This window comes from Ruditapes philippinarum, unplaced genomic scaffold (assembly GCF_026571515.1).
Source record: "Ruditapes philippinarum isolate M1 unplaced genomic scaffold, ASM2657151v2 ctg2703_1_1_1_1, whole genome shotgun sequence".
Taxonomy (NCBI): Eukaryota; Metazoa; Mollusca; class Bivalvia; order Venerida; family Veneridae; genus Ruditapes; species Ruditapes philippinarum.
The window spans coordinates 227238-299326 of record NW_026863287.1 but is presented as its reverse complement, the minus strand read 5'-3'; the positions used below and the strand labels follow the sequence as shown (position 1 = coordinate 299326).

General features: G+C 32.7%; 1 protein-coding gene and 1 long non-coding RNA gene across 2 annotated transcripts; both read left to right on the top strand.

Annotated features, from left to right (window-relative positions):
- Nucleotides 1-22429: 22429 nt before the first annotated feature.
- LOC132721721 (uncharacterized) lies at nt 22430-33201 on the top strand. Its single transcript, XM_060706092.1, has 10 exons — nt 22430-22563; nt 23330-23653; nt 24530-24663; nt 25557-25782; nt 29071-29364; nt 29795-30082; nt 30406-30717; nt 31281-31421; nt 31554-31590; nt 32821-33201. Exons 1-10 carry the CDS (start codon nt 22518-22520, stop codon nt 32972-32974), a joined length of 1956 nt encoding a protein of 651 aa, XP_060562075.1. The 5' UTR covers nt 22430-22517; the 3' UTR covers nt 32975-33201.
- A 26976-nt stretch (nt 33202-60177) lies between these two features.
- On the top strand, nt 60178-61773 carry LOC132721720 (uncharacterized). The gene is made up of 2 exons (XR_009624504.1): nt 60178-60679; nt 61423-61773. It is a non-coding gene; the product is annotated as an uncharacterized LOC132721720 (long non-coding RNA).
- The last annotated feature ends 10316 nt before the right edge of the window (nt 61774-72089 follow it).

Sequence of the window (72089 nt, the reverse complement as noted above, 5' to 3'; positions counted from 1 at the left end):
TGGTCTTTAAAATTTCTATTTGGAAGACCGTGCATTACATAACATTCGTTCATAACAAAAATGTGAGCCATTGCGTTTTTTTCTGTTTGTACTACACAGACTGTTGATAGTACATATGTGTCAAAGTCAAGCTTAAAGTTTATTCTTGCAACTTCATATTCCCATTTTCTTTATGAGAAACAACAAAAGTTGCTTCCCTTTGAAATGATATGCCAGTTTTAGCATAGCAAATTGTTTCCCTTTATTTTCATTACCCCATGAATAATTTTCATCTGCACATGTTTTCCTTAACATTTTTTAATTATCAGACCATGCATTACAAGGTAAGTGTAACAAAATGTGTTGTTTTTTTTTACTGAATTAGACATGAGAACAATTATATCAATTAATAAACAAAATATTTTAGCAATTTTTTTATCAAAATTAAAAAAACACATTTGAACGAAAATATAAACAGTAGTTTTGATACATAAATTATTTTTAAAACACTGTCTTTTCCAACAATTCAATTTTTTAAAAATTTTATTTTTTTTCCTGAAAATTTGTTTTGGCCTTTTTTTATTGGGTATAAGAAAGTTTTAAATTAAATTTCAGCATGGTTTTTGGTTTTACTCTGCATTAAAATTAACCAATTGAGGCGTGGGTTTTCAAATTTTAAAAACCTTAAATTTACACATGATTTTAAACCTTTACAATTTTTTTTTTCTAAAAACGCCCATTATGTAAAGGGTGAAAATTTCCCCCAGTATTAACTGAAAAAGATGAAAATTGTTTGGGAACCCTATGTTTTAATACTGCCAAGAATCTACTAAAGAATCACTGCAGTGTCCATCGAATTTGAAGCCTAGTCATACAGGTTTTGGAAAGGGCTATGTATCGTTTAGTGAAATTGTTGATAAATTTACAACATCAGGAATATGCTTTCCTGCTCCAATCAAATTAAACAGTTTGAAAGGTGAAACATCTATGGTAGAAACTTTGTCCAAAAACAATGCAAAAAGGCATAAAACATGCAGAAATAAGTTTACAGAGCTTAAACTTGACAGGGAAGTTCACAGGCTTAAACACTATAAAAATCCAGGTTTAGTATGCAGTGAAGTCACGCCTGCTAAAATTACGCGGAAAAGCACTGAATATGCCAGTGTTATTGACAAAAAAACATGCTTCATATGCAATAAAAGTGAATTGCAATTGCACAAAGTTTCCACTTTTACAGTAGATGAAAAAGTTCGTACAAACGCACACATTCTTCAAGATACAATACTTCTGTCAAAGCTAGCATCAGGTGATCTAATTTCTCAGGATGCTGTGTATCATCGTTCCTGTTTAACCAATTTGTATCGTAGAGCTGACAGTGAAACACAAGTCAATTCAGAAAACAATGAAGAACGTGTATTACATGGTATAGCATTAGCAGAATTAATTGAGTTTATTTCAGAGTCACACGAAGAGAAAAAAAACTGTTTTTAAGCTCTCAGATCTGTCAAAGTTGTATTCAGAACGTTCTTTGCAGCAGTATCGATATAACAACTAGAGTTCATTCAACACGATTGAAAACTCGGCTTATGGGACATTTTTAAAGACATGCATGCATACAATGAAGGACGCGATGTTTATCCATGGCATTTAACAATGATGTAGGTGTTGCCTTAAAAAAGATTTGGTTGAAAAATATTGATTATGACCATTTGACTGCAATAATTCTTAGTAAGCAGCAAATATTTAGTTCGAAGAGATATTTTCAGAGCGCAAAGGGCAGAATTCAATGGACATTTACAGAACCCTGCCAACAGGATGCTACACCAAAATCCTACCCAAACTCTCAGTAGAAATTGATTCTCGGAGCGGATCTAATATTAAGAATAAAACATCTAAGTAAACTGAGTTTCATCAAGCCGCAATGTCGATAGATTCAGCTTTTACTTTTCAACTGCACTTCCCCGCCGACGTGAAACAACAAAGGGCGTGTATAACTCAAGCAAAAGGGAACCACCTCTGCCAATATATGTCGGCCTTACTGTGCACGCAGGAAACTAGAAAACGTTCTTTGGTTGATAAGCTTCATGATCTTGGTCTTTCCATTTCTTATCATCGGATATTGGAAATTTCTACAGCTGCTGGAAATTCTGTGTGCCAACAGTACCATGATCAAGGCGTCGTATGCCCACCAAACCTGAAAAATGACACTTTCACAACAGCCGCCGTAGATAACATAGATCACAACCCAAGTTCAACTACAGCACAAGGTAAGGAAACATACCATTTAATACATTTTTCATATTAACAAACTTTAATGTTCTGTTCCATGCAAACTTTTAACAGTTATATGATGGCTGTAACCGCAAAAAAATTCAAGACCAAGAAATAGAGATTGATTGCATGATTAACTTAAATACCTCAGTAGGATTTTTATGAAATTGTCACTTTTGGTCAAAGTTTAATTAGAATTTAATCAATTACAATTAATATTTCCCCAGTCACGGTAAATCAAAAATTTTGTAAAAAATGAAAAATTAAAATTTTTAAAAAATTTCTTTTAGGTAAAAATTTCCATGGAAAATTCCCATATAAAATTTTTAACAAAAGACAGGAATCAGATTTTTGGAAAAATTCCAGCCGTAAAAAATGCTTTCCCTATCAAAAAATTGAAAAACCTAAACCCTTTCTTTCTTCCGCGGGTTCTATAGGCTTTTGTGCCGCCAGCCCCAATGGGAATTTTCCAAAACCCTTTATTCCCCAAAATAAATTGAATTTATCGGGAGTTAAAAATAATGTTTTTTCCCGACACGCTTCGCAAAAAAGATATTTTAGTATTAAATTTTTTGATACAAGTTTTTGTCTTCATGTTATAAAAAACTATATTTATAAAAAACTTGTATCAAAAAAAATGAATTTAAAAAAAACCACAACAGAGAAAAGAAAATTAAATAAAAAATCACAAAAAATAATGCCCGAAAAACCCCAATCATGTTTAAATTTCAAGGAGTTAAAATTTAATTTTGGGATGTAATATATCTTTTATTCAAGTTCTAATCATGTTTCACTTTTTATTTCAGGTGGCATTGTAACAACACGGGGTATAAAAAATCTACCCCATGACCAGTACAACGGAGTCGATTCTCAAGATAACCAGTGGTGCCCCCTGGTCTGCTTCCATGCTTGTACAAATTCCCAGCTGTTCCTATCTATTTAAAACGGGGCCAATGCTGGGCCGATCTTCCTAGCGAGGAGGGGCCTAAATCCCGCCGCCCGATTTGATACGTCCACCTTCAATTTTTGAATGTTATCAGTGGCTGGCTGTGCATTCATCTAGCCCCTAACCAGACTCCCCAGTTATTCCCCATGGTGACCCAACCCCTTATTGCAATTGCAAAACAGGCATCCAGTGGAACTGGCCCTCAAACTTGATGGGGAGGCGGGGAAATTTGTTGTTATCATGGGTTTTGGAGGTCTGCATGTAGAAATGACTGCCTGGAAGACAATTGGTGACTGGCTAGAAAATAGTGGCTGGACGACTTCTCTGACTCAGGCAAACATAACTTCAGCAGGGAGGTCAGACTCTTTCCTAAAATCCTCTCATGTATCTAGGACAAGACATGCCCATGAGGTTACTGCATGTAGTTTGTATATTCTACAACAACAGGCTTACAAAGAATATGTAGAATCTTACCTAGCTTCTGCCGAAGCAAACAACATGTTAGGCTTTAAGCAATGGGTTATTAAACAAACAAATGACTGTCCGCAATTTCAATTCTGGAACATAACTCTCAAATTGGAAATAACGATATTAATCTTTGTTAGGTCTATTCGAGAAGGGAACTTCAAAGTTGTTATGTTGGGGCATTTAAAACAGTTTAAATTTTTTATTAGTTTCCCCAATCAATTTATCAAAAATGGTTGACTGTATTAAAAGATCTCCCCGGGTTTTTTCCAAAAATTAAAACCCAAAGTGTATTTTGAAGAATTTCTCGGCCCAAAAATTTTCATCCAAAATTTCTCGGGGCACCTTTTTCGGGAAATTCCCCTTTGCCCCACCCCCATGAACAAAATAATGGGTTGTGTTGAAAAGATTTTGGGGGAAACCCCATGGTTTAATAAAAAACAGTACTCAGCTTTTTCGGGGTGGAGGTTTTTCTCCCCCCTAAAAATTCCCCCACAAAATGAAAAATGAATTTGAAGTCCCACAGGGAAAGGATTTTTAGAAACATTTGTCACATTTTTAAAAAAAAGGGCATAAATTGAAGAAAAAAAAAAGTCCCCAAAAAACGTTTTCACAAAAGGGAAAACCCCTTTTGTTGATACAATAAATGAAATGGGCAATCCGTTCCTAGATTCTGGTGAAGATCTTTTACAACTTGACACAAGGGATATTGCTGATGAAAAAGTAATTGAAACTGTCCGTGACATAGAGAAGATTGGTGTGGAGCAGTACCACTCATTTATTGAAGATCGTCTAGTGAAAAAGACAAAGTCTATATTAGATCCCATCAAGAAAAACAAGCTTTGTCTCTTCAGCTATCAAACTACTAAGAGAAATAAACCTACAAATGCCAAACAAACAATTACCTCACTTAAAAAGAGTTGTTCACTCTTCTCCCAGCTATATGTGTCTTGTCAGGTACGTGATGGCGACCTAGACGATTTCTTTAGACATGAAAATCAAAGCTTTCCTCCGGCATTGTCCTCTTTTGGAAGTCTTCGTTCAGGAAACAAATCTGATCTTCTGCATTCACTAGAGAACCTTTCCGGCAGCTCAGTAACACGTGAAGCTCCAGTATCTGAGGCAGTGTTGTTGGATGGAGCAGCAATTGTCAACATGTTGAAGCCAGGTGCCGCTAAAACATTTTTAGATTATTCTACCAACGTTTTCCAACCTTATATAATGGGTCATCTGCAGAACACTAAACGGGTTGACATTGTTTGGGACGTCTACTTTAAAGATAGCCTAAAAGCCTCCTCACGAAGTCGACGTGGCACTGGGGTCAGAAGACGAGTTTTGCCAGACACCAAGTTGCCTGTTAACTGGCAGTCTTTCTTGAGACTTAATGAAAACAAAACAGAGTTATTCCAGTTTTTGTCGAAGGAAGCTGTGACCATTGATCCGGAAATTGGTCAGGTTGTGTCAACACATGGTGAAGAAGCATTGTGCAACATTCCTGAGTATAACATTAATATGATATCTCCATGCAATCATGAAGAAGCCGACACTCGGCTTATTTTACATGCAAGGGATTGTGCAGACAAAAACCTCACTAAAATAATGATAAGAACAGTAGACACAGATGTTGTTGTTTTGGCTATACATTTCTTCAGTCAACTGTGTTTACAAGAACTTTGGATAGCCTTTGGAGTCGGGAAGAACTATAGATACATACCAATACATGATATAACACAAAGTCTTGGACTTAGAAAATCTGAAGCACTGGCAGGATTTCATGCTTTCACAGGATGTGATCAGACGTCATTCTTCTGTGGGAAAGGTAAGAAATCTGCCTTTGATACCTTCAGTATGTTCGATGATAGTATTGATGCGTTTAAGCAGATGTCTACTCCTCTATCACACAATGCTATAATTGCCCTACAGCCAATTATTGAGAGGTTTATAGTCATTCTCTATGACAGAACTTGTGCTTCAGAAACTGTTAATGCTGCCAGAAAGGAACTGTTTACACAAAAAGGAAGACAAATTGATCACATTCTGCCTACGTCATCAGCCTTAACTGAACATTTTAAGAGAGCAGTTCTTCAGGCAGGATATATATGGGGACAAGCAACAGAGGCAAAGCAAGTCATACCCTCGCCAAGAGAGTGGGGATGGACACAGACAATTGATCAAACATGGGTTCCTGTTTGGTCAAACATTCCTGAAGCATCAAAAGCAGGCAGTGAACTAATACGATGTTCCTGCAAGACAGAAAGTGGTTGCACTGGGCGCTGTAAATGCACCAAAGCCAACTTGAGATGTACTGCTCTGTCTAAATGTAACGGGGATTGTTGATAATAAGTCAGAAACATATTTGATATTATTTGAAAAAAACATATAAAAGCATATGTTTAAGCAATAAATAACAAACAGTTAAATATTTTTGTTAGTGTTTCAATATGTAATGGTGGTAGTATTTTAACCCCAAAATCATCATTTAATGGCGGCCATCTTGGATTTTTGAAGCCATATTGATTTTTTTTTCATATGCAACAAGCAAAATAATTCTATGCAATTATTATCTTTGACCTTTAAATGTCATTTTTAAAATTTTCATACCAAAAAGTGCTTATTTTATAATGTCCTATATACATTATTCAAAATGGCGGCCATCTTGGATTTGGCGGCCATCTTGGATTTTTACAACTTGGATCCCAGGCTTAAATTAGATCAAATACCTTTTCCTACCATCATGCCAAGTTTCATGCTTTTCACAGAAGGTGCACAATTGTTTCACCGATTTCTTGGACTAAATACCAAAATATGTTGTCTGTTCTTCTACAGAACCATTTATTAGGAGATTTCGAATTGTTATGGTGATAACGGTGAGGCAGTGTATTGTGCACAAGACATTTCATAATTATGAATGTATTCATAAGAACATATCGAGATTGGGATTTAGGGAAAAGGGGAAGTTGAGCAAAAGTATTTGTATTGTATTTTTGTTGAACATCTTTATGAAATGAAAAATGAACAGTACTGCTGAAGAAAGCATACTAGTCCCTTTCCCGTCTTCTCAGTTTATAACGTCAGTGAGAGCAATATGGGCTATGAGTTATTATGCCGGTAAGCTGTCACATCTGACCTTTAGTTATGACCTTGATCTTTGTCGAAGTCAAACGGTTCTTGTGCACATGATGTTAAACATTTGTGTTAGGTTATTTTAAATTCCACCAGCTTTTTACAGAGTTATGGTGCGGACAATTGTGTTATTTGACCTGAAAGTATGACCATGACCTTTGACCTAGCCACACGGTTCTTGCACGCGATACGCCATCTTATGATGATGAACATTTGTGATAGGTTATTTGAATTTCCACCAGCTAGTGACAGAGATATGGTGCGGACAAACTGTTTGAGACCACTTTTTCACATTTGACCTAAACGTATGACCTTGATATTTAACCTAGCCACAGACTTCTTGCGCAAGACACGATGTCTCATTATTGTAAATTTGTGTTTTGGGTTTCGACCCTAAGAAACATAATCCGATCTGACTCACGGATTCACGTACATACACCGGACAACCATCCTGACAACTATGTCGAGCTCTCCGCAAGCGGGGTCGACAAAAATCATTATGTTTACTCTTTCTAACTCTTAATATACGTTTACAGAAATGCATATGAATACGTTCTACTGATTTTCCTTGATTACACCTCCGTTATTTAGAATAGGTACAAAAAGTTATCGATGATAAACAGATATGTCAGTGAATTTGTATAAGTAATTATTCTCTTTATAGATAGCCTTAAGCGCTTGTCCCGCTAAAGTATCTTGAGCTTCCATAAAAGATCTGCATGTAGTTAAAACAATTCCAAGATAGAAAACGTTTTATCAATTTCAACTATGCCATCATTATAACAGAAACATTATTTTCTTATAAACGACCACCGTTTTTAAAGATCCTGTATGTATTATGCTTATAAAACAATTTTCAAACATCGAAGAATATGTAAAATATATAATGCAGATATTTGTGAACATTGTATGTAATCATTAAAAGATATTGTAAGGATCTGACATTCTAGCATAATTCTGAAATGTACTTACAACAGAACTTATAATGAAATCCAAGTGACATGGTGAAATCCTATAGCTTCATATATTGTTGACTTCTACAAGATAAGGATTCACTTACCTGATTGATCTGAAGGAACACTGTATTAACACTTATTGACTTTGCAATTTAAGTTGATAGAAATGTTAATCTTACCTTTTATGTATAGCAGAAAACTGATTTTTTCTTTACATTTCTGTGTAGCAGACGTCGAATGACAGACATCTTTGAAATCTGTCACTTCATATTTTATATTGAATATTTCTTATTGTTAATATCAATTTCAGTCAAATTCAATTCAAGAACCTAATTTATGTAAAGTTTATGATTGATAAAGGTCAGAAATCCTTAAGTATTCACTTCATGTTTCTGTATATTAATGATTTTCGTATGTAGATTTTATATGAGATTTCAATATGGCCGCCAATGAAATCCAAGATTTCAGGTTCAGAAATCCGGCCGTCTGTCCATTGGAGGATTTCCGGATTTCTGTTGTTTCATTGGTGGATTTCAAACATCGAACCTTATAAAAGTCGGAATCCAACCAATGTTGTCACTTCGGTCTTGACCTCCAAGTAATGTAAATAAAGTTGTAAAACCGCCAAAGTTCAAATTCAGTAAACATCTTACAAACGACATTGTTATCCAAACTTTAAGTTTGTATGTATTTAAATCCAATATTAGTAACTCACTAGTCACTGTTGTTGTCGAAATACTTGTTATAAACTTAGAAAACTGTGTAAGAATTGTATTTATTTTCCCCATCCTGACAATATGCATTAATTTCTTATTAAAAATTTGACTTAGATTTTATAGAAAATAAATTTCAAATTACCTCCCTTTATTTAAATGAAATATTAAATTCGGTAATATCTTTATAAATAATGCTTTTTGGAACTTACAAAATTGATAAATCTCAATTTTAGCATCACTTTTATGATACAAAGCCATAAAAAATTGTGTTACAGGATCTTTAAATATCATTACCTTTTTTTGGCTATGTTAGCTTTCATTTTCCATTCATTACAATACTCGAATGATATAATTTATCTTGATTGCAGGTCACTATCAAAGTTTTCAAAAATGACAATATTATCTGCATACAATATCAACAAAACTTTTAATCATATTAACTTCTATCCTTTCCAAGCCATTTTAACATGCATATCTTTGATGTCATTTAAAAATATCGAAAACAAAAATTGTATTAACCCTGTCTAAGACCGAAAGTATATTCAAAACTTTTGCTATGCTTAACTCTTCACTCAAAGAAGTATACATTGCTCAAATGATATTTAAAATGTTACCTATCTCATAATTTTGACCATAAATTATCCCTATTTACATAATCAAAAGATTTACTAAAATCTATAAAAAGCACAGGATAATTGGTTACCAGTATTATACATTATAATTGTCTGTCTAGACCAAGCCGAGATATGACTAGGGATGTGTTGTAATCAGCGTAAATATATTAAACGAACAAAAAATAAACTTTCAAAATTCTTTTTGTTTTCATTTGAAGTACATTTCTAGATAACGGATACCGATCGAGTGTTTCTTCTAACGGGCGTAGGAAGACGGTTTGCTAAGATAAACAACAACTTGTCCGAGGCGAAGTCGATGAAAAATTGTTATTTTCCTAACGAACCTGTAAGAAGACACTTTTAAAGAAAACACAAGTTACTGTACCTGACTTATACGGCATTTAAGTGTAAAGACAGATGAATGATTCAACACATTAAATTATAAATAGATCAAATTGAAAACAAGAAATGTGTCATCATGCCAAGGATGCCCCGCATGCAGCCAAAATTTCAAATGTTATAATATTTAGTTCCAAATTTGTTGCACAATTATTTTTTTCATTTTTAAGTACAAAGCCCTTAATACTATTCAATGTAAACACAAACCATTTTTATACAATGTTCAAGGCACTGAAATTATTCAGCCTTAACCTTTTGTAAATTGCATAATTCATATTTGTAGCCAAAATAATGGCTACATACATTTCCACGAAAGTATGAGTGTTGAAAATAAAAATTCAAAATTTTTCCAACATTCAAGAAAGATAAGTTTGTCCAAAATCATTGAACCACGACTAAATTTAAACTTGAACTGCTTATTCCTTAGATGTATATATATGTCAAATTTGAGTTGAATGTGTACAACCATTGGGGGAGAATGAACAGAAACTAAAATAAATTTTCAGATTTCTTTTAAAGTTCAAGAGGGATAACACTGTCAGCTATCATCAAACCATGACCAAATTCTAAATTGAACAATGTATTCTTATGACATATCCATATCTTTAATTTGAGTTGAATATGTACAACTGTTAGGGAGATAATGAATGGGAACTGAACATTTCCTTTTTTTTCAAAGTTAAAGGGGCATAACGCTGCCAAAAATCATCAAACCATGACCAAATTCAAACTTGACCTGGGCATTTCTTTGACGTATCTTTATGTCAAATTTGAGTTGAATGTGTAATAAGATAGAGGAGATAATGAACGTAAACTGAAAATATATCATTTTTGAAGTGGAAGAGGCGTTTCTCTGCCAAAAATAATCAAACCATGACCAAATTCGATATTGACCTGCGCATTTATTTGACAAAGACATATGTCAAATTCTAGTTGAATGTGTTATACCGTTGGGGAGATAGTGAACGGAAACTGAAAATTTTAATTATTATCAAAGTGAAAGGAACATATCTGCCAAAAACAATCGAACCAAGTCCAAATTCTAACTTGACATGCGCATTCCTTTGACGTATCCATATGTAAAGTTTGAGTTCAAGTGTTGTACCGTTGGGGAGATAATGAACGGAAACTTATATTTCAAATTATTTCTAAAGTTAAAGGGGCATAACTCGGCAAAAAATCATCAAACCATGACCAAATTCGAACTTGACCTGTATTTTCTCATGACATATATATATATATATGTCAAATTTGAGTTGAATGTGTGCAACCGTTACTAAGATAATGAACGGAAGCTGACGATGACAGAATGACGGAAGGACTGAATGATAGAAGGACGGACGGACGGAATGAATGAGCAGGGTAACACTATTTGCCCCAACCATTAAATGGCGGGGCATAATAAATGTAAATTCTTGTTGAAAACATGAAACTATAGAAATTATTTGCATGGCCGTTAACCTTTATATAGTGTAATGTGTGTACAAATTGTATTCGCTCAGAATGTTCGTGCACTTATATCTGTAGGGCAGTTTTTGATTTTCTTAATTATAAACAATATTAAAATGACTGTCTTATGTAATTCAATCGATTATTAAAGACCAATAATATCTTTAATAAAAGATAACGGTGCTTTATCCGTATCGTGATAAAGTGATTGTTATCCGTATAGGATTATAGCGATAATATAATATGTAGGCTGCATGACAGGTGTATCGTTGAACACAGTAGATAAGTGAAATGAAAAAATTATCATGCAAAGAAATAATGTGTTATGTTATATAAATATATATAATATATCGCGTTAACATCAAAATCTTGATTGAAGTTTTATCATCTCTTAACTTTGACAGCAGGAAGTAAATGGCTATTTAAAAAAAACATGTGAACTGTGAAAAAACTGTTTCAAACAGGTTTAAATATTTGCCATTTACACTGTTAACTTGTAGTTTATTTGTCAATGAAAGCCATTACTGACTGCTAGCTTGTTGAATTATATAAAGATGAAAATCTTAGACATAACTTTGATGTTCAAATGCATTTTTTATTTCTCTATATGGCTCTACATGGTCAATTCCTACTCAGCTAAACTTCAAACTTAAGTGAAATATCCGGTGAATACCAATCCGCCTGCTATAATCCTTATTTCTTTTCTTAACAAAAAAAGTTTTATATAAAACACTGGATCAAGTCAGGCGCGTAGCTAGCCTATAAAGAATGTGGATTAAAAATAATCTAGGGGGTTAGGGGGCATGCCCCCCCCCCCTGAAAATTTTGAAATAAATTGTGCAATTTGGTGCGTTTTGGGGCCTCCGGAGAGCTTTCTTGACCAACGAAAATCCATTTATTTTAGCATAAAAATGGAGATGAATAGCTTTACTTTCGTTTATTTCAACTAGTCAAATTTCTACATACTTTTGACCTTTATGCGCTTCCGTAGATGAAAAAAATGACGAGCGTTGTGTTTACCAGAACTGTTTTTTTTCATAAAAATTCCATGTATCAATATAACGGTAATGTAACGATTCGCCACACTAACGATTCGCCACATAACGATTCGACACAGAGTAATAACGATTCGCCACAGTTAAATAACGATTCGCCACGTGTTCAAATACAAATTTTTTCACACCTGTAATGGAAAACTTTTTGCCATTTTATATTTCATTTGTTAATTACATAAATTAATTACACTAAATACAGCTTTTATTGAATAAAAAGACACGAAAACCAAATATTTTATTAACAAAATTACATAACACAATTCTTAACTTCGTTATTTATATAAACTGGAAAAAATATACTAACAACTTTTATAGAATAAAAATACATGAAAATAAATATATTTGATTAACAACACTACATAACACATTTTATAACTTCGTTATTTATATAAACTGGAAAAATATAAGAACAACTTTTATAGAATAAAAATACATGAAAATAAATATATTTTATTACCAAAATTACATCACACATTGCCGATGAGAAAAACTTCGTTATTTATATAAACTGGATAATTATACGAAAACAGCTTCAACGCATCGCCCAGGTGTTAGATTGCTGATCGCTCGGAATACCTGAAAAATAACCAGTAATAACTGTAGTTTATATCAAACAGAATAATCATTACTGTAGGAAAAAATCAACAAAATAAAGATACAGTGAAATACATGGCCATTAAAAAAGCTTTAAAACACTTATCTAATTATCCATTACGGAGCATATTTAAATTTAACCTTATTAATTCTATAAATTTGATTTTAAGGGGTATTATTTTACACTTACAGTTACACTTTACAATACTGGTTAACAAAAATATGTTACAATAAATAAAAAAAAAATTTAAGCTTTAACATGATATCACCTAAAATGTTAAAACTGCTGATTTTAAAATTTACTTATTTATATTCATGAATAGGCCATATATGAACAGCTTCATCATGGAAAATTTTGCAACATAATCAATTGATCATGATCACAAAAATAATAAAGTAATAACCTTTTACAAAAATATTCTAAACAATAAAACTAGAAACTAATATCAAACTAAACATATTTACAAACATCGTATATAAATGCTAAATCAGTAACCTGTATCTCACTATGTTTAAAGATCAGTGTAGTTGAAAGTAGAACCATTCTCTATATATTGTATGTAAAGAGTCTTAGGCCAAGCTAAGTTACTGTTAAAGAATGTATCAATAAGTTCTACAAACTATAATCAACATTAAACTAATGAATGATAAGAATGAAATGTCTATAAAACAATACATGTTCAATATGATTAAACTTTAAAATAAACTTAAATCTAAGTTAAAGTTTAAAGCCTTTAATATTTCTTAAAAAAATACTTTAAGATTATACATGTTATACTTCTTGAGTAATATTATGCAATATTATATAATAATTATATTACCTGTTGTAGTTGGAATCCAACTTTACAACACAAGGAAAAACACATATATAACATTACATCTCCCCATTTTCTGTCTTGAATGTTTTGATATGAATTTAATAAAAAGGAAGCCGAAATAAATCTTCTGTAAGAGTGAATAAAAATCTACAACGACCATTATCGTACGACATCATGCATAAAAAAATCGTTATAAAATAGATATGGTAATGCAACCTTCAATGGCTGCTTACTTTACGAATGTATTTATTGATTTAAGTTACTTGTTTTATACTTATATAACATACTTCAGAACAGCTTCATCATATAATAGCATGTAATTGGAAAGATTTATTGTTGTAATAGGGAGTAATGATTGAAAAACAAGTAACAAAAAATAGATTCTGTATCCTTTATTTCTTTGACCAAAACGAATGGTGAATGTCTGATGATATTGACACAAGAAGCTGTATTTCATTGTATAAGAAGTTGACATTTACCATTTACAAATCATAAGTAAACAAGTTTTATACAGTTCATTACAAAAATTACAAAACATACTAAAAAGCATCTAAAAAATAACATACATTAAATGCCAAATGTAGCTTAAATAATAGAATAAATTTTTAAAAAATAAAAATAAAAGATTCAACTATTCACACTTGTAAAAATGATACAAGAAGAGCACATGATTTACTTTTGCTGATAATATCTGATCAAAGCACTGAATGTACTGATGGGGAGGCTATGACAGAATGTTTCAGACTTATAGTTTCTTTTCTTTTTGCTTAAAATGTGCTGTTAAATAAGAAGATATGCACATTGCGCCATTTATCGTTCAGCCATTCATATAAATGGTTAATATGGTTGACTATTCATTTTGTTAATATTCCGGAACATTTCATTGAGGTCTACATTCGGATTGTTAAAGAAAAACCTAAAAACCATTTATAAATGACATACCAGCAGGTATGACGACTGTTCATTATAAGATCATATAATACCATTTTACAACTGACGGTTCCTTATCAAAATATTCTAGGACTGTTCATCATAAATACTTTATGTCATTTTAATATCATTGAATGATAATAACAACTGCAAGTTAAGCAACATTTTAATTGAACATAAAAATTATACATATTTACATGTACCATAATTGAGATCAATAAGACACTGTCTTGTGATGAGTATTAATATTCATGCTCTACGGACAGAAAGTTGTCTTCTCCCGAAGCAAATCTCGAATAAAATCACGTTTCAGAAAATTATTCCCATTTCATTACTCGTCGCTGACTTTGACGGCTTCGGATAATATTAAAGCTAAATATTTCTTGAAAAAATACATATCTGCAAAGCTTATTCAAAATTGAATCAACCTAAGTGAAAATTGATCAGGAAGTTATATCTTCTTTTTTTTTATCTTCTTTTTTTACCGCCAACACTCAACCAACTTAAGGATTTGAAACCTCACTAGCTTGAAATATATACTGCGGAAAATCTGTTGTTAACAGAGTGTGCGGTTATTACGTTGGGCTTTCCTTGTCGACCATTTCCCGCAAATAGATGAGAACATCGAGGCGTCAGTGCTATGAATGGTGTTATAAATAACGTGTTTTGGAGGTTTTTGTTGAAACTTCTCCAAATCCCTCCAGAGGTATGCACGTCGCGGAGAAGGCACACGACAGGTCAAGGTCAAGTCATCTCAAGTACCAGAGGTGATTGGTTGACCTGTCGTAACTTACTCTGGAGGTTTGACGCTAATGAATGCCGTTTTTGTTGTCGTCAGTCAGGAAGTTGATGCCTTGACAATACTGTCGTCTCCTTTACCACTAACGAACGAAGAATGGGCTACAAGGAAGATTCTGCTTGAAAAAGACGTCCTCGATGCTATAATCTCGGACATATGGTTATTCCGGTGCCGAGAATGAATGAACTTAAAACACACACTCTTTGGGACTGAATCAGGCTGGCTAATCCCTTGTCGCAAGAGTGTTTTTAGATCACTATTGAATTTTGAAATTAAATCAAAGTTACGATTGTAAAATTTTGTAAAATATTTACGTTATTTATAAAAGCGGTAGCCCTGTTTTAGAAGCTTACCGGTAATGAAAATATTTCGCTCGTTAAAATCCTTTACGTCGCTACAAGCTCTAGCAAATCTAATTAACTGAGATATATAAACCCCGTAAGATGTTGCGTGCGGTACGTCTCCATCCAAATGAGGATAATTTACTATACTAAAATCAAAGTCATCTCTTTTATCATAAATTTTCGTGTGAATCAAATTGTTTTTGATAGTGATATGAAGATCCAAAAATGATGTAGTTAAATTTCAAGAATTCGTTTTATTAAGTTGTAGCTCCGTAGGATAAATATTAGACACCATTTGATCAAAAAAAGAATTATCTAAATTAAAAATGTCATCAAGATATCTGGAAGTGTTATTAAATGCTGATATAACATCTTGTTGTGTATTTTCAGAGAGACTTAACATAAAATCTCTTTCATAGCAATACAAAAACAAATCGGCGACCAGGGGTGCATGATTTGCTTGAATAGGGTATTACCAAACCTAACATAAATATTGTCTAAAAGAAAAGAGAGTGCTCTACAAACTTCGTCACAGGTCCACATAGTATATTGTTTAACAATACAGTTTGTAAAGAAGGCTTTTTGAGAGTTACATGCAAGAAATGTAACTTTTTCCCGTGCAAAGGTTTTCTGAATAAGGGAAATTAGTTTATCATTAATTAAATTATGTGGCAGTGTAGTATAAAGGGTAGAAAAATCGTATGTACTGACAGTTGAAGCCCGATAGTTCTTAATTTTTAATTTATCCAGAATTTCACCGGAATTCTTAATAGACCAAAATAGATGTTTGCCTGTATTTTCGTATACTTTATCACAGTATCTAATTACATGTGTTTTAATGGCAGCCAAACAAGACGTCAATAAAATAGAAAGTTTAGTTGTTGTGCTAGATGTAGAATTAGCAATGAATCTGGCTTTGTAAGGTTTTTTATGTAATTTAGGAATCCAATACATAATAGGAAGTTTTAGTTCTTTTTCATCGATTCGGACTTTTAGACTGGAAATATTAGTAACATGATTGTTAACAATGTCTTTTTCAGAAGCAGTAGTTTTAGAATACGCATTAGTGCTATTAAGTTCTTTATGTAAAACGTTAATGTAATGGATACGTCATACAATTATGATATTATTAGCCGCCTTGTCCGCTGGTACCAAAACAAATTGAAGACTGATCTTTGCGTCTTTCTCTGAAATAATTATTTCCTTGTTAAAACATATTTGACCACATATTTCTGTCATTTAACTGTTCACTTTACTTCCGATTTTTGTTGTACCGAAACACATGTTTCTATTTGTGTTTTCTATTCGAATCTATGATCAGTTTAATGGGAGCACCACCGGGTAAACGACTATGGTACTTTGGTCATGTTTTTTACCCCAAATATTTGAATGTTTCTATTGAGATTAAAATGAGCGTAGATAACTAAACTGCTGGTTGTATAAATCCCTGACCTGTCTAATTCTAATTATGAGATTAGTGGATATATTAAGACTTTCACTACAAAATATTCCTAAACAAAAGAGCACATGTTTAAATTTATTCCTTTACAAATAAAAGATCAGAGTAGGGATCTGTCAATTGCCAGACATATTTTTAAAAGATACTTTTATGTTAAAAGTTTGATTAATGAATTATGTAAGATGAAAATATAAGTATTGCTTGTTTTTTTTTTTTTTTTTTGCTAATATTAAATGTAATCTTGTGGTGAAATTTTGTCGGAGGGTCCTTACGGATTTTGTAGTTAAATAGTTTTTTTTTCGGCAATACATGGTTTAAGAATATAATGTTTTCAAACTATATGTTCATCACCATTAGTGAATTTTTTTAGTTAAATGTATGCAAAATATTTACTAACAGCTATATGATATAGCGGTTTATGAGCGTTTTCCGCGTACAGCCTCCTAAGGTGTATTAATAAGTTAGTTTTCCTTAGTTATCACGCAAGCATGATCCATGTCTCTGATGTAAGCGACAGTTTACCATTATTTGTCTTTAAAAAAATATTAAGGACTATTAATGGTTTATAACAACAAAAGAACATGCATGACTAGCTACGGTGTTGCAACGTTCTAGTTAATGACCCGTCATAAGCAGTTGGTCGCTGCGTAGTAATTGGAAAATTGTTATCAAAAATATTAAAGAATTTTTGCCACCTAATTAAAGCATTTACCTATAAATTTTCATTTATGCTTTTTGTTTAAAAATATTGATAAAGTTATTATATAGAAGGGTTTTCATACCAGAACTATTTATTACCAACGTACGTATGCCTAAACCTGATTACCGCGGCAGTATGACGTCACGGAGTAGTGATTTTGAAAAAATAACAAACAAAAATCAAGAATTTTTCAGAGAATTATTATCTTTACAAATCGCAGATATGAAATAAAAGTTCATATTGTAAATGTCTGTGATGAGTGATGAGTCAGCTTAGAAAAAATCAAGGTACTATTTTTTGACCTGATTACCGCGGCAGTAAGATTTGACGGACGGTTATTAACATTGGGTCGGCATAGCCTCCCCAAAAACGACTTATAGACGATTAAAACCATGACTACTTCGAGTGTATAACTAGGACAACGAATACTTTGATACGCTATCGAGACTACGATTTTTACAGTGTTTAGTATGTCTATGAATATGACTACTTCAATTAAAACTTTTTATCAACTCCGATAATAACGATGACCAAAAGACCAAAATACTGATATTGGTTATTGTGTGATCATCACTGACATCCTTCTGCAGGCATAAACAGTTCCTTTTAAATTGATTGTTAAATTTTGTAATAACGAACTTGTGATGGTCACAATCAGTTTACATTTTTGCTATTTTTCCTTTCAATATGAATGTGAATATAACTCATGTTGGCCAATGAAATTTCGGTACATTTCCATCGGCATTTACCTGACAAGTTCAGTTTTGATTATAGGATTAGTGGAGCAGTCTTTGTAAATTTAAGGCAATCTTATATTTTATCTTAAACATTTTCCAATATCAGATACATGTATTGGTCAATCACCATTATAATAACAGTCATTATAATGAAATATATAGGCATTTAACTTGACAATAAAAACATGAGAATAACGTCACTACAAGCAACAAAAAGTGGTGTAAATATTGTTTAGCGTAAAAAAAACGTTATTTAAAATTTCAATGAAGAAGTAGTTGTCGTAAGAATATAACATAATTCAAAAGAGGTTAATTTTAAAAAGCGTTCAACTCTGCCAAAAAATGTTTTTATACTGAAGTTGATTTAATATTTCTTTCTGAAAAATAATTTATATCTCTCCCCAAAACTAAATTCCATTTATATTCGTAAAATATCAAACAAATTTTCACGGTTAAAATTAACCTGTATACAATGTATTCAGGAAGTAACCGATACCAAAGTTGAGAAGGATATTTATATTTATTATGATTGCCGAACTAAAGATTTTAAACCATGTTCGACAAAAACAGGGAACATGTCAAGCAATATTTAAATTTATTCATTCAACAATAAAGTCAACTATTGTTAACGATTGAATGGACCAGAACAGGGTTTGCTAATTATATAAGTCAATGGACACAGACATTATTTTATTGTTGTCTATATTGTTAAATAAACACAAAATAGATAGTATATTTACCTCGCTTGACATGTTCCCTCTCTTAGATTTACTATGTATACATCATGTCATTGACGAACTTTGATAAAACAAAAATATACACTTCCTTCTCCATTAAAAGGACAAAAGAAAATAATAGGTATCAATCTTATTAAGATGCTACAATCGCAGTTATTTACACACTGAATACAGAGTAAAATCCTGAATTTAATACATAATAATTTTATGATTATGCAAATTTACCATTGTATATTAATTCCATATATACTATTTCATCAATTGTTAATACCAAAATAGGAATCATTTAAGATTCAATTATGAACAAAATCAGATATCTACAAATCAGACTCATTTTTTAGGAACACAACTATTCGTTTTTTTTTCTAGTCTAATACATATTCTTTTGCATTAGATATTTTGAAATGCAAGGGAAGTAAGTACGAATAAAATGCATTCGAAATTTGTAAGAGTAGTGATCTTGTTTCTTTGCTATATTGACAAATTTATTGTTGACTAATGCCAATATTAATTACTTGTGTATATTCCAAAATGTGATAATGGGCAATGATTGTAAATTGTGTATTGTGATATTTATAAAAGAATAAAACTTCTTGTTCTTCACGATTAACACCCAAACGTGCAAAATCACTCTGTACATTTCGTACTCTAAACTGTTTATAAACTGCTACGAGAGGTGCCCAACTTATTTTTGAACAAAAACAAAACTTGAAGCAATTCTTTAGAAATACTCATTATATTGTAGTAAATGTTCAATATGAGACCCATGACAGTTGTAGATCATTCTACAACGCTTTGGGCACGATTTTAAAGTCTTATTTATAATTTCTTGATCTAGTTTGCGCCACTCGTCCTTTAGTGCCCTTTTGAGACCGACAAGCGTAATTTTTGCCGCTTCTGCAGCCGACGTTTTAGAACCCCCAAGATACCAAAGTCCATTGGTGCAGCATCAGGTGATCTTGGCATTTACTCTCCTCGGGGGTAATAAAGTTAATTTGACGGTCTTTCAGAAATGACAGCGTTCTTTTAGATGTGTGGCTAGATGTACTGTCCTGGTGGGATGTCATTGATTTTGCCCCCTCAGGAAAAAGTCTTGGAAGATCTTTCTCCAAAACTGGCTTGAGCACTTTGTTGATATAGTACTCAGAGTTCACCTTTGTACTTTTATCGATGATCCGAATCTCCGTTTTCCCTCTAGAAGACACACCAGCCCATGTCATGAAACCGCTAGCAAAAGCATCGCGTTTAACAAACTTCAATTTCTCACCAAGGTTATCCCCTTTTCTAATATAACATACATTTCTTCGCCCATAACTTCCGCCTAAGCAAAACATAGCTTCATCCGAAGTGACAAAGTTTTTCCATTGGTTGCATTTTAATTTCAGATAAAGGTTCCCAGATCTGGCCCTGCGCTTTTTAATTTGAGCTATGTTTAAATGATGAACTTTGCACTTCTTTCGTAATTTTGCGTTTAGAATTTTGTTGATAATGTTATAGATAGTTCCCTTTGACACACCCAATCTTGAACCCATTTCTCTTTGAGTAGGCGGATTCACTTTGGCGATGAAACGGCCAACCTTCCTAATGACGTCAGGTGTAGCCGCCGTGTGCCGTTTTGTAAATGTCCCCCCTGTAACATTCGGAGAAGTGACACTGCGTTGTAACCCTATTTGGTAGCTAATATTCCTGATGGAGCCCAACGAAATGCTATTACCAATAGATTTAAGCTCATTTTGAATACTTCTGTAGCTGCGGTTAGTCTTCAAAAGCCCTTAAACTATACCCTCAACTTTGTCGCTAATTTAAGAACGTACCATTTTCTCAATCGAGCTAAAGTACAGATAAATGAATACATAGGTTGTAACAAAACCGATTATACACAACAGCTACGAGTAAATCGTGCATGTGTCTTACTAAGCACGGATTTCTTTTGTTCAAAAAATAAGTTGGGCACCTCTCGTAATAAAGAAAATCGAGTAAAATAGAATATTAAAATATTAAAATATTCTTGCATGCATAATGATTAAACTTTCGTTTATATTATAAACATGCTTTCATTCAAATTATTCAGACTCGTTTATTTGTAATATTAAATAATAACGCGACAATAATAGAACAAAAAAGCCCTGATAACCAAACAAAACGTAAGCAGTGTCATCCTTAAACACATATAATGCATAATAAATATATATCATATATTAAAGTGTTAATTCAGAGGTGTAATTTAATAATTGATTTGTTCGAATCCGGCCAATTGTGTCCGTATGTATGTCAGATTAGAGCTTTCAAAAGAAAATTATCAATTTATTTGTATGATTCTTACTGTTGACAATAAACATAAACATACCTACTTGTTAAATCTTTACTTCAGTTTTTTCACGAGCTAAATTGTTGGTTTTGAAAGGTAAATTGTTGAGGAGTTTAAGTTTGATGTTGGTCGCAAGCTTCATATATATATTTATAATGTGACAAATGGTGAAATAGTAAAGTAAACGATGATATATTATATATTGAATCAGTAAACACATATATAAAACCAGAAGTTAGAAATGAAGCATATAATTATAGTAGTTAAAATAATATATTTTAAGTGATATCATGTAGTGATGAATATAATAAAAACACTGTCACCGAAACTACGCTTAGTCGGCCGCGTCATTCTAACATGGCATTCTTAGGGCAATATTAACCGGTATTTTCACAAAACTCGCACTTGTACTATGAACCCCAATGCTTTTATAAAAACCTCGATGCATGTTTAAGACAAAAATGCAAATTTCAGCTGCCTGTCACACCGGCGTCCTGCTTTGAGCGTTTCCAGTACTTTTCGGAGTTTGTACTGCGTTTTCACGACGTTCATAATCCTTTCTATGGCTTTTAATTGGCGTTAAGATGCTACCTTAAGGGGCTTTTCTGCATTCACAGAGTGGCTACTACAAATCTATGGTATTATGGCGTACATGCGGCGTTCTCACAGTAACTGTTAGGACTTCCTAGAAACGCAATAGTTGTATCAAGAAATATTTGTTTTGACTGCAAACACACTAGGGTCGTCATAAAGCCCCCAATTGCATGCACATTTATGTGCAATTTACGGCGACTGTGCAGAAACTACAGAACGTTCAAAGTGCTGCTTAATAAATACTCAAGTGAAACTAAATTGAAATTAAATTAGGGGAACTATTCTTTTTGCTCATTTATACTTACTGACACTTAATCAACATTAAATGGGCGAAGTCCACCTATTTGATAATGCAAGAAGGTTTTACGTCTTACTCGGTTTATGATGGTTAACTTGTATATCTAAATAAATGTACCACAAGTAGGTTTAATCTTCCGGGTTAATTTGCGATATGTATATAGTTGATTTGTAAATATTAACACACTTATTATCTACGGTTTTAAAGAAAGCATAACTTGATTGCAATGATTATTACTTTTGTTTTGGCTTACTTGGAATTAGCGTATGCAGGTACTGAAATTATAATTTAAGTGATAATTGATTTAGAAAATACGCATGTGTTTTGTTATGTATCCCTTTTTAAAAATAACTTAAATGTTTTATCTTAACACAGAAATTTCTAAATGTGATGAATTAAAATAGGGTTATACACACTGTTTTCAAAATTTCAAACATTTAGAAAACCAAACGTTTATTTGTTATCAGACCTTTGTAATCTATACTATGAAATAGAAACATCCCAGATGACTGATGAAGTATTAAATGTTGGTTCCTTTTCATAGTCGCATATTATACACGTATGTCACAAACATATACAACATATTATAATGCATAAAAACATGCATAGCCATCCGTGTAATGATTACAAGAGACTATTCAGTTATATATATAAAATGAACATCTCAAAAGTCCGTAATTTACTAAAGTCGGTTGTTTATACCAACTTCAGATTAGAATTATCTCTCTTTGTACGCACAATTCAACGGCACGTTTTAAAGTAAATAAAAGGCATAATAACTAACAGTTTATAAACAGTTTAAATCAATATTATACCGATCGTAGTTCATATAATGATAAACATGTATATAAAGATTTATTTTCTGCAGGCAACATTTCGATAATTAAACATTACCCCATTTATTAACAAATTAAAACAGATATAAAACAGTTCACAAACTTAGTATTTCCAGTTTCATTAAAAAATGGTTTAGCATTGTCAATAGCATATAAACATTTACTTATTACTTGACAAAGTTTTTATATGCGTACGTTTCAGTTCGCGTGGTTAAGTTCGGTTTATCAGATGGCAATGTACCAGAGAAAGGCAAAGACATATCAATGTTATGTGAGGTTGAGATTTCAGTAGATGATGGAATTCAGGCATTAAACATATTGAAAGAAGACACAAAAATTGCCGACTGTTTTTTTAATGCAGGAAATATACCATGTAGTAAGGCACATGGTGTTTCAACAAGATACACATTTACAAACAATCAACCATCTGTGAATATCTCAATAACAAATTTACAAATATCAGATGGTGGAAACTGGTACTGTGGTTTTCAAACGACAAGCCATACACTGACTTTGATGATCTATTGTAAGTACTAATTATTATAACTTACAGCATGAATGAACCTTTTGGAAAAAGGTTTCGTTCATATGTGAAATATAAGCAATATCAGCATTATTTAAAGCTAGTAATCACAATTCGTGGTCTCGGAGCATAAAAATAACCAAAAGAAGACCTTCAAATATTTCGTTATCCTAAACATTTGGAGATCATTATACTGGCCAACCTAGTATGCACTTACACTTTCATAACGCATCATTACTGTCTTTTTACAGATATTTTGCAAATATATATTGCGTCATCAACGGCAAGTCAATTATTATTTTAGGTTGTAATTTCTACAATTCTAAATCTATTTGAGTTAAAAAAAAAAACGGTGAATAAATATGTTTAACAATTTTGGGTGATAAACGTTTGATTGTTTTAATTGTTTGATAAGCATTCTTCTAAGATTATTAAAAGAAACGTCAGAGTTAAATGAACAGAAGATACATAAAACTTATTCAAAGTAACTTAACTAGAATATAGTATTATGCTTGTAAAAGTGGGCTATTGTTAACGTCGCACATTTATTAGAATGAGTCAGATATGAAATAGATAAAACAGTAATAATCAATCAAAAAGTAATGTAGAGATCAAAATCGAACAAACTTCTACAGTTAGGGCTAATTAAATCATGAAATATTACAACAGTTTTTTCTGTTATATAAATTTTAAAATGCGGTAATTTAGCAGCTCCACATAATAAACATAACGTTTTAAGATGAACTGAAGCGATATCATATTTCTTAGCCTTTTATCATTCAGTAATGTATGTATGTATGCTTTGTCTTATCATCGGATTGTCATTAAAATGTTAATTGTTTTCGATAAACATAAAATATGCTGTTTTTGTTGTTTAAGCGTCTCCGGATAGTGTTGTATTGAGTGGATCACATAGACCCGAGGATCTATCTATAAAAGGAGTAGATTTTACCTGCCAAACCTCCAACTGTATTTATCCAGCGCCGTTAAACTACCAGTGGTTTTACAAAAGTGTGCGTATATCATATACATTTGACAAGATAAATTTATTCAGCAAGTAGAATACAATATTCGCAATAGTTTTATTTAAACAATTAAATCAGCGATATGTTTGTTATGCGATTTTTATCGCGGCGTAAAATCTTAAATTTTATAGAATTTAAACAGTACAGTTTGTGAAATATTTCAGAAAAAGAGATATTGAAAGTTCTGCTTACGGAATTCATCGCATGATTCAGAACATTTTCTATGTTCTCATTAACACATTATACTTAGCTCACTTTCAATGTGGATTTGAAACTTTATTAATATATAACAGTACAGTTTTGTCATTGATGAATATAGGAAAAAACTCAACTAAGAAATAACAAAAGAGTTTTTTTTGCACCTTGTATATTTATATCAGTGTAGTTTTTTCCAAGGTTAACATTTGAATCGAAATAGTGAAAAGCACTAGACATAATATTTCCGTTGCTGATTTCTGCTAAAAAATGAAATTGCTATAAAACATTTAAAATATATGTTATAATAAATGAAAATCGTTAAACTATGTGGGTTCAACACTGGCTGGGGCGACATCTAAGAATGTTTCTGGACTAACGACCTGGGCATCTTGATAACAAAGAAAAACCACGATGTCGCATCAACAAGTGTTTATATTCTCGCAACTCACTTGTTTCATATACTATAACTATTACTTTATAAAACATTGAGAGTTATAGATATCCAATGGTCTACTGTTATGCTGCGGTACAAATAGCAGGAAAGTGTCACTCCGTAAATATTTACGGCATTTTTATATATTATAAAGCCCGTAGGAAGCAACTTCAAGACAAACGTATTTCTATAAAAGTCAACATATCCTTTCCACTTAGCATCGTTTAGAATGATAGTACCTCAATTTCAGGGTGATACATGGATATTGTATCAAAATTCTTCTCCTACACATTCAGACACAACATGTAGTGGCAATGAAAAGGTGTATCATTCCACGCTAAGTTTTGCAAGAAACACCGTGTGGCCATTACATCCAGTTAATGCAGATATCACAGTAAAGTTTCAGTGTAGACTGGATTTTCCAACCCTGACGTCATCATTACAATCTACTGATTCCAATAATGTGCGATATGCAGGTAATTAATACAAATTTAATTGACAAAATGAGTTTAAAGTGTTTCAATGGTACAGTATATCATTTTATACGTTTATGTGAATATTCATCAAAGGTGAATTTTCAAAACAGAAAAGTAATAAATATAATACAGTTCTTAAGTAGTAACCGCATTAACATATCGAGTAAGAGATTAAACCCTTTATATTTTGTATTTTCAAAAGGAACCCTTTATATGTCTGTAATTTTGGCAACGAATGCCCTCCATACTTAATCTGACTTTCTAACAGCAGGACTTTATCTATTTTAATCATACATATTCATGTCCGATTTATATATTTATAATTTTATCTCTTGTCAGAAACATAAATTATGTCAGAATGTCGTGCAAAAGAGCTTCATATTTCTCTGCATATGTTTTAAGAACGCAAATTAGATATGGTAATTTTCTAAAACACAAGTTTTCACATTTTGAAAAAGATAATAATTAAGTCTTTATTAAAAACCTTTGACTATAAATTCCTTACATTGCCTTATGTTAATCTTTTTCTTTTTTATATTTTGTTTTAATTTCGATTCCCATTTAAACTATAGACCTTTTTACAATACGATTTTTCCATAGTAACGGATGTTTTATTTCGCATTCTGCGTAGGGCAGAAAGCAATAAAGAAAGAATATATCATATCAGTACTCAACAAATTCATAAATAATCTAATGTAATCTGAAAGATTTACCTTAAGTTTAGAATAGTAAATATTGATAAATAACGGTAAAGGTGTACGAAGCATTCTTAGTGGCATTATTAAAACACCGGACTCCTTAATTAAAGGTCGTGAATATTATTTGTGTTGGCAATATTCTCTTTCCATTCTTATACTTGCATAAATTAAAGTTATGTCATCTGGTAGACAGTAATTTCTGGATGACTTAAAGAGGTAAGTAAGTAAAACGTGAATTGCTAATTAGAACAGATAAAATCAAAGCACAGAAGGCGCTGAATTTGTTTGGGTCTCAGAATGTAAGAAAGGTGCAGGTTGTGAGATTATATGTATAGTGCCACCAATGCTTTCCAGCGTTTTAATTGTAGTAAATTGGCTATAAGACTAATTGCAACACTGATATTCAATCCAATGTTTATTTGACTTAAACAATTTGAAAAAAAAGAGTTACCATTACTGGAATTTGAACTCCAGACCTCTCGCTTCCTAAGCGAGCCCGAAAATCCTTCAGCCACGGTGAATTTATATGTGAACGGCCTGAAGAAAACCATATTATTCTAAATTAGGGCTTGTAACGACTTTAACTGTTGTTTAACACAGATGTAAATAATCCTGGAGCTTACTATAAGCATGTATATTTATAAAGAATCAAAGGGCTGCAAGTTCTGTGGTATTTTCTGATCTTTGCAACCTAAATCGTACTGTATATCTGTATGCATTTTCCCGTATAAGTTTATTTTTATGTATTATAATTCATTTTGCAAGGCACCAGAGTTTGATACATACGGAATTCTGCATAACTAGAGTTGCATCAAAAAATCATTTATGTTCATTTTTTTACGACAGCCACACTTTATTCTTGCATATCATGGCTACTTCCTTAACAAAGACACTTAAAAAAGAATTTAACAACAAAAAAAAAGTTTCCTCGACTGGGATTTGAACTCGAGACCTCTCACTCACTAAGCGAGCGCGTTACCCCTGTACCACGGAGAAGTTATACAAACAATGTCTGAATAACATCAAGTCATTCTAAATTTAGAACTTCCATTGCATTTCGGGTTTGTAATCCTTATTAATTTCGAGGTATTTTGTTCAGGATAAACCTGTTGTTTAAAATTGAAGTAAATATTTTAGCGAAAATCTTCTCGCCCAAACAGTCCGACATGTAGAATCTATATATTCCACTACTCGGTTTGTGTAGTATTCGGTAATCGACATCGCTAAAAATAGTATTTTCATTGATAAAATCATATTCATCCGCGTAATTTGTGACTGTGCATTTATTGACAATTCTATAAACCAACGCTATTTATAAACTTTGAATGCGTTGTAATTTGTTGGATACTTGTTACAAAATAAAAATATTTCTTTCTTTTAAATCGCTAGTTTTAAGCTGTTTTGAGCACTATATACTTGTTGTTAGGTTTGTCGTAAACTTCTGTGTCAGAGATTGAATGTCCGCTTTGTATTTACTTATTTTCGATCAGAAAATACAAAAAAGAATATTAGAAATCTTCGACCATTCGGGAATTACTTGGCTTGAAAATTAAGGCGCCTGTCTTTGACCATCTTTACGCAGTGATCTCCCCTGAATTTTTCGGCGTTAGTCTACATACAAAAGGGAAGTAACCGCTTCAAAAGGTGGACTACTTTCGGCATTTGCAATTAACAACATTAGACTGAAATTTCGCTACCATTATTTGTTTGGTCTGACGACCCAAACAAATAAAAATTAGGCAGGACTTATATTTCAATGATCAAAAAGCGCATGCAAGTCTTCTATTTAAAGTGTCATTTGACGACCCTTTCATAGAAGCAGCAGGGTGTTAATGATAAAATTTTATTTCCCCTGTATTACATAATATTACACAGTTGGTACTGGTCATGTGAATTGGCAAAGCGGTAAGTGTCAAACAAATTGACACATGACCTGTTGTTTATTCTGCTTAGTTTACAAAGTCATTCAACCGGTACGTTTGAATACCATAGCGAATCATTTAAAATTATAATCAACGTATTTTGAAACCAATCTCATCAAATTTCGGAATAAATTTTGTGAAGTGACAAATAGTATGACGTGCATTTATGATGTGCATTCTAAACCGGATAAAATGTGTGTTATTTCACTACTCAAGAGTTTGTAAAATTATTTGACTTATAAATTTTATGTTAAGCATAGTCAAATTTGATTATAGGATAAAGTTAGGTAAACTCTGTATTTATGGCAGCCTTGGTCACAAAGCTTTAAAGGCATCTTTGTGTAAAGTTTTTATATATATATCAATTTATACATTTTAACTTTAACCTACTCACAACTGAACTTTCTTCTACGTTTTTATTTAGTACTCTTTCAAATTAAAAGTTAAACGAAATGTGTTAAATCGCACAGTGACTAAACGGAAATTGTAAAGGATATCTTAGCACTAATTTTACATTTTTCACCATTTTCGAATATTTGTATCCTTCTTATTCGTTATCCACAATTTTAGTTATTTAACAGAATCAGCTTTCAACCTCAATCATTCTTGTTTTATTTTAAATTATTCAAACATCATGAATATATCAATCATTATGCATCGTCTTTCAGTACAAGTAACGTCAGTTACTCTCAATGATGGAAACAAAACTCTTTTAAGTTCTGAAACAATTGTAATGATAAATGGATCAAGTAAAACATTTACATGTGCAACTGGCACTAGTAGACCTGTGTCAACAATTGTCTGGTATGTTGGATCAACTTCTGTACAACGCAGCACAAGCACAGCATTTACATACACTGCAGGACTTGAGGACAATAACACAACTCTGCGTTGTAAAGCATTCAACATTCAGGATGAAGCAAATGCTGTATCATCCACTACTCCAAGTTTCCGGATTTTAGGTATATGCATTTAAGATTATTTTCTAATTCCTAAATAGCATTGTTAACGAATTCAATCCGTTTGAATTTATCATAAGAGTAGTAATGAGATTTTTTAATGATTTAAAATGTTGATACTGGTCCAATTTTGCTTTAACATCAAAACAAGTCGGATACTTTAAAGTTCATGAGTTTAAGACGTATTCTGAGGGAGTAGGGCATGCTTTATATTATGAAAATTCACTCACCATCTCTAGGTCATACAAATACACGTGTTTCGAACTGGGTCATGCATAAAATGGTCCAGAAATTAAAAAAATTTCATCGAGGTCTTTTATAAAATGATGAAACATTATTTATCATTTATCCTGAAACTTCTATGAACAATTTAATGTGATCAGTAGTCTTAATTATATGTCTAAAATTATATTGGAATCCGTCTTTTATTCAGAACGAACAATAGTTAAATCGTTCTTCATAGGACAGAATGAAAGCCAAACAAATGCTATATTTGACGAACATGAAGTTGATATTCAATTCACATGTGTCGTAAGTGGAATTCCTGCCTCAGAGGTTTATATAATTTTCAGAGACGAAATTATTGCAAAGCAGTCTAATACAAATAAATTAATTTACAACCTTCAAGATATTGGTTGCACTAAAAGTGGTATTTATGTCTGCAAGGGAATCGATGCTTTTGGTACTTCAACAAATAAGACATCTTCTGTATATATAGAATGTAAGATTATATTCAAATGTTTAAATAAGTGGTGAATGTTTTTTACAATACCTAGTACATATATATAAGATTACGGAAAATAATATTTTTTCGTTCCATTTCTCTAAAGAAATAAAAAAAATTATTTAAATTAAAGTACAAATAAATCTTCTAATTTTCTTATATGAGCATTGCATCTGTAAAAAAATGCGATACTTTTGTTAAAGTAAAAATCAATAAGATACTATATATTTCAGTCAACTTGTTTTAGAATAATATATTTTACTTTCAGTAATTAATGTCTGTCTTTCCAAATGTGCTTTTATTTATTTACTTAATGACAGGTTCTCCGCGACCATTACGACAGGTTTTTCACAATGTGACAAGCAGTCTTGGAGTACCAGTAAGGCTCTCATTCATAGCTATCGCCTATCCCGAACCTGGTCCTAAAGGATTTTTATGGTCAAAGGAAGACAGGCATAATTGGGTTTCTTTATTGAGTAACGAAGATTTTCAAATTTCATCATCTGGATTGGAGACAAATTTAACAATCTTGAATGTATCTCAGGAACATTACGGGAAATATCGTGTAACTACTGTGAACAGAATCGGTTCATATGACCAGATAATGTTTTTATCAGAGACATCAGAGACAGGTATTTCAAACTGTTGTCTTTTTCTATTGTGTGTTTGTGACCGCATACATAGTGAGCGTTCGACTAGAGTAAAATCGCTACGTCACTTAAGTCTTATTAATGTCAATTTTTGCGTTGTCTAGTCAAACAAATGTGACAATACTTGGGGAATATGTTTTTAGAACGTTATTTTTTAATGTTCAACAATTTCATAATTGTACACTTATCAGACGTACATTATATAATTACATGACATTTAACAATACAGTGTGGTCCACAAATTTTGTTTGTTTGCTTGTTTGTTTCATTGTACGCCTTTTTTCCCAACAGTAGTTCAGTCATATAGGCGGGTAGTTTCCTAACCATCGTTCCTGGAGAGTTACACCAGTACAAGACTACCTTCCTACGTGCTAAACTACCAAAGCATCTCCCGGGGATCGAGCCCACGCCAGAGAGGTTACTGGATTAGAAGTCATCGACTCTAACCCCTCGACCACGGAGGCGGTTATGGTCGACAAATAATTATATATATGATCAAATACAATAACGTTGATATAATTATTCATTCTCATGTTTAAAATCAGATCACAAACCTGACATCTGCAAAAGTTGTACAGAGACAAGAACGTTCACAGCGTCAATAATACTCGGGGTAGTATGTGTCGTTTTGGTTGGATATGCAACAGGTCTAACCATATTGTACAGACGAAATATATCTAAGAAAGGTAAACTTTTTTTTTTTGCAATGAAAGATAAAACAGAGAAGAGTTGTTACTTAAATATGCTTATTTTTTGTTCTTATGATAATGAATTAGTTAAGGTCCAGACAGTTCAACAAGTAATTATTAATATTTTAGGTGCAGCCGCTATCATACATGGATCTAACTCTAAAACGTGAGTCTTTCTTATTTTCGAACATTCTTATAATTTCTGCAAATCCTTACTATTTTCATTTACACTCTTTTTTATCGTAACTGTAATGTTGTTAACCTTGTAACATTAAATATTGATATTGATTATGATATGTATGACCCAGATGTACCCCTGTTTTTTGGCTTCACTTGACAATACGTGTAACACTTTTGGTCATCGTTTTATTGAATTTTGTACAGGTTTACGTATGCTTAACGGTTGAATTGATCACGATCATAACTGTACCTCCTACGTTTATTTCGAGAAAGGGGCGTCTGTTACTGACTTCTTACTCACTAACAATTGTAATTTTTCGGGAATAAGTAATTTATCAGTTCATTATAATGTATGGAGCGACCATTGCCCTATTTTTTTTATTTTGTAATAAATCACAAAATATTGAAATTAGCCAATGCAAGGAAAATTTGTGTAAATATGTTTGGTCAAATAATCTAAGGAAGGAATTAAGAGCAAAGTTAATAACTAAACTACCGAAATTTAATACGATGTAAAATAATGTAGATATATATAGTAAAGTATCTATTAATGCTTTAGTTTCTGATTTGACCTGTATGATACAAGATGTAGCTAACCATCTGTTTTGTAAAGCGTATTGGGTAAATAAAAGTGTTGATGTCTATCATACATTTAATGATAAAAATAAGGCTGGTTTGACCAAGAATGTGCGCAGGCAAAACATGCATATTTTAATGATTTATGCAACTTTAACATAGCGAAAAGTCGTGAATATAGGGGTGAACTTTGTCTTTTCAAACTTGCAAACGAGAAGTTCTGGCTATGAGAAGGTTGAATTCACGGTTAATCCTCTGTGTTACATGGCGTAGATAAATATTATTGATTGCATAATGTCTAAATTTAAAGAAATAATGATTTAACATTTTGTTGTGTTAATATTTTGATATATTTTGTGTTAACGGAATCATAAATTAAGCAATAAAAAGTATGCTTTGCTAACATTTGACTATGATATAATTAAGGAATGTGACTTATATTTAATATATTTATTGATTGTATTGTGTATGACGATGTATTTTGTACAAGTCTGAAATATAGTTTCTGTTCTGTTCTTTGTTCAAAGTTAAACTATATGTTTATCAAAATTTGGTTTGCTTCTGAGCTAATTAGCATCAATCAACACCTTTCGTCAGCAAAACAATTACAGTTTAATTCATCTTAATAAATCAATTTCAGTGGGAATGACAACACGAGGAATACTACCAATATTAGCGAAGTGGAACACTTTGAAAGTAATGCAGCAGAAATTGACGAGGAATCTTCTAAACAATATACAGAGCTTACACCATATTCAAACGAAGGGGCAGCGTATGAACAATTACAAACTTAAATTAGACTTAAAACATTTGCTTCGTTTTCTTTTTCAGACGCTGCGGTTTTATCTAAATTTGATGCTGTTTTCAAGATTAATTAAATATCCTTATTTATAGTGTACATAAAAGTCGTTATGACTTGTGTTTTTGCAGATATTGCTTTAAGCATTTGAAATTGATAACGTATATGTGTTCATTATTATTATTATGTAAAAAACTTAAATAATAAATCTTTCTTACTCTTTTAATTATTGTGGTTTTAAGCTGGTATTGTCTGGTAGTGAAGATGGTATATTAACGTATGTACAAGTTGCGTCTGTTACATTATTTACCATTACAATTTAGTGACATCATGCTAATTTTGTCACTGTTTATTTGAGATTAATTAATTGTACATTTCAAAAGATTGCCTACTCTAATGGCGATTGCATACATATTGATATTAAAAATGTTAAGGTAAAATATAGAAACTAGTTAAGATATAAAAGACTTCCCTACTCATTTAATGAAATGAATATAGCAAGTTATTTCGGAAGGATATGTATAGAGATTTTTGTGTGGGAAACAAAGATTACTGGTTACTAAGGTGACGTTTATTATAAAATTGAAAACAATTATGAAAAAATGAAAAGTTATTCTAGGTTTATCTGAACACATTCCACTTTCGCTTGGATGGGCATGTTGCTTACTACGGGACGGAGTTGAAATCTGCAAATTACAAACAATCTTTTTAAAATATTTAGGTAGAAAGATTCCAGACATTTTAACAATAACTAGAATTGTAATTGTGTACATATAGTTTAAAGATAACGTATGTTTTCCTCATGAGAAAAATATATTATAATTTTAAAATTTTCGTAACATTACATTACATTCAACAACAAATAGGGTAGTTACTCAAAATTAATAATTTGAAAAGTATATTTAGAGAAAAAAAGATGCGCTAAATGTGAGGTAAACAAATCACTTTTCTTTGCAAACAAAATCAAACTGCCTTGAAAATGTATACTGCAAGAAATCGTTAATGTCACTTTAGACAACTAGATACAAACAATGCTGACAAGGAAGAAAAATTTCATTATACACAAACAAAACACAAGAAAAAAAAACCACAAAGATATATGTATATGACTACACATAAAAGGAAGATATTGGACACAAACAAAAACAGGAAAACAACTTTCAAAACATACATAAATGCACATGTATCTCAACAGAAAATATTGGAAAAGCACAGATACATACTAGCGCAATAGATCATTGCTGTTTGAACATCCAGGAGAAACAAACGTAATAATAAAAAAACAAAAAACTTTAAGCAGAAATTCGAAAATTTAGACAACTGAAGACAAAATACATTTATCTGTTTAGATATATACATTATCCAAAGGGTATACGGAGATGTCATTATTTATCCTAATGGGCGAGAGCAATGAATCATATAACACTTAATGAGTGCGAACATTAGATGATTTTACTAAAGGTTGAGAGGGGGAGTCATTATTTTTCCTTATGGGCCGAGAGCAAAGCACTATAAAACACACAATGAGTGAGAGAACTATCGGGTTAAGAGAGATGTCATTTTTATCGTAACGAGTAAGAATAGTTAATCATGCAACACTTGTGAGACAACTATTATTTATCACACACCCGTGCCGATTTTGCGACTCCGAATAAAATGGTATTGCACGGCCGTGCATATATTTAGACGTGACGTCATTAGTGTTTATACAAACATAGTGTAAAGATGCGCTAAATGTTAGCGTTAAACTACAGGCCTATCAATGAATCAAAGCGCTGAAAGCACTGATGTAATCGCTGCGCATTATAAATGCATATGTGTCTTACTAAAAACGTTGCAATTGTAAAGAATAAAGGAATATGGGCCACTGAATTACAGATTATTAATCTGATAGAGACATTAACACTGGTTGTTGAATATTACATTGAAAGAGGGAAAGAAGTAAGAGTAAACTAAATGAGAACAACTTTATTACATTATCTAAGTGGTACAATAAAATATACATCCAAAATATGAATGCATGCAGTACATTCATGACTCTATAGATCCTTAACATGATGAGAGATTTATGTTATTATGAATATATATATACAGTAACAATACCTAGAATACTATATTGCTACATAAGCTTCAAATATAATGACAGACAGATTACCTAGCTAAAGCATTTCAGTTTTTCAAATGATGAAAAGTGAAACTTGGAACATGTTAATTTCATGAAATTTAAGAAGAAAATATAGGTATTTTTGTAAAATACTTTAATTCTAAAAATTTCTGAGATTAAAAAAATACAAAAAAAAGTACTTTTAATAGTTTGCGTATTATATTTTTAATTAGCCTGTAACAGTCAAAAATAAATTTTAAAATTCTGTTATTTACTTTTTTGCAAAGAAACATTACAAATGGAATGGGAGCATGAGGAAATGGCTTTAATAATGCAAAACAAGCAAAATGGGACAATAAGAGAAAAGGATGGTTGTAATATCTAATCTTTTTTACCTACTGTGACCTTATCATGCAAAAGACCAAATTAATTTAAAGCGTTCTTGCACACAGTAAATGAGAATTTTTGACGTTTTCAAACTGAGTAGTTTAATATGACATTATTATGTCTCCCCCACCTCGGGGGGAGACATATTGTTTTTGCCCTGTCCGTCCGTCAGTCCGTCCGTCCGTCCGTCCGTCAGTCCGTCCGTCCGTCCATTCTTCGTTTACGGACGATAACTAGAGTTCCTTTTGACCTACAGCTCTCAAACTTCATAGGATGAATGGTCTTATTGAGCAGATGATCCCTATTGTTTTTGGGGTCAGTAGTTCAAAGGTCAAGGTCACAGTGACCGTTGGTCAATTTCTCGTTTCCGGATGATAACTAGAGTTCCTTTTGACCTACAGCCCTCAAACTTCATAGGATGATTGGTCTTATAGAGCTGATGATCCCTATTGTTTTTGGGGTCAGTAGGTCAAAGGTCAAGGTCACACTGACCGTTGGTCAATTTCTCGTTTCCGGATGATAACTAGAGTTCCTTTAGACCTACAGACCTCAAACTTCATAGGATGATTGGTCTTATTTGAGCAGATGATCCCTATTGTTTTTGGGGTCAGTAGTTCAAAGGTCAAGGTCACAGTGACCGTTGGTCAATTTCTCGTTTCCGGATGATAACTAGAGTTCCTTTTGACTTACAGCCCTCAAACTTCATAGGAATTGGTCTTATAGAGCAGATGATCCCTATTGTTTTTGGGGTCAGTAGGTCAAAGGTCAAGGTCACAGTGACCGTTGGTCAATTTCTCATTTCCGGATGATAACTAGAGTTCCTTTTGACCTACAACCCTCAAACTTCATAGGATGATTGGTCTTATTAATCAAATGATCCCTATTGTTTTAATGGTCAGTAGGTCCAAGGTCAAGGTCACAGCGAAACTGTTGGTTAATTTTCTGCCTTTCCGGATGATAACTAGAGTTCCTTTAGACCTACAACCCTCAAACTTCATAGGATGATTGCGTCTTATTGAGCAGATGATCCCTCTCTGTTTATGGGGTCAGTAGGTCAAAGGTTAAGGTCACAGTGACCATTGGTCATTTTCTCATTTCCGGATGATAACTAGAGTTCTTATCAGTGAGGACATTTAACTATTATTGATATATCAGTGATATATCAGTTGTCTGGTTTTATATACTCTGTTCTTTTACCTCCATTTCCATTCCTGTTTCCATTCACAGTTATTCTCAGCAGTGGGGGAGACATGCGCTTTTTTACAAAAGCATCCTCTAGTTGAAATATGGATGACGGACAGACCAGGAATCTTTGACTGTCTGTAATAGCTGAGCTTTTGCTAATGTGAGCTAAAAAAATGAGAATAGTGATGTCAAGGATGATTCAATAATATCCATATTTAAGAAAACACAGCTTTAAAACCAATTGCAATATTGCAGAACCTTTTTACTCACAATAATAAAACATGTAATTATAACAGCATTAATAAGTACATCGCCTTATCTAATAGTCTGAATCTTACACAATTTAATGATGACAAACATTCTATTATAAAGCTTTCAATATTTCAGTTACTTCATACATAATCAGTGTTCTTTTCTAATTAAAGCATATATACAGAACTTGCTAACATGAAAAATAAATTTGGTCACAATAAGTTTATCTCATGTATCTCATGTATAAAATTGCAACTTGCTTGCAATTTAAGTAATTTTATTTTAAGATTCTTATGCTAGAAAGTATGGTGATTGCTCAATTTAAGTCATTTGTTAAAACATTTTCATAAATCGGAAACACACTCTATAAATGGCTTAGGTACTTCATATCAATTTGTGAAATTTCTTTTTATTAAGAATATTACTTACTGAAAAATGTTCACAAAATTGCAAATACAATGTAAATCTAAAAAACAATGCTACATAATTAAAAGGTATAATCACAAGTTATATAATGATTAAGACAATGGATTGAAATGATAGAAAAACAAGCAAATGTAAAATTGAACATAAAAAATTATATACATGTAACACTATTGACCCCATAAGAAACAGTTAAGTCAAACAAATGTAATAGTTATTATATGCATTTAAATTTGGGGTGTAGTTTCATGTTTTCTTCGGAAATTGAAGTCAAAATAGTTCTCAGAAATCAAATATTTTCTCTGACAAAGATAGAAATGTTATGAGGATGTAAAGCTCCCACAAACTTTCGGATATAACTCTAGTGCAATCACTGTTTGTTTTTTTACTTTGACTAGAATCAAAAATGATACCTTTGTTTACAGTTTGTGTCCACAATGCATAATAGCATATAAATAAATATTATCTTGTTACTTGTGCCTGGTTATATAAAAAAAGACAATTTCTAATAAGGAATGTACAAGTTTGTTTTGCGTATGTTAAGAACAACTTAAGCATGTAAATAAAAAAGTACTGGGAACATGGTATTTTAAAGGTATTATAAGTAGATAATAAATGAATGATTTCAAAATTTAAAAAAAAGGGTCAAAGACAGAAAAGGCCGGGTTGCATTTCTATACCAAATATCATGATGCTGTAATGTTTTGAAAAAAATTTACCACTGACCATTAATGTGGAAAATTTAACTAAGTCAGTTAACATGAAGTGGATGAGTGAAAGACTTGAAATCGAATCCCACAGTATGAGAGCATGTGTCAATGCTGTTTGTCAAATATCAAGAGCCTTTTGATAAGTAGTTGCTAAAAAACTGTTTCAAAAAAATTTCCTACCATTGACCATTAATGTCTTGAAAATTTAACGGTAGACAGGCGTGGTGAGCCGACAGACCTGAAATCAAATCCGACGGTATGGACCACGTCAATACTGTATACCAAATATCCAAGAGGCTGAGATAAGTTGGTATGGAAGACAAAACTATGAAACTATGAACATTTGTTTACATAAATTCCCATAAATAAGTTCAAGGTGGGGCTGGGGGTAATTCTGGAAATAGTCATGCTTGTCACACAACATATGTGTAATGATAAGAAATGATAAACAAGAAGGGCCATGATGGCCAAAGTCGCTCACCTGTATTAACCCCGGAGCGGGGCCAGTATAAACCCCAGGGCTTTTATTTGAACAAACTTGGTTGACACCCATTAGAAGATGTTCCATGCTAGACATCTAAGGTCTAGCTTGTTGGGTTTTTTAAAAGAAGATTTTTTCAAGTTTTTTTCTTTACACATATAGTTAAAAACAATGACACACCTGGGGCAGGACCAGTTTTGATCACAGGGCTTTTATTTGAACAATCTTTGTAGACACTTACTAGACAATGTTTCATGCTTAATATCTCTTAACTCTAGCTATTCAGGTTTTTTCGAAGAAGATTTTTAAGTTTTTGCTATACACATATAAGGAAAATGAATGACCCCGGGGCGGGGCCAATTTTGACCCCAGGGCTTTTATTTGAACAAACTTGAAAGACACTCACTAGAAGATGTTTCATGCTTAGTATCTAAACTCTAGCTTTTTGTTTTTTTTTTCAAAAAAGATCTTTTAAGTTTTTGTTATATGCATATAGGGAAAATCAATGACCCCCTGGGGCGGGGCCAATTTTAACCCCAGGGCTTTTATTTGAACAAACTTGGTAGACACCCACTAGAAGATGTTTCATGCTAAATATCTTAGCTCTAGCTCTTTGGGTTCTTTAAAAAAAGATTTTTTAAGATTTTACTATATACATATAGGGAAAATCAATGACCCCCCAGGGTGGGGCCGATTTTAATTCTAGGACATAAAATTGGAACAAGTTTGGTTTTGGACACATAGATGATACCATAGACCAAATAGCTCTAGGCCATTTACTTTCAGATCAGAAGATTTTTCAAGTTTTCACTATATGTATATAATGAAAATCAATGACCCCGAGGGCGGGGCCAATTTTGACCAGAAGGCCATTATTTGAAACAATCTTGGTAGAGGTCTACCACACAATGTTTCATGCCAAATATCTTACCTGTAGCCTTTGCCAATTCAGAGAAGAAGATTTTTTTATGTTTACTATATACATATTAGAAAAACCTATGACCCCCTGGGCGGGGCCAATTTTTGAAAACTAGGGACAAAATTTGTACAACTTAAAAGGTATTGGACCTTCAGATGATACCATAGACCAAATATCAAAGCTCTAGGCCATTTTACTTTCAGACCAGAAGATTTTTCAAGTTTTCACTTTATGTATTGTAATGAAAAATCAATGACCCCCCGGGTGGGGCCAATTTTGGACCCTAGGGCCAATCTTTGATAGAGGTCTACTACACAATGTTTCATGCCAAATATCTAATCTGTAGCCTTTGCCAAATCAGAGAAGAAGATTTTTTTAGATTTTACTATATACAAATAAGGAAAAACCTATGACCCCCGGGCGGGGCCAATTTTGACACTAGGGACAAAATTTGAACAATTTTGGTAGAGGACCCATAGATGATACCATATACCAAAAATCAAAGCTCTGGCCAATGTACTTTCAGACAAGAAGATTTTTTAATTTTGTGTTTTTTGAAATCCTTTTCTGGCCCTATGACCTACATATGCAACAGACCGGAACCATTTGAACAACTTTGAAAGGGGACCACCCAAGGATCATTTCTGTAAAGTTTGGTTGATGTGCAGTCATTGGTTTCAGAGGAGATGTTGTTTATGTTAAAAGTTGACGACGCACCACGGACGACGGACACAGGGCCATCACAATAGCTCACCCTGAGCATTGCTCAGGTGAGCTAAAAGTAAATTAAATTACTTATAATATTTCTTTAAAAAAAATCCTAAGTTCAAAGGGATATTAACCTGAAAATATTGCTTTAAGAGTTCTGAACCTGGTCACATAAGATGTAATTGATGATAAGGAATATGTATTTGAAGTAAGAGGTAGATGCCTTTGAAACTAAAGAAGTCATAGTAAAAAATAATATTTTTCAAGTAAAAAAAATCTAAGTTCATGGGGAGGTAATTCTTTGCAATATTGGTGCTACCGTGCTAGCGTTAACAACCTTGTCACATAACATTTTGGTAAATGATAAGGAACATATATTTGAAATATGAAGTTGATCCCTTAAAGAAATAAATAAGTAACAGTAAATAATAGCTGTTGGTAGGACAGCAACGCTCTACCATTCTAAGTGCTTTGATAGAAAAAGAGCCTTGATAATGTAAAATGTTAACAAAAGGGCCAAATTTTCCTTTAAATCCATGTTACTGTTATAAGGGCCCGAAATTTCCTTTCCAATCCATGTTACTGTTATAGGCCTTTGAAGAGAGGAGTCCTATTGTGCTCTCAAAGAAGAGTATAAAAATTTCAACTTGTTCCTAGCCAGATGTCAATAGTATATGAAAAAAATATCTGAGGTGGTATGCAAACTTTAGATAACATAAAATCTAAGTTCAGAAAAGGCCCATAATTCTGTTAAAAATGCTTGATCCAGTTATCTCCTCCTGTCTACAGGTTGGGTCATGATGGTGAACAATGTGCAAAGTTTCAAAACCATATATCAATGGACTTTGATATTTGAGATATTACAAAAACTTGAACATAAGTTATTACACCTACGCTGACACAGATGCCGACACCAACACTGACGCACTGGTGACTACAATAGCTCTACTTATTCTTATCGAATAGTCGAGCTAAAATGAACATTTTTTAGGAAAATTCTATCTTCAAGAGGAGATAAATTTTGAAAATATTGGTGCTAGAGTAATGAACCTTGTCACATAAGATGTGGTTGATGATAAGGAACATATATTTGAAGTATGAAGTTGATCCTTAAGAAATAAGGAAGTAACGATAGAAAATAATATTTTTTAAGGAAAATTCTAAGTTCAAGAGGAGATAAATCTGAAAATAGTGGTGCTGGAGTTATGAACCTTGTCACATAAAGATGTGGTTGATGATATGGAAACCAAAACTTTAATCTGAATAAGGACGCGGACGCCGGGGCAAGTAGGACGGCTCTCCATATACTTTGTATAGTCTAGCTAAAAATGAAAAGTAAGAAAGTGTTTTTATGCAGTAAACATTAATATAAATATAAAAGTGATATGCCACTTTTTGTGTACTAAGAAGCGAGGAATGATATTTTATCTTTTCTTGCATTCTAAATCTATAGTAAATGATATTATTACCCGTACCTTTCTTGCCTATAAAATGTATGGTATTGTACCTAACAATATTGCTTTAGCAATGATGTTCCAGGGTTTTCACATGTTTGTTTACACAAAATATCCATACATATATCTAATTTCTATTATAATACATACATATACATTAACTTTATGCTTTAAACAAAAAAATAGAAACTTTTTACAACATTACCATTAGACAGGAATTTTAATTTTGACCCCAGTGACACTACTGAAGTTTTCCAGATTGTATGTAAATGATAAGCAGACTGGAAATCTATACACCTGACAATCTATTTTCCTTTCTTCGAACTTTTCCATGAATATGTGACCATTAAGGCTTGAATTTTTTTAACAACATAGCAATATTCTGAGGTATCCAATGCATTTCTCTGCTTAACTTCAGCTAGAAACTTTTTAAAAGGAAGTATTTTACATATTTCCAATACAATTTAGGTGAAACATGTAGGTCCATTGGCATTCAGGGCTTCCATTAAGATCCAAAATTTGGAAGTCAAAGACTGCAAAATGTCTTTGACATTGGAAAGTCACAAAATATTGGTAAAGAAAAAAAAGCATTACATTTTGGAAGTCACAAGCCAAATTCAAGAGTGAAAATGACTCCCAAACCTCCATAAATGGAAGCCCTGCCATTACTATGAAAATGGTAGCCTGATGTTCATTTACAAAAAGTGTTTATACCTTGATCATTCAAACAAAAAGTTTCTCCAAAAATTGTGTATTTCTCTTCTAAACAAACAACTGTGCACATTTCAACATCTTACAGTTCACATATATTCGTCTTACATGTCCACAGATATCATATATATACAATGGATAGGAAGCTCAGAAAATAGTTGATAGTCAGAGTCAGATCCATTGTGCGCTTCGGTGATAATCTGGTTTTCCCACTAGTCCCCGATTCTCGCACTCTCGTTAAACTTCGGCGATATCCATGAACTACTGTTTACATTGCCGACATTTTTTTTTTTAGAAATATCTGTGTGGAAAAGTGTGTATGGTACGTTTTAACATAAATAACTATTGCTTCTTATGTAAGTAGAAAATGCTTCGTCTTTTTTTTTGTCAATGTTCCTCTTGGAATTCAATATGGCGGTATTTTGGCTACTATTACCCAGGATGCATCAAATCTTGGAAAATCCCGAAACACATTATAACTTGTGTTAGAACAACCCCAATAATACTGAATTTAACTGTATGACGTCTAAGTTACGTCTCCATCTATATTAAGCTCCATGACATGTCCAATCAATCAGTAAATAAATAAGTTGATTGATCATTAGAACATTCAATCAACAATCATCAATCAGAGAATGAATCATCGAGTCAATGAAATCGAGGAAATCAACACTCTGAAATTAAACAAATTACATTTCAACATAAAAATAGAGTTAAAATCAATTTCCTGTGTCTGAAATGCATAATTATCATTTAAATAAAAACCTCCCCAATTTATGGTCCCAATTACAATAAACCCATTAACACTTTTCTATATGATCTACGTAAATAACCGAGGTATATCAAGTGAAAAAAATACGAGTTGCTTCCCTTATCTTCGAGTAAAATTGATATCTCTTATGCTTCAACAAAACCGCTAGTTTGTTCTGATTAAATGTCCGATTTTAAAATGTATTACACCAATAGCAAACGTTGGATCTTACTTCTTAGCTTCGTCACAGTATATTCCTCAACACATCTTTTGACTCCACAAAGTATTCAAATGACTGTTAAACCTACCACATGTCAGACCATTTTACATACGATTTATACAGTGAGAAAACAACCGGTTATCTTTATTCCTAAAACTACTGATAAGTAGTTTAGCGCGGAGGAAGGTAGTCTAGTACTGGTGTAACTCTCCAGGAACGATGGTTAGGAAACTACCCGCCTATATTACTGAAATACTGTTGAAAAAGGCGTAAAATGAAACAAACAAACAAACAAAAACTGATAAGAAAAGCCTCTCGTCTGCTAGTTCTGAAAGTGTTTATCGGTGTATTAAATATTTAAAACACATTGAACAGCTTACTTAACCTGTAGGTATATTAACATATAATATAGCTATATGCTTTCTATTGGCCGCCACAATCATAAGTTCATTTAATGAAGTTATTATAAAATAAATCATAATCATAAATAAATTCTAAACTCACCAGTTCGTGGAATTGAATGTACAAATAATAGCATTATCTACTTCAAGCACACATACTGTCAAACTCTCTCTCTCTGCTGTAACTTCTGCAAAATATAATAAACACAATGTGCAAAGTGATATGAATAAAATGTGAGATTAAGTAAACAGGGAGCTAGGTTAACGGATTTTTCTGAAAACAATTCTCAAAGGTTCCAAATCACGAAAACTGATGACATTTCAAATCAGTCCACACTCATTACTTAATTAAAAAATCATCTATGACATACACTCTATTTAAACACTAATTTAAACCAAATGCAACTCAAAATAATACTGACCAACTATCAATAATCCATATTTCCAATAAATTAAGAACACTTTGAACTTTTTACAAACAAAGACGCTTAAACATAGACAAAACTAGTGATATTACGGGAAACCAAGGGAAACAACAAACAACAAACAACAAAAAATATATCAAGACACCTGAATTATCAACACTGTTACACATCATGAAATCCAAATAAGAATTCCAAAACAGATTACATTAAGTTCAAATAATATTGGTAAGTTTTCTGTATCTACTTTTAGAAAATGATGAGATCAGCTTTCACATACAAAATAGCGTCGAAAACTTTGTTTTGGTACGAACTACTTCCTTACTCAAAGTTAACGCGAATGAATACTAATGATATTTTTTACTGACTATATCCTGAAATAACACAATCAAAAATGAACTACTGACAATTCAAAATCTTATCACTTGTGTGTGACAAGAAAATCTGTGTGGAACTACTTTGCGTTGTTAGGTACCCATTCTTATATTGAAATCCCGCAAATTGTGATAGAACTGTATTCACTGCTAACGCAGCGAATACAAAAATGACTCTTTTTCACTTTAAACAGTCTTTTTTTTTTTGGTTATGTGAAAAATAGAATGTTATATTCGTGAAAGTTAATTACTGAGGCTTGCATAATATAGTTTTATTCAACTCGTGCAATACATTAAGTATTGAACTTACTTACTATTATCCTATAGGTTGAGAGAAAAATCATTATCTAACCTAATGGGTGAGGACAAAACACTATAAAGCTGATAATGAGTGAAAGAATTATTATAGAAAACAACATCCTTTCTTCAAAAAAACATTTGGATGTCAAGCTCAGTGTTTCGTCTTTTGAATCATGAGTTGGTCAGACCTTTAGCTTTGGTTTAAGGGTTGTAAATACTCCAGATTCGGATATAAAATATGTAAACATGGTGCTTTTCTCACAATTCAATTCAATTCAATTGTACAGAAGCATTGTTTATATAATAAAGTCAGTATTCAACATATATGTTTAAATACATACTTGCTTTGAAATTGACGAAGTGTCCCTCAAGGTAAGAGTCGAGTTGCTATTAATAGCACTGGGAAACACCTGGAAAAAACAACAGGGAACCGGTATTTCTGGTTCCTTCTTTGTTGTAATATTTCTATGTAGCTTGATACCATTATTATTGGTACGCTTCTTAATTCTAAATTCTATGTTTTAAATGTTACGAGGCAAGTTTGTGTTTGATGTTGTATAGAAAATGCGAATAACGACCCGTCGAGACTAAATATAAAAATTGAAAATTTTATTATGACAATCACAATTAGTAATTAGTAATTAGCAAATTAGGACATAAAAACAGAAATACGGCGTCAAAACATAAAACTTTAGCACTTACAAAATATGTATACTACATTTTGCGTTCAGGATGTGTGTGACAAAATGATATGTTTCATACTATTGATTATCTAAAATTCCATACTAAAATATAAGAAAATGTCGCATAGAAATTAGATACTACGACAAAGAATATTAGAATATAAATTTGTCATAGTATTCATGTTATGTACATGCCAGAATAAGTCATGAATGGATATCACTTATAATGTAAGAAAAAACCATTTACATGAATGGATTTTAATTTACAAGCACGAATAAATAAGTAAAGTGCTATAATGGCAGATATCCCCTTCCATATAGTTACAAAATTAAGTGAAAAATGTACATAATAATTGAAAATTGTTCAGCTTTGCAACGTGGTCAAAATCATTTTCTACACAGAATTATATGTCTTTTATGTTTTAGTACTGATTAATATTACTTATATATGTAGAAGAAAGACTTTAAACAAGTAAATAAAAATAAATAAATGAAACATAACCACTGGAATATCTCAAAGCTTAGATGTACTCACTGCCCAACAGAGCATAAGAAAAGGAATGAATAGATTAAGTGTTTTTCTAATAAAAACATTAGCTGTTAACCTTTTCTTGTAAACAAAATGATTTTTCCTGCTGTTGTCGCTGTTGTGTTTTTGTATAGTAATCACTTAAACAACATAGTCATACATGTATCTGCTTAAAACAGCTCAAATGAGGAATTAGAGTTTTAAATACGTACTAAGGTCTGCTCAGAAGCTATTTAATACTTTGAGCTATAAGAATAAACCTTACATATTGTTTGTGCACAGTTAACATTTACAAATACATTAACATATTCATACAAATAAATTTTAACAGTAACAATGGTTACATTTCTTATAATTACATTGACGACATACATATTTGTTATTTATATGATTTGCCATTGGACTTAAGCATCGAAAAGAAATATTAAGAGTTATCAATTATTGATTTATACATTGACAAACATGTACTTATTTGTTATTTAATTGACTGCAACCCGACTTACAACTCTTGATCGAGAGGAAGACATAAGAGCTTTTTATTGACAGGTACAGGGGTTGAATGTATGGAATGTTTATATGTGAATTCTTTTCTTCTCTTAACATTCTTCCTTATTGCTAGTTTTGAATTTCTTCTATCATCGCTTAAAGTGTCTTTAAATTATTTCAAAAAATTGGCATAATTTTATGAATTCATATATGATATAACTTTTATAAAGTTGATTTAAATGTATTTGGGTGTTGGTGATAATATCGTTTAATGTTTTTGTCTTGTTTCATTGATGTACTAGTAATTACATTCAGCTCATAGTGGAACTCACCTCTAGCTAAATTTTCACTACTTAAAGTGCATTTTCTGTCATAAATTGAGGTATTATTCCATATCCCTAATTCTATTGGTAGTTTATGGTTTCTTGTTCTATAGGCCATAAATATTCTACTTAATCTAGTTGGCAAGATGTGGAGATAATCACTCCTGTAATAAAGTTAGATTTAAATATTCTGTAGTTTATGCTGCTGGTTGATCAATTGGTTATTTCATTCAAAATATGTATATACTGATCATTTACTCTCTGTTTGAATGACAAAGCAAGCCAAATACCATTTATATTTCTTTGATCAGTCCAAATATTACTGTATCCATCTGAACAAATAATATATTTTTACAAAAATTTATCCATTTTCAATAACGAGAACCTTGTTCTTAAAGACTTAAGCTGATGAAATACATTTGAGTGGACAACTTATTACTATTTGTATCTTTCTTTTAACCTGCTCCAGTATGATACTATTCTTGTTTTAATTTCTAAGTTTCTAGGGTTTTGTTTCTAATTCACCATAAAGCATATGTGAGGGTGTTCTTATGATATGACGCGCGCTCTTCCAAGCAGTTTTCAGTAAAACAAAATAATAATCTAATCTATCATTGTTCAGACATTTGCTAGAATAAGCTTTTTAATCGATGTTATATCTGTATTAACATGATAATTGCATATAAAAATACGGCCAGTGAACAGAACATGTAAAACATCGATAGGTCTTTGACAGCGTCCGTAGCATGTTCAAACGAAAATTGCCATTCAAATATCTATATAAAATATACAACGCAATACGGTCAAGTACGCTGAGTTAGTTTTTGGCCCATTCATTTTTGCCTATTCATTCTGTTTAACACCTGCAGACAATTTCAGCATAGTTCGTGTCTGAAGTACACACATTTTGAATTATACTGTTCAAAACAACTTTTATCCTACTTCTGGTTATATAGCGAATAATGAAATCAATATGGTTGTTTGATCTAAAACAACTGAAACACTTTAGAATTTAGAAATACCATCAGATTATTGATGTAAATATGGCTTCCATGTTGTGTTTAACGGTGTTGGAGCTATTATAACCGGGTTTTATAATATTTGATCTCATAAGAAATTTTGTACTTCAACTGAATCCTTTTAAGAACATATATAATGCGTTCCTTTCTAAACACACAGTGTACATTGTATGCTGCTGCAAATAATAGGGCAATATATTGCTCCAGGATTACCTTATTTCGTTTTCTTAATACTTTTTCATTATGTAACCATTTCTTTGTGTTCTTTCCATCTTTGCCACACAAGCCGTTTGTAGAAATATCAGACAGCTATGAACTTCTTGTATGATATGTAATTTACAAACCTATGTTTTTTCAATTTGCCGAAACTTAAAAATAATGTCCCACATTGTGCCTTCCCTTGTGAACCTGCTCGTGACGACATGAAGCTGATCGTCTTCTATACGATTTACCAAAATGCCGGCAAATAAACACATAAGAAATTTCCAATTCCTGTAAAGATATTGAATTACTTAATATGGTGTGATAAAGTATTTAACGGTAATATAAGCACAATTTTAAAATCTAATATATACATTACATGTATATATTCCATAGATATACGTAATCATGCTTTTCATATAAAGGAACCACTTTTTCTGCGTCTGAAATACAAAAATAAAACAACAACAACAGAAACAAAAACAAAAAACAAACCTGACTTTATTTCCAAAATAATTGTTAATTTTATTTATGTAATTGAAACAAATATTTTGCAGGTGAAATAAATTATATATAATGTACATGTTTGTATTTTATTTTTGTATTTTAAATACTTTTACGCTTATGTACACGTGTGTTATCAAAGCAGAATACTATTCTGTATCTGTATCTGTGAGGGTACGTCGTAGTAACCAAAATCTGGCTTTAACACGACGGTGAGGGGAGTGCGCCTTAGTCACAAAGTTTTATTGAGTTTTTGAATTGTTGAACTGTTGATGAACCCACTTGAGAGTCACTTAATTTATTCCAGTCTAACACTGTTCTGATGAAGAAAGAATTTTTGTAGTTTTTTGTTTTTACATATACTGGTTTGTAGCACTATTGATTGTTACACACAGATTTTTCCACAATGTACGTTATCACTTATATGGTCTTTATATGATTTAGCTCTTACAGATCGTCTAATGACCTGAGGAGTTAGGAATTCCCGTATGTTAATCTATTAAGCTGAGAATTTAAAGCAAGCAAACTAAATTTATTTAATTTAATACTTCTTCCTTCTTTTCACTTTCAAATATCATATTTGTATGATTTCAAAGACAGGAAGCGAGAAACAAGCATAATTCAATGAAAAATTTGACGAAATAGGACAGGCAATAAAATCGTTCGGCCATTGTACTCATTGAATTTGGTTTGGCCATTGTACTCGTTTTTAAAAAGATGCACAACTTCGTTATGCAACTTTACAAAGGATGGAAATTGTTCTTGACGGACAAACTTCCAATTGTGCACAAGATGTCATTGCTAAATTTGCTCAAAATGCGTTTTTTGACTGAAAACAACGTATTTTAGTACCTGTTCGGCCATTGTACTCATCACCCAAAACAACTTTTTCGACTTTCAGGCCTAAACAGAGTAACCAATAACAGAACAGTACGTGCTTTTTATACAGGGATTCCGTGCGGCCTAGTTTTACATATAAATTTAACGTTAACTGTATGCTTTCCTCAAGTTCACTGCTTTTACCGAGCGCTTAGGCCGCCATTTTATGAGCCCATTGTACGATTCTGGTCACGTGATCATCCGCAGTGAGGCCGTATGACACCAAACTTGGTATATGGGTAGCTTATATCAAAAAGCAGCTTGGGATTGCTACCCAGGTGTCTGTGATCAAGGTCATGGTCACTGTTGCTAAAAATAGAAATTCAGTTTCCGCTCAATTACTTAAGTTTGCTATGGCCTATTAAAAGCAAACTTACTGTATCGGTAGGTTATCAAGACGCAGCTGGGATTGCTACGCAGGTCTGTGTGATTAAGGTCACGGGCATTGTTTCATAAACAAAATTTATTTTCCGCTCAATGATTTAAGTGCTTAGGCCTATTGACATCAAACATGTTGTATGGGTAGCTTATATCAAGACGCAGTTTAGGATTGCTACCAATGTGTCTGTGATCAAGGTCAAGGTCGCTGTTGCTAAAAATAAAAATTCAGTTTTCACTCAAAAGTCTGTTGATACCAAACTTCACTGCCATATTTCATTCTTAATTCCTGTCACATCAATATTTGGTGGTTGAAAACCTGATTTTCGTAGCATTTCCTTTCTTGTCTTTTTTTAAAATTATTATGTATTTATTTTATTTTTTCATGCCTACGCATTATTTTATGTTTCCGTAAATTTTCATATAAATTATTGTTATAGCTTGAAATCTTGAACCATGACATCACTCGCTCAATCATATTTCAAGTACCTTAAGAAAGAGAATTTGGAGGAAAACTATGATTTGACTAATTCAGTTTCATCTATTCAAACGACTCTTGATATATTGTCCTTGCAACAGGAAACACTTTAAGGGTTACTTACTTTAAGTAATTAAACAATAACCACTTCATTATTTTGATTCTTATTTTATTTCCAGTTTTAAGATGTTTTCAAAGTATTTCTCTTTATCTATTGTAATATGTCGCGGCTGATATATTTAAATCAGAATAAACCTTTTTATGTAAATAGAATAAGGAAGAAATAACATCACGTTGATATCATTGTTTAATATAACACACACTCCAATAAGACAATGTGTCCTTTGTAGCGGATGTGTGTAAGACGCTTTGAGTTTTTGAACTCCCGTCCTGCTTTATATAAAATTAAGGGAAAAACCAAAATATTTGTTCTTGTTTTATAATAATTGTTGCTGTAAAACTCGTTTATTGAAAATGTCAGTTTTGGTCACAAGTGTCTCTTAGTATATATCATCTTAAGTTGTTTAAAGAAGCCGTAAATGGATGATAATCAGGTAAAAACTAAATAGAAATTTAGTGATTCTGACTAAATTGGCTAATTTCAGTAAACGTAAAATGGCAGCACCCCAAAATGTTGATATTGAGAGAAAGAAAGAAATCATAAAATGGAATGTCATAATGTATCTGATCTGAAATTACATCATTAATATAATGGTATGATATCCTTAAAGCAGCAAGCATGAAACATTCATGCTTATTTTCATAACAATTTTGGAAATATATTTTAAAAGCAGAATATTGTGAAATGAACCTACGAAGTAATCTACACATTCCATACGACGCTTATAGGTCAATATATGCAAAATAACACCGACTGCATTAATCACGCAGTAGAAATATTGTAATCTAATATTTTATATCTAATGGAACAGCCATTATTAGATTGATGCACCATGCGTTTCCAGGCACGAGGTAATGAATCTAAGTACAAAACGAATAAAAGAACGAACGAACAATCTATCGAACATATAAAAAATAAAGAAAGAAAGAAACATCGGCAATTCTGCAACAGCTTCAATGTTGTTAACGTAAACGCTTACATGTAGGCAATGTGATGCAGATTCCTTGCTTGATCTTGCAAATCAACCCAACCTGTCTTTAACCACATACGAGACAGAGAAATACACACAACGAACATGGTTTGACGGGAAAACAATCGTTTACAATAATTAGTCCCCTACCGGTTTACCGGAGGGGACTTTAGGTTTACCCTCCGTCCGTCCGTCCGTCCGTCTGTCCGGCCGTCTGTCCGTCTGTCAGTCCGTCCGTCCACAAAACTGGATCCCGCGATAACTTGAAAAGTACTGAAAATATTTTTATGAAACTTGGTATATGGGTAGATGGCAGTATGGAAATTATGCACGTCTTTTTCTTTTCTTCCTATGTTGAAAATTCTGGTTGCTATGGCAACACATAGACTGAAAATATGGCAAATTTTACACAAAGACTGAATCCAGTGATAACTCAAAAAGTACTGGAAATATTTTTATGAAACTTGACATATGGGTAGATGGCAGTCTTGAGATTATGCATGTCTTATCTGTTCTTCCTATTTTGAAAAAATATCAGTTGCCTTGGCAACAATTAGGCTTAAAACATGGCAATTATAACAATATTTGTGATTAGTCAAAAAGAGCTGAAATTTTTTTATGAAATTGCATCTTTAATTCAAGAGATATCTCCTGTTTAAGAATTTTGCTTTTAAAATGTTATATTTTGGTAACAGGGATGTTTCAAATATTAACTTTAGAGTGTCCTTCAGTCCGTCTGTCTGTCTGTTCATAAAAACTGTTTCCTGTGATCACTTTTAAAGAACTTTTCCAACAAATTTACTTAAAATAGAGAAAAATTTAAACATTAGTGAGTGGCCCTTCAGAATGTTGATGGGGTTCTAACCGGTAGGGGACTTATGGATTGCTTGCAATAGTATGATAATTGCTTGTTATTATAGCTTTCGTGTATTTTTTTCATATCAACAGTTCAGGGGTCCATATAGTAATTAACGTTGTACGGATTTGATACTTTTCTTTATTCCATATTTAAGCCTTTAGTATGAAATTAACTGAATAAGATAAATGTCAATGTAAGTTATTTGTCTTAATAAAATATCATTATTTCAATATATCTTCAATCAACGTTGTCAAGATTGAGCACAACAGACCAGGCATGGTAACCGATTGTGACGACAAATTGTTGAAAATCTTACCTGGATACTACGTGCGCTAATGAAGAAAAGCCAAATATACTTCTGCCACTTGGCGTCTCATTTGATAAAGACAAACGTACTCGTATAGGTAAATTCGTCCGACCGTGAAACAAGTCGTTAAATGTACTAAAGATGACTTACAATTGATACGGTACTCTTGAGCAAAGTTTGTGTAATAAATTGGTTTTAAAAAAATAAAAATATTAAATTTTACATGCGCTTTACGTACTAAGATACATGTACAGGAGTTAAACTCGAGTAAAACTGTAATCCAGTTTTTCTGTGTGGCGTAACATTTTTGAATAATAAATACCAATAATGTTCAAATAAGTTATAAAGACATGCATATATGTATATGTGTATTATGAATATAAAAATGAAAAAGGTATATGTCAATTTGATTAAATAGAAAGTTGGTGGATATACTGTCAAGTTGTGTCATTGATGTATCGTAATTTCAGTCATTATTGTTACGCCCGGACCGGGGAGAGCCTGCTAGTCCCCGGGTAACAATTTATACTTCTCAGGATGTAGGCCTATATAGCGGGTAGATCACTATAGGTTCACTTCTATAGGTAATCAATAGTCAGGGTATGTTGTATCAGGAGAAAGCCAGTAGTTAGTTTAACATCTTGTATCATAGTTTGGGGACTTTTCTGTTGAAAATGTGTCAGAGTTAAATCGTATACATATACATGCACAGTGCGTTAACTGGAGTGCAGGTATTAGTTACCCGCACTCCAGAGCATGCCCATTGATTGGCTCATTTTTGCTGGGGTTTACATATTGTGACGGAAGAGAAAGGGAAAGCGACAGAAATATCATATTCAGATGCTCGTTCATTGGTTACTTTTTCCCGGGGTTTCATATTGTGACAGCAGGGAACGTGTTTTTATGTTTGACTATGATACAAAAGAGAAAGAACACCAAAACACTCGGCAATCTGATTTATACTCGGGGGCTACGCCCCCTCGTACAAATCAGATAGCCTCGTGTTTCGGTGCTCTTTCTATTACTAATTTATTCATCATCAACATCGTTCATTCATATATACACAGTCAACAGCAATATAAATAATACATGTAGTCAAAATGGGTACATATCCGGAAACCACTCCAGTTGGATTTGTTTACCTTAGTTACATGGATAAATGTTCTGTACATGTTTATAAATACTTGTTATTTATACGTTCATTATAGTTATTTTAATATGTGAAATATATTTATTAAATGATTCTGGGTACTACCTCTCCAGATGGATATTTTCTATAAGACATTGTGTATAGAGGTTGCGTCTGTAAAGCGGACAATACAATTGACAAATTTAAGGGAAAATCTGGGGTATTTATAGGAAAAGGTCACATGACCCTTGAAACAGTAACGTGACTTCATATAGTGACATCACTGACTATCCAGATGGGTCATGTGATCTATTTGATGACGTCACATTGTCTCCATCTTGACTCGATTAAATACAGAACATATTCTAGGTCTCCATCTGGAATTCTAATCAGTACCAACTAATAATGGATGAAACACAAGGCATGGTACACGTTTTATGAGTTATGTAGCATTAAATAAAGGATTACAAATGGGCAAACTGGCGTAAACATTAAGTGTTATTAATTTGAGTCAGTGTTATACATATTTTAATCAGAATAAATATGATAACTGTCAACAAATATTAACGTAGTTTCCGGACTTATAAAAAGTGTCATGTTTTTCGGACGAAATGAACTTTGTAACATTATGGTAATGAAATAAATAATTTCTTTAACGTTTTTGCCAAAAAGAAATGTTTTTAATATCATCAGTAATAAAAGGAAGATGATAAACCACTCTAAAAATCATTTTTCTCACTAAAATGTATACCTGTAAACATAAAAGTGTTGTTAGGTTTAGAAAATAATAAGGCACAGTATCATAATTTAATCAAGCTAAATGAACGACAAAATTACCATATAAAGAAAAAAAAACTGTTTCCCGTAAAGTTTGAACCATTGCCAAATGTATCTTATTGTTTGTTTACATTGACATTATTTTGTTATTGATTTTCAAGTCACTGTTGACATCTCTTTTCTTATACAAGGTTTCCTTCATTTCACACTTAAGTCATAAACGCATCTTCACTTGAATACCATAAATTAAAATGCCTTGCAAGTGTAGTCAAGAACATTTGTACATACAATAATATGATATAGTAAAAAAAGACACAAACTGTTTCAGCTATATATACATAACTTCTTATTTAACGTCTTTATATATTGAAGTCCCTTGTGCTGGCGCATATATATATATATATATATATATATATATATATATATATATATATATATATATATAATATATACACACACAACAAATATATGAGTAAAAACAAAATGACCCCTCATCAGCAGAAGGCACGAAAGGGAAGTGGGTATAAGCGTTGGTTAAGTTCAGGCAATTCTGCCTGATGTCTATTGCATGTCAAAGGTTTCCGCTAGGTGGGTCCCCAGACCAGAAACGGACAAGGCTTGACATTTCAAGATATCTTTTGTCTCACTATGAGGATGAACCTGATTTTATCTACCGGATCGTAACTCAGGATGAGACATTGGTCCATCACTTCGATCCATAACCAAAAAACAAACAAAGCATGCAGTGAAAGCACTTTGGCTCACCGCCTCCGAAGAAATTCAAGAGGGTGCCATCAGCATGGAAGATGAAGACGTCATTTTTTTTGTGATAGTCAGGGGATAATCATGATTGTCTATGTTGGGCAAGATCGTACCACAAACGGTACGTACTATGCAGACGAATTGAGACGTCTGCATAAAAAAAAATCGAGCGTAAAAGAAGTGGCAAACTCTGCTCCTGCACGACAATGCGCCAGCTCACGCATCCCATGTTGCGATGGCTGCTGCAACTGACTGCGGCTTTAAAATTCTTCCCAGTCCCCCATATTCTCTAAACTTTGCCCCCTTCTACCTGTTTCCAAAACTGAAAACCAAGCTTCGTGGAGACGTTTTGGAAGCAATGAAGTTGTGATGGAGGCGGTCAATGAGTTCTTTGAGGGCCAAAATAGAGAGTTCTATTTTGAAGGGTTAAACAAGTTCGAGCACAGGTGGGCAAAGTGCATTGATGCAGAGATCGATTATTTTGAAAAGTGAGACCATTAGTTGAGTTCTCTGACTACCGGAAGTACATCGAGTCGAGACCTTTTTGGTCAATCCTTGTATTGATAGTTCCATAATTTATACATGTATAGTAAAAAACTGTACTAATACATTGTACTATTTCTATAATTTTGTACAAATAAAAAAGCTAGCCTTTTTTTCTAGATAAGAAAATTCTATGGTGGCTTATTTGTGTCATGTTGTATTATTGCTTCGCTAGGCACCAGACGAAAATTATATATTTAATATGATAAAGTAGTTTTGTTATATTTTCGCTCGGTGTCCACGGCTTTTACCATGTCTTCGATAAAAATAAAGATATAGATGTATATAACAAAAATTGTTAATTCAATCTGGTCTGGTAAATCCCATACTCAAGTACAAAGTGTCTTAAAGTTTAATCAGAAAAGTCCTTATGTATGGTCCGAAGTGTCCAAACATCTGGTCCAAAATGTCCCGAAATCTGATCCGAAAATGTCCATAAATCTGGTTCGACGTGTCTGGTAAGAAATGTCCATTATCCATTGTCCAAAATGTCCCATTACAATCTCAGCCACAATAAAATTTAGCGCACACATTTATTCAAGTGCAAGCAAACACCTACTCTATAAAAAGTCTGTGATGGGATTGACTCTGCTCCAAAAATAGCTTAGCTATATATTATAATAATGTAGTTGTGCCTTAGCATTAAATGCATATCTTTTATAAAAAAGATACAAATACTGTCTCTCTTTCAAAATTTCAACAAACTAAAATACTATTTTATAACAACTGACTTTAATTTACAGACTGTATATACATAAAGTGCTTAAGGATTTATCCTTTCTCTTTTTAAGTAATACCTGGACAAGTTTAACTATAAGCATAGCTCTAATTTTCTTAATTTCATTTTTACCAAAGCTTATTTGATAAACAATCTAAATAAACAAACAAGACGGCCAAGATGGTCCTAGATCGCTCACCTGACCAATCGAACTTATCCGAGCAGTTACCTAGACAGCATCTTGACAAAGTTTCATGACAGACCAAAGTTTGATGATGATTTAGACAAACATGTGACCACTAGAGTGTTTACAAGGTTTTTTTTTCCATATTTGAGCAGTGTGAACCCAGGTGACCCATATTCAAACTTGACCTAGAAATCATCAAAACAAACTTTCATACCATTTTCCAGGATGTTTGGATCAAAAAAGTAGCCACTAGAGTTTGAACAAGAGTTTTCTATTTTTAGCTCCTGTGACCTAGTTTTTCATCCGAGCTGACCCATGTTCGATCTATTCTGAGAAATTACCTAGAAAAGTATCCTGACAAAGTCTGATGACAATTGAGTCAAAAATGTGACCACCAGAGTGTAATCAAGGTTTCTCCATATTTGGTCGGTGTGACCTAGTTTTTGACTCAAGGTGACCCATATTCGAACTTGTCCTAAAAATCATCAAAACAAACTTTCAGACCGATTTCAAGGATATTTGAATCAAACCAGCAGTCGTTAGAGTGTTAACACAAATTTTCTATTTTTAGCTCATGTGACCTAGTTTATCATCCAGATGACCCGTGTTCGAAGTCATCCGAGCAAAACCTAAATTATTATCCCGACAAAGTTTGATGATGATTTAGTCAAAAATGTGATCACTAGAATGTTCACAAGGTTTTTCCATATTGGGCGGTGTGACCTAGTTTTTGACCCCAGGTAACCCATATTTGAACTTGACCTAGAAATCATCAAAACAAATTTTCAGACAAATTTCCAGGATTTTTGGATCAAAACAGTAGCCACTAGAATGTTAACAATGTTTTTCTTTTAATTTTATCTCCTGTGATCTAGTTTTTCATCCATATGATTCATGTTCGAACCCGTCCGAGCAATTACCTAGGCAAGCATCCTGACAAAGTTTTATGATAATTGAGTAAAAAGTGTAACCACTAGGGTGTTAACAAGATTTTTCAATATTTGGTCGGTTTTACCTAGTTTTTGATCCCAGGTGACCCATATTATCTTGACCTAGAAATCTTTAAAATAAACTTCAGCCCAATTTCCAGGGAATTTGAATAAAAACAGTAGCCACTTAAGTGTGAACAAGGTTTTTCTATTTTTAGCTCCTGTGACCTAGTTTTTCATCCGAGATGATCCATGTTCAAACTCATCTGAGCAATTTACCGTGACAAGCATCATGACAAAGTTTAATGATGATTGAGACAAAAATGTGATTGCTAGAGTCTTCACGCAAAAATGTTGACGGACGACAGAAGACGGACGACGGACATTCAACGATCCTTAAATCTCACCCTGAGCAAGCTCAGGTGAGCTTAAATATTTTTAATTCCACACAGTGATTGGAGGAATCCTGTAGCAGGATACCTTAAGGTTTGGTCTAACTGAAATCAACTCTAAAGTTTATACAGCCAGTCAAAAAAGTCACTATTCCATTCTATTTATAAATAATAAAAAAACTAACAGGACAAGTTTCTGCATAGCCTGAAAAGCACAGCGCAAATAACCTAATTGTTTATACACAGCTAGAAGAGTCTGTCTAAGAACAAATAATTTTGTAAACATGAGTTGCTTCCCCTTAAATTAGAGAAAAACTGAAACCCAAACGATCATTCTATCAGCTAAATTATAAAATGTTTCATGCTCAAGTTGATTAAGTCGTGGAAGGAAATTGTAATAAATGTGGGTAAACAATTAATCAAATGTTGAAATTCTGTTATAAGTTCAGGGATGTTTCTGATATAATTTACTTTTAATGATGGGTCATTATCAAAGAATGTATTAATTCTGAATATTTATGACTTATATGCCCATGAAATTACTTGTTATATTAACAATATGTATTGATTTGAATCACTTAATATAGGAACATTGACATATTTCTATTTGTTGGGAATTCCTTGGTCCATATATCCCCAACCTCTTTACCTGGCATACTTGCTTCACTGGAGCTACCAGGGTTAACAAAATTACGATGCACTCTCATCTTGAATCCAGGAGTTCTGCACTTATCAGGCAAATTACTTGGTAAACAAGAGCCCGGTTTCAGCCGGGTGATGCTCCCCGAATAGGTTTTGGACACAGGAAAGTACACCTCTTGTAGTTTCAGAGTTATGTCCCTGGAAAAAGTTCAAAGTGCAATAATTCCAAAATTAGGCAAGGCAGAGTTACTGTTCTTTGCACTGCACTTTTAATCAATGCGATCTATCAACCTACAAAGTTTCTTGTTGATATCTATTATGGTTTCAGAGTTATGTCCAGGACAACTTCAAAATGTAAAAATGAGCAAAGGGCAATTACTACAGAATTTGGCAAGGCGGAGTTCAAGTTCTTGTGCTCTGCACATCTACCCATTGAGATCCATCTACCTAAAAAGTTTAATGTTGATATCTCTTGTAATTTAAGAGTTATTTCCCGGACAAGATTTTTTTAAAAGGGGAGATAATTAAAAAATTGGGCAAAACAGATTTATGTTTTTTTTGTACTGCACTTTAACTCAATGAGATCAATCTACCAACAAAGTTTCATGTTGATATATTTTATAATTTTAGAGTAATGTCCCTGACAAAGTTCAAAAAGTAAAAATAAACAAAGGGCAATGACTCCAGAATTAGGCAAGGCATAGTTATGATTCTTATGCACTGCACATCTACCCATTGATATATATCTACCTACAAAGTTTCATGTTGATATCTCTCATAGTTTTACAGCTATGTCCTGGACAAGATTTTTCTAAAAGGGGAGATAATAAAAAAATGAGGCTTAACAGAGTTATGGTTCTTTTGCACTGCACTTCTACTCAATGAGATATATCTACCTACAATGTTTCATCTTTATATCTCTTATAGTTTTAGAGTTATGTTCCGGACAAAGTTCAAAGTGTTAAAATTAACAAAGGACAATTACTACAAAATTAGGGAAAAGAGAGTTCTTATTGTTCTTATGCACTGCACATCTACCCATTGAGATCTATTCACCTACAAAGTTTCATGTTGATATCCTTTATAGTTTTAGAGTTATGTCCCGGACAATATTTTTCTATAAGGGGAGATAATTCAAAAACCGGGCAAAATAGAGTTGTTGTTCTTTGACACTGCACCCCCTCAATGCCCTCTACCACTGTATGAAGTTTAAACAAATTATCTCCAAGGGTTTTTAAGTTATGCTCCGGACAAGACAACGGACGGAGAGACGGACAAGATGCCGACTATATGCTCCCCCGAAATTTTTCGGGGAGCATAAAAAAGACTAATAAAATATTTCTTTTTTCTGTTCTAATTATGGAGAGGGGGGAGGGGGGAATGTAAGATAGCCTGAGATAGCTCAATCAGTACAGCCCCCATATGGTGTTCTGATTGTCCGGAGTTTGACTTTGATCGGACTGCAGATTTTGTTACTGTCACAAAGTGAAAGTACGTTTGTAAAATCTTGCATTATATTTTCACGCCGAACCTCATTTTTACTCTATATTCATTGATGTGAGATTGCATCATCTTGTAAATGTCACAAAGTGAAAGTACGTTTGTAAAATCTTGCATTATATTTTCACGCCGAACCTCATTTTTACTCTATATTCATTGATGTGAGATTGCATCATCTTTTGTTCAATTTAGAGTTTTCGGGTGAAATTATTATTTAGAGTATTTTTATGGTTTGCATAAATGTCCATGTATCAATTTAAACATTTTGCCGTTTATTTCACAAAAATCCTTTCAGTAATAAGAAAGTTACATTTTTGTTTTATGAACCAGATATATGTATTATGTCTGTATTTGAAGGACGGGCCTTTATTTCACATAACTATTTTTCCCGCCGTCCCAGCTTTATTTCGTGCAAATTGATTTTTCATGTTTTGCACGATCCGTTTTCCCGCTCAGTACTCAGTAGTTTGCTATATATTGACTAAATTTTAAGTGTTATATTGCAATGCACTGGACGTTATACAGGTCACTATGACGGTGACAGACAAATTATATTTGTCATAAAATTACAGCTTGTACAAGGTAAATTTAATTTTCTAGTGATTTTGTTTCATAAATTTTTGCTATTTCGTAAAATACTATTTTCTATTAGAATTATAGTTTATTTGATTCAGGTTTAGTTATTTGGCAGTAATTTATTGTTTTCTAAATTTTCTAAATTTTTGCAGATTAAATTTTAAAAGCTCTTTTTATTCTAGTGTTTCGCTATTGAAAATTTATACCGAGACATGTTAATTGATATATGTTAATTGAAGTTTTAATTATATTGTAATTGTATAGGAGCCATGAATATTTTATAGATATATATATATCTATTCATAAATAATTTATTATGGTTCTAACCGTATTTGTGTAACTTTATGTAAAATGCTGCAGTATCGTAATGATTTGTTTCAATCAATTTAATTTACGTTATCATCTTACTTCATTTCATTTATCATCAGTTTTTGTTATAAGTAAATACAACGTATCAAAACTAACGTATCTCTAGGGAAGGATCTTCAGTGGCATGATTTTGGAAGACGTTTATTTATTGGTGGTTATTATGTGGCGTATATTTGAATATATTTGCAACGCAGTATTATGCGGATGTGATTGAATTTTTGTTTCCACGGAATGTATGGTGTACTATAGTGGACATTTTGTTTATTCAAAGAAGCACGTTATTTTATTGGAAACCGACAAAGGTCGAGTCTTTTCCAAGGAACTTTATTATACCCTTATGTTTGATTATCATGGAACTTATCATGTTTTATACTTTGTAGCTTCTTATTTGAGGACACACCCGAAGATGACACGGGCCATCCACACGTATGTCCATGGCTAAAGGGTGACGCATGCCCTTGTTCAGGATCCTATCAACTGTGCCAACACTGTAGGAAGTACAGTTACACTTGATAAGATTTTATACAAGACGCCCGCCATTGTGACGAATTTTGTTCAACAACGCCACCACTTTATTGAAACATCATGACAGAAACTTTACGGGAGAAATAGACTGAGATACGTTGATAGTGTTTGTTTGCGCAGTGACTTTTCATATATAATCATTTTTCATTTTAATCATTTTTCATTTATAAATATTCATTTATTGTAAATAAATTTATATATTTTTCTGTTCTGAATTGTTGGTTGTTTTAGATAGCAATTGTGGTCGGCCTGGTATCCCATCGTAGTCCCTATTGTGACAGTTACCCTGTGAAATTTGGCCAAAAATGGTGATATAAAGCTGAAAGTTTTCACTATACTCGTGAAAGAAATTGTGGATTTTAATATGGCAGGGATTTCAGTGTAAACTGTTCAATAATTAGGTAAGAAGATATGTAAGAAACCTTAAAGCGCATTTGGTACAGCTGTGGAATGGTATTCAAAGTGTCCCAGCCTCCAAGCTTTGAGCCCCAGCCAGGCTGCACAGTTACTTTTGGGAACCAACATGGTACCATGACTGTATATAACTTCAAAACATTTCATTTTGTCATTTTGCAGATATTCCAATAAAGTGGGGGACTATGTCAATGTACACTTAACAAATCTTATAACTGTGCACGTATGAAAATCAATTTTTCTCAGATACTAATAAACAAAGCTCTCTGAAATTTTAACCAAATATAGTACAGATATGTGGCATGATGGGTATCGATTTTTATGTCAGGGCGATTCGTATTTACTGAGAAATAGAGATGTGTGCAAAATTGCGCGAAAACCGAATTTCGCATTTCTGTAAAATGCGTGTTTATAATGTTTGCAAAAAGGTCTAAATCTCTTGATTTCACTAAAATACAAACATAAAAACATAGGATCACCGATAGGGAATAATACTACAATGAATTCCAGGGCATTATGTCACTGTGATTTTAATATTTGCTTTATTTGAATTTAAGTAAAGACTGGTTTATGTCGATCTCCGAAACGCGTTGTACTCAGTTACTAAAAGCAATGCAAACACGATGTTTTCATTAAAATGAAATTACCAAGAAAGTTTGTTTTTTAGTTTTAAAGTAAAATCTTAGTCAATATGTTTATTTGAGAAAATATTATGCAAAATTTATTTTCAAAAATGGATGCCTGAAATGCAAATTCCCTTGCGTGAAACTTCTAGACGGCCATTTTTCTTTCAATTGCAAAAATTCTGCAATAAATTTATGTTTTTTGGATGTCTTTATTTAAATAGAATCCTTGATGGTCAATAATAACTTCATTTAGCGCCAACCTGCCATACTCACGTGCACTTTGTTGTTTATGTACATGTCACGGATGAACGCACACAACAAAAATAACCGTTATTTCTGAATATAGCATTGTAAAAATAAACCATTAAAACGATGAATTCCAAAATTTTGGTAAAAAATGTCAAGCAATAAAAAAGTTATTCACATTTAAAAACTGCACAGTTATAAGTTTTGTTAAGTGTATAGTGCAGATCACTATAAGGAGAAAAATGTTTAAGAGGTAGAGCTTCTTTGAATTCCTAATCAGTTACAAATTATTTATCATTTAATGATTAACCTGTCCGTGCTCTATCTTTGCCCTGTCCTGTTTTTGTTTTGGGTCCGCCTGGGCTCCTTGCCGTTGGTTCTTGTTGCTGGGTCATATGGGGGTTGCGTTCATTGAACGCCGCCTTTCCTTGTTGATCTTGTTTATCATAATTTGTGACAGGGTGGTACGTACCAAGACATGGACAGATTGAAGATCGAGACAGGGTGGATTGTATATTGTGGCACAGAAGACTGAAGTGTTCAATCCCCCATCATTAAGGAAGAATCTTTGTCCCTGCACGTTTACTACAATTCTTTGTTTGGAGTAGAGGTCATGGGATATGATAACTGGCATGGTGTATAGAATCACAAAAAGATACTGAAACTAGAAATGTGTCATCATGCCACGGATGCCCCCGCATGCAGCCAAAATTTCAGATGGTGCATTAATTATTTTTTTCATTGTAAGTTCAAAGCCCTTAAAACTTTTCAATGTTAACACAAACCATTTTCATACAATGTTCAAGGCACTGAAATTATTCAGTCTTAACCTTTTAAAAATAGCATATTGCATAATTGTATCCAAAATAATGGCTAAAAGTATGAGTGCTGAAACTGAAAGTTCAAAATTTTTCCAACATTCAGGAAAGATAAGTGTGTCTAAAATCATTGAACCACGACCAAATTCAAACTTAAACTGCTTATTCCTAAGATGTATCTATATTATTTTCAAAGTGAAAGGGACATAACTCTGCCAAATAATCATCAAACCATGACCAAATTCCAACTTGACCTACCATTCCTTTGACATATCCATATGTCAAAATTTAAGTTGAATATGTAACACTGTTGGGTAGATAATGAACAGAAACTGTAAATTTCATATTAATTTCCAAGTGAAAGGGGCATTACTCTGCCAAAAATCATTGAACCATGACAAATTCGAACTTGGCCTGGGCATTCCAAAAACATATCCATATGTCAAATTTGAGTTGAATGAGTTGTACCATTGGGGAGATAATAAACGGAAACTGAAAATTTCATATTATTTTCAAAGTGAAAGGGGCATAACTCTGCCAAAAATCATTGAACCATGACAAAATTTGAACTTGACCTGCACATTCCTTTGACGCATCCATATGTCAAGTTTGAGTTGAATGTGTTGTACCTTTGGGGAGAAAATGAACGGAAACTGAAAATTTCATATTATTTTCAAAGTAAAAGGGGCGTAACTCTGCCAAAAATCATCGAACCATGACCAAATTCGAACTTGACCTGTATTTTCTCATGTCATATCCATATGTCAAGTTTGAGTTGAATGTGTTGTACCGTTGGGGAGATAATGAACGGAAACTGAAATTTCATATTATTTTCAAAGTAAAAGGGGCATAACTCTGCCAAAATCATCGAACCATGACCAAATTCGAACTTGACCTGTATTTTCTCATGACATATCCATATGTCAAATTTGAGCTGAATGTGTGCAACCGTTCTTAAGATAATGAACGGAAACTGATGATGACGGAATGACAGAATGACGGAAGGATGGAAGGACGGAATGACGGAACAGGGTAACACTATATGCCCCGGCCATTACATGGCGGGGGAATAAAAACTGAAAGATAAAGAAATGTTTTTCATTCTTTATAGTAAAGTTACAGCTCAGAACCGTTCAGTATTGAAGGGAGAAGATATGTATGCGGATGGATAGCTTAGTCGGTAGTCATCTGCGGAACGGCATTCCAGGTGTCCCTGGTTCAAGTCCCGGTCAGGCTGCATATTTTTCTTCCGTTTTGACATTTGACTCCCAACAGTAATAAAACAATGTGAAATTGGATTTCATTCCATCAGGGACTGTGATAGTATAAAGCTCCAAGTGCTATTTCACATTGTTCTCTGTACTCGTTAGAAATCTAGTAATTGACGAATTTCAATATAGCAGGGGAATATGTCACGGTTCCGAACTGTTCACTATTTAGGGGAGATGATGTGTAAGCGGCCTGATAGCTCAGTCGGTTGCGCCGCGGAATAATATTCCGAGGGTCCCGGGTTCAAATCTCGGTAAGGCTGCGCTTTTTTAACTAATGACAATAACATAGAAGGAAGGTATTCGGCATTTTATGTTGCAAATATAGCATATTAATACATGATAATAAGTGCATTACGTCAATAAATTTCAAGTGCCATGAAAAATATTTTCTGATGCGCTCTTTTGGTATATCCATATTATTTAAAGTTTACACATGATTCACATGTAAATTTTTAGAGTCCCACTGTCACAATATGAACTACGATGGAACACAGGCTGATAACAACTACCATACAAAACAAAGCACAACTCAGTACAAACTACTTAACATTTTATTTACAAAAATAAATGATCATTTATAATGAAAGTAAATGATAAGAATGAATGAAAAAAATAAATAACTAAAAGTTCCGTGTCACGTTTCTAATGTCCTGTCGAAAAGCACTTTTTCCCGGTGGCGTAACTCAAAACAAATATTCACTGATGCTCGAGATGTGACCCATTCAAAGCAGAAATATCGATTCTGTACTGTCTACAGAGTGTAGATCCAAGACTGCGTCGCTACGTCACCATCTCCACTATCGTCGCTATGTTAAACACAGCGTAATTTAAATTTGAGGATGAATCCTCCGAGTAGAAGCTACAAAATATAAAACATGGTAAATATCAATGGTATACAAATATAATGGTAAAAGTATGTCCCTTTGAAATAGCCGCACCTTTGTCGGATTCCTATAAACAAAGCTTCTAAAAAATATAATAATGTTCCATATGGAACGCCATACACACTGGTATAATAATTTCAACGTTGATTATATATCTTAACACATTGTAAGATATAAAACATAAAGCCAGACCGGATGTCACCTAAATATCGACGAAATCCTTCCTTGAATCTAATCCATATTATTTCGTACAAAAAAAATAATGATGATGAAGTGATATGAAAATTACTTAAAGAAATAAGAATTATATAAAAAGAACATCTGCAGCAGACTTGATTATAAATGAATTTAACTGTATTAAACAAGAACATGAAAACGTATTTTAGTAAATATAAATGAAACATATGCATGATAAAATAACGTGAACTCAAGGCGTACATAACAACAACTATCAATGATAATAAACGGATTACCAATATTCAAGTAATGAATGAAACACTAGAGTCATAAATCTACAGAAGACGAAAAATTAGAGAACGAAAAATTACTGTCAAAATGCAAAATAAAATTTCTATAAAACGAATTTGTAATAAAAACATTTAACTGAATTACGATCTTCTGAAATAACAAAAAAATACTTAATAAAACAACAAGAAAAGAAAAATTTACCTTGCGCAAGCTTAAAATTTTACACAACAAGAATAAATCTGTCTGTCATAATGACCTTGTGCGTCTTTACACATCTATATGCGAGTCCCAAAGAAGATTTAAAATACGTTCATAATATAGGCATAGTTACCCTGAGTGGAAAGCATGAAACATAACTTTCACGATTTTCTTGTATTCCAGAACGCCTGTATAACAAAATATACAGGCCCGTAATATCAAATTTATAGAACATAAATAAATTTGCACTTTATCACGAAAATCTAACTTTCTTATTACTGGACCGAATTTTATGAAAAATATGTCAAAATGCTTGGAATGATACCGAGAAATAAAAGCAATCAATGAAAATACTGAAATAAGTAATTTCACTCGATAACTCTACAAAAAGATGATACAATAATTTTCATTGGATTTAGTATAAAACTAAGGTTCGGCATGAATACTACAAAAATCAAAGTAATGAAAGCACTTCTGAGCATTTACGAATTACGTAAAAATCAAAGTACTGAAAGCACTTCTGATCATTAACGAAATGGTTTACTTTGTGACACCCACACTACTGCCAAACTGGCACAAATGGAGGTGCATTAGGTTGACCGGTTTCCTTATTTTCTTCATTTTTTACTCACAGTTCCGCGCAGTCTGATCAGGATCCATGCTGTTCGCTATCAGTTTCTCTACTTGTTATAGGGTTTGTAAGCGAACAGCATGGATCCTGATGAGACTGCGTGGATGCGCAGGCTGGTCTGGATCCATGCTGGTCGCAAACCCATTATGTTGGTTTTGTCATGGCGCGGCTCATATCGTTTTTCATGCCTCTGCGTATTTCGTTTGGTAAAGCGTGCGTGAAAGGTTCGTTCGTATAGCGTGTAATGTGCATGCGTTAAAGCCTGAAAATTCCACGAACCCATATTGGCTTAAGGCCCGTTATATTATGTCATATATTATATACCTATAAATGAAATATTGAGAAATATTGATGAAATAAAATTCGTATTCACATTTTGCCGTATTTTCACGGCAGTAAAGCATATTTTTCGTATTGTCACTGAAATGAAACATATTTTCCGTATCTCCACTGGTGTATTGCCGGACTACTCTTGCTTGATTCAGCCAATATACAAAATTTAAGAGAAAATCTCTCTCAAACTGTGATGTCAAAAAAAGAGAATAATGTTTATGATAAACAGAACATTCATGTTTTTTCTATAAATACAGGATTTATTTCCATCTCGTGGTATGAAAATTATCATATTTCACTCGTGGTAACCGCCACTCATGAAATATTTATTTTCATAAGACTCGATGAAAATGAATCCTGTATTTATAGGGAAAAAATGAATATTCTCTATGTAGTTGGTGTAGGTATAGAAGATTTTCATATATTTAACTAAAAAACAGTGAGGAAAAAAACAACCCCAGGGTTCTTGTAGAAAGAAATTAAAGATGTGAATTTAAAAAAAAAAACACTCACATAATAAATAAAAGAAAATTTTCATACAGAAAATGTGTGTTTACCGTATCCTTTAAAATAACAGTGTGATTCGTACCATTTCAACATAAATTTATAAAAATATGCTATTTAAAACATCGTTGCATTCACTAGATACATTGGACATTGTAAATCTATAAGACTTAGCATTCATTTTTTTATGAAACTAAAACAAATCAAACGGATCACTAGAAATCGCTTGTTGTGATAAATGAGTGTGTACCGTTCCCGTCGGCCCTGGCTATGAAAAACAACACTGTACTCGAATGTTCTCAAAAATCATTCAAAGTTTTTCAGAATTTTAATTAACCGTCGGTAGCTTATATAATTACTGGTACTTTGTGCCTTATCTGATTAAAATCGGTTGAGTAACAGTTACGTTATTCATAAAAATATACCTGAATCGGGTGAATAATCTGCCCTACCGTACCCGAAAAGTCGTGTGGTATGGTCGCATTGAACAATACAGCAAAGTCTCTGATAGTTTAAATGTTTAAAATTCACACTCAGCCAGGTGTAGTGAAACAAAGGAAAAAGTATGTGTTGCTATTTACTTAATGCAAATATAACATGATAAATATTGTCTTAAAATCTCTCTTGTAAGCAAACCTCAAGCTCCACCCCACATCCTTAATAGGACACTCATTAGAATTTAAACTTCAGGACAAAATATATACTTTATCATTTATGATAAAGAACGTGACAGTAACAAATGATAAAATGAACAATTCTAACAAGATCCGCATTTTTCTCTATTGAACATAGAAGGACCGGAAGTGTGCATTATTAAGCAATAAAATCACTGTTTACATTCTATATTTAGATATGTTTGTTTGTTTGTTTGTTTTGGGTTTTACGTCACATCAACACAGTATAGGTCATATTGTGTAGGTATAGAAGATTTTCATATATTTAACTAAAAAACAGTGAGGAATAAAACAACCCCAGGGTTCTTGTAGAAAGAAATTAAATATGTGAATTTAATACGTCACATCAACACAGTATAGGTCATATTGCGACGTTCCAGCTTTACTGGGGGAGGAAGACCTCAGGAGCCCTTCCGTGCATTATTTCAGGCACGAACGGGCACCTGAGTAAAACCACCGACGTTCCGTAAGCTAGCTGGATAGCTTCCTCACATGAAAGAATCCAAAGTCCCTGTCGGGATTCGAACCCACAGCGATGAGTGCCAGTGGTTTGAAATCAACGACCTTAACCACTCGGTCACGGACGCCCCATTTAGATATGTAACTTAACCATTATAAATAAGACGTAACCACTAAAATGCTATGTACGGAAACAAATAAGGCGCAATTTAGCTCAATATAGGGTACGGCAACGTTTATTTGTTGATATCGTGTTAAAATCGAAATACTATATCCAAAACGGTGATTTTATCACCTTATACAATCACTGTTTGTCGTTCGGATGCGCATCATTATATCACTCGGGCTACGCCCTCGTCATATAATTCGTCGCATCCGAACTCCAAACAGTTATCATTTCTTAAACAAACAACACACATGAAATAGAAATGCAATGACTAGAAATAAACTAGCATTTTGACCTGCTTATTTGTTATTGATTAAGACATGCCATAAAACAAAGTAAGTCGATCTTATCATTACTACAGGATTCTAATCTAACCTTACATGCAAATTTGAGTGGTATTAAACATTTTTTCTCGTTTGTAATGAGCCTGCCTATGGCGTTCAAAGGGCGTTAATATGTTATATGACCTTAAGTGGACTTTAGTCCATTCACATGGTGGCTACTATTAATCAATGGTGTTATGATTTTACTTGATAGTTTCCATTTAGATAAGATGTTATGCAACTAGAACCAGAAAAAAAAGTGTAACGGAAAAATTATACTGCATTTTGCTTATATAAAAAAGCTAAGGAACCGCTGAACACAACAAAACTGAGGCAAATGTAAACTTAATATGACAGCAACAACCTTAATCACTAATCTACGGATTCATCAATCTATTGAATTAGAAAGAGGAAGTCTTCAAATAGTACCAGATTAAATACAACAGCAATCACGTGTTGCCTGATGAAAGCCAGTTAAGCAGTTGAGGGATAATTGAACAGTTTGTCCCTCATATATCGCGGATATTTTGAAGCAGCTACTGTTAAGCAGGCGACATAAAATTATTAAAAAGGCCAAACCGGCTTTTTTTATTCGAGGGCCATAACTCTGCAAATAATCATTCAAATTTTCAGTCGAAAGAATTCTTTAAATACGAGTATGCACAGGTACTTGGGGTATCGATAAATCTTGTATACGGAATGTTGCAAACTTAAAAAAAGACAAGAAAGGACCATTACTCATTAAACTGGAAAATGCAGACTTTTCGTTTAGCTAAACTGTGCACTGATTATTTCCGTAATATTGAAGAAAAAAAGTTTTGTGAAGGACAGACGGACGGACAGACAGAGAGACAGACGACGGAAAAGTTATCCCGACGACATGGCTACTCTGTAGCATGTAGGATAGCAGCTACACAAAATATTTTACGGTTTAGAACGCATTTTTATTAAAGCAATAATTATTATTATTAGGCAATAATGCATGCAACAATAATTCAACCAGAAAACCGGAAGAACACGAGTAACCGATCAGTCCTATTTAGTTTTATTCAAACTAAATTAGTAGTGTAAAAGATGTAGTCCGGCCAATCTTTAAAAAGATAAGAATAATACAAAGACCGTTACTGTACAAAATATCTTTGGAACTAGTCTCCCAATGAAGTATTTGCTCGGGGTAATTAAATAAATAACATATCTATAGTCTGCAAATTTTATGTAACTTTGTTGTGTTTATAAAGTAAGTAAGTAAGTAAGTAAATATTTTATTAAAGTGACATGTGCAAACATAAATAATGATGACAATAAACAGTTACATAAAGGCATGCACCCGGCCCATCGGGCCTATAAAGTCACATAATACTTGTCAAAACAATAACATGAGAACAATAAGCGAATCAATGGTCATGAGTATAGTAAATATACTGGTATACAACAGTACAAGTTAGAGATTTTATTCATTTATGTATAATAATTATAGGATTTAATACCAATTATTAATGTAACATTATGTTTACAGTGAAAAGCATACTTTTGACGTACATATCTAGATACTTAGAATTACTTAATATTACTTGAGATCAGTACAGTATACAATAATATAAAAATGTACATCATTTAAGAAACCGTTAACGTCATTCTGGTATTACTGTCTAGCAAAATGTGATTCAATCAAGAAACACACATCGCCGATATACGATCTCATGCAATAACCAGCCTTATACGAAAATCAAATCTAGCAAGGCCGGGACATGGAATCGAGCAAGTGTGTATTGTATTACTTGTTTTATAAGTGTAGTTCTTAAACGAAACGAAAATTCAAGTTCTACACTAGGAAAGTAAACAATATTCAAATATGTTAAATATGTGATTAACGTAACTTCATTCTAATAGACTAGTAGTCATTACCAGCATGTAAGTGTGTAATATAAAAGTGGTGTTACACATAATTATACTTGCACAATATTACAACGTGCTTATATCAATGAAAAAGTAATAATAAGATTCTGAGTAACAGATACTTTAACAATATCAACTGTATCAAGACTGGTTGACGAAAACGGCTAATGAGAACATGCAAATTGTAAACTACATCTGTGATACGAGATACACATAAATTGAACATTTATTAAAGTATGCTTTAACGATAAAATAGTTTCATATCTCATCATAGTACGAATAGTGTCAAATATGAGCGGATCAAACATTTATTTAAATAAATGTTTACTTTATCTTTGGAACAAATTGCTTCTACGTTTCAAATATGCGGCTACCAAGTACTTTGCTAATCTTCTTGGGTGATGTTTTACAATGTTTACAAATTTATCACAGTCTCTCATATCTACATATTGGTCACTTAAAAGGATTTCACTAAGATAATTATGTCGAGTGTCTTGATATAAAGAACAATTCATTACAAAATGCAGTTCATCTTCAACCGAACCAGTATTACACAATTTGCAAAGTCTCTGTTCTGGTGTTTCACCAACATACCGCCCGGTATAAGCGCC

What these genes read in the sequence shown, in the direction of transcription:
- LOC132721721 (XM_060706092.1), top strand. Translation starts at nt 22,518, where the DNA reads ATGATTATTACTTTTGTTTTGGCTTACTTGGAATTAGCGTATGCAG. An exon ending in TCCAAGTTTCCGGATTTTAG is followed by an intron (nt 29,365 to 29,794) that starts GTATATGCATTT and finishes TCTTTTATTCAG; the next exon opens with AACGAACAATAGTTAAATCG. An exon ending in ATCTTCTGTATATATAGAAT is followed by an intron (nt 30,083 to 30,405) that starts GTAAGATTATAT and finishes ACTTAATGACAG; the next exon opens with GTTCTCCGCGACCATTACGA.